At 43.9% G+C, this 72,089-nt stretch overlaps 4 protein-coding genes and 2 pseudogenes across 4 annotated transcripts; all 6 read right to left on the bottom strand.

Annotated features, from left to right (window-relative positions):
* Nucleotides 1-8,780: 8,780 nt before the first annotated feature.
* Nucleotides 8,781-9,800, bottom strand: LOC117019516 (melanoma-associated antigen B4-like). Its single transcript, XM_033101351.1, has one exon. It carries the CDS (start codon nt 9,798-9,800, stop codon nt 8,781-8,783), a length of 1,020 nt encoding a protein of 339 aa, XP_032957242.1.
* Nucleotides 9,801-19,335: 9,535 nt separating this feature from the next.
* On the bottom strand, nt 19,336-20,355 carry LOC117019561 (melanoma-associated antigen B4-like). Its single transcript, XM_033101491.1, has one exon. The coding sequence runs from the start codon at nt 20,353-20,355 to the stop codon at nt 19,336-19,338; it is 1,020 nt and encodes a 339-aa protein (XP_032957382.1).
* A 9,547-nt stretch (nt 20,356-29,902) lies between these two features.
* Nucleotides 29,903-30,922, bottom strand: LOC117019606 (melanoma-associated antigen B4-like). Its single transcript, XM_033101617.1, has one exon. The coding sequence runs from the start codon at nt 30,920-30,922 to the stop codon at nt 29,903-29,905; it is 1,020 nt and encodes a 339-aa protein (XP_032957508.1).
* A 9,272-nt stretch (nt 30,923-40,194) lies between these two features.
* LOC117019670 (melanoma-associated antigen B1-like) lies at nt 40,195-41,229 on the bottom strand. The gene has a single exon (XM_033101749.1). It carries the CDS (start codon nt 41,227-41,229, stop codon nt 40,195-40,197), a length of 1,035 nt encoding a protein of 344 aa, XP_032957640.1.
* A 6,374-nt stretch (nt 41,230-47,603) lies between these two features.
* Nucleotides 47,604-59,687, bottom strand: LOC117019732 (melanoma-associated antigen B18-like; annotated as a pseudogene).
* Nucleotides 59,688-69,226: 9,539 nt separating this feature from the next.
* LOC117030202 (histone RNA hairpin-binding protein-like) lies at nt 69,227-70,059 on the bottom strand (annotated as a pseudogene).
* Between the last annotated feature and the right edge of the window lie 2,030 nt (nt 70,060-72,089).

Here is a 72,089-nt window from a genome sequence, read left to right on the forward strand (position 1 = left end):
GGAACTTTGTTCCATTCTTTTATTTGGGCCATGTTTCTTTGTCTCCCCATTTTGGCTGCCTCTTTGTGTTTGTTTTTATGTAGGGCTGCTATGCCTCCCAGTCTTAGTAAAGTGACCTTATGTAGTAGGTGTCCTGTGGGACCCAGTGGTGTAGACTCCCTCGTCACCAGAGCTCGGTACTCCAGGAGTGTCCTTTGGATGTGTTGTGTGTGTCCTCCTATTATAGTTGAGCATTGGTTGCTGTTTGCACATCAATGGGAGTGATTGACCCTTGGACTTGTTGGTTATGAGGACTGGCCATGACTACAGTGGAAGAGCTGTGGTACAGGGGTTTACCCCACAGAGCAAGATTCACTTTGGCAGGGCTCTGGTGCCTGCCCAGTTTGCCCTTTCGGTGTTGTCCTTGGAGGCAGCTGGATGCTTTGGCTTGGTCCAAAGCTGTCCACCTGGTGTGCCAGCCCCACAGCTTCCTGGGAAGAGCCCTGCAGCTAGCCAAGTTCAGCTGCAGCCTGTACCCTGCCTGGGACAACCTGGTATGAGCCACAAAGTCATCTGCAATGGATGCCACCTGTGCTGGGCTTGAAGGTGTTGCAAGAGACCATTCCGTAAAGCATGGTCAGTTGCTGCTAATGCCAGGCTTAGGGCTACTCAGCCAGAAGTATGGGACATGCCAGATGCTGCTTCTTTGGGTTTTGTGAACCTTTGAGAGGTTTTTGGAAAGTCTGCAGCATGAGCCAAGACAGGCTATTTCTATGGAAAAGCCACTGTAAGTGGCTTGGGTGTACCCAAAAGTTGGGTGGGGAAGGGTCTCAGTAAATCACTATGGCAGGGCACACGAAAGGTGATAGCCAGGTTGATAGAGATTCAGATATGGTGTCTGCTTGCATCTATACACCAGGAAGGGAGAGGGCTCAACAAAGAAACAATAGCTTCCATCAGTTCTTCCCTCCATGAGCTAGCCACTCCTCCAGCCCTCACCCTGAAGTTAGATAATTTAGTTCCTTCCCCTATGTTCATGGTGCCTCTCAAACTGCTGCCCTAGCGCTGGAGCTCAGAGCAGGTGAGTCCATCAGTGAGTAAGTCCATGCATGGGCTCTTTAAGAGGAGTGTCTGGGTATGCATCTGTCCTCTGGGTTACTCAGCCACAATCTCTGCTTGTTTTCACAGCCAGAAGTTATGGGGAGTTCTCTCCCCAGCACTGGAACCCTGGGCTGGGAAGCCTGGTGTGGGGCTGGGATCCCTGCTCCTCTAGGGGGGCCTCCACAGCCATGATATCCCTCCCAGGTTTTAATGGTCACACATGGGTGTGGGAATGGCTGGTTCCATGTATTTGCCCCTCCTACTAGTCTCAAAGTGGTTTCTTAAGTATGTATGTAGTTATAGGGCTTTGGTTCAGCTGACTTCAGGTGATTCTCAATGATGTTTTTTCTGTAGTTTAGTTGTAATTGATGTGATCCTGAGAGGAGGTGGACACAGCATCTACTTACATCTTGACTGCAAGTCTATCAAAAATTTATTTCCCATGCACATAAATCTGATGTGGGTTGGCAGAGGCTCACCGCTATCAGGTGACCCAGGGATTCAGGCTGTTTGCATTATGTGGCTCCACATCTCAGCATGGACTCTCTGTGTTTGTTGCTGAATGGAAGAGGAAGCATGGAGGTGGCATACTGTCTCTCATGTGCCTTAGCCTGGAGGTGACAAACATACTTCTACTATAGTATATCAGTGGTGGAGGTTAGTCACATGACACTTCCTAAGTACAAGTGGACTGGGAATATAGTGCCCTCAGGAGCCAGGGAAGAGAGCAAGACACAATGTGGATGAGCACTTGCAATCTCTCCTATACACTGTTATATAGCAGATGCTCAATAAACTGTTGCAATTTGTTATGACAACAACCCTCTATATTTCTTTGGAGGAGTTTCAGAGAAGGCAAATTTACCTTGAAATTCAACATATTTTTCTAGTGCATACTATGTAACAAGGTGTTTTCAAATACAGGATCACATCTAATTTTCAAAAAGACCCTGTAGGTGGTTCAACATCCGCAAATCAATTAATGTGATACACCACATTAACCAAATGAAAAATAAAAATCACATGATCATATCAATAGATGCAGAAAAAGCATTTGATAAAATCCAACAGCCATTTATGATAAAAACCCTTAAGAAAGTGGGAATAGAGGGATCATATCTCAACATAATAAAGGCCATATATGACAAACCCACAGCTAACATCATACTCAATGGGGAAAAGCTAAAACCATTCCCCCTAAGATCAGGAACAAGGCAAGGTTGCCCACTATCTCCGCTTCTATTCAACATAGTGCTGAAAGTTCTAGCCACAGCAATCAGACAAGAAAAAGAAATAAAAGGCATCCAAATTGGTAAGGAGGAAGTAAAATTATCATTATATGCAGATGATATGATACTATATATAGAGAACCCTAAAGACTCCACCAAGAAGCTATTAGAGCTGATAGATGAATTTAGTAAAGTAGCAGGATACAAAATTAATATTCAGAAATCAGTTGCATTTGCATATACCAATAATAAAACATCAGAAGGAGAAATTAAAAAAACAATCCCATTTACAATTGCTCCAAAGACTATAAAATACCTGGGAATAAATTTAACCAAAGAAGTAAAACATCTGTACTCAGAAAATTATAAGACACTGAAGAAAGGAATGAAAGAAGATATAGATAGATGGAAACACATATCATGTTCATGGATAGGAAGAATTAATATAGTTAAAATGTCCATACTGCCTAAGGCAATATACATATTCAACACAATTCCTATCAAACTACCAACGACGTTTTTCACAGAAATAGAACTTATAATCCTAAAATTTATATGGGACCATAAAAGACCCCGTATAGCCTCAGCAATCTTGAGAAATAAGAACAAAGTGGGAGGTATAACAATACCTGACTTCAAATCATACTATAAGGCTACAGTAATCAAAACAGCATGGTACTGGCATAAAAACAGACACATAGATCAATGGAACAGAATAGAGAGTCCAGAAATAAATCCATGCCTATATGGCCATTTAATCTACGACAATGGAAGCAAGAATGTACGATGGGGTAAAGACAGTCTATTCACTAAATGGTGCTGGGAAACCTGGACAGACACATGCAAAAAAATGAAGCTGGACCACCTCCTTACACCATATACAAAAATAAATTCAAAATGGCTTAAAGACTTAAATGTAAGATCTGAAACCATAAAATACCTAGAAGAAAATATAGGAAGAAACTTCACAGACATTACCCAGAGTAAGATTTTTACTGATATATCCCCTCGCGCGAGGGAAGTAAGAGAAAAAATAAACATGTGGGATTATATCAAACTAACAAGTTTTTTCACAGCAAAGGAAACCATCAATAAAACAAAAAGGGATCCTACTGAATGGGAAAAGATATTTGCCAATGATATATCTGATAAGAGATTAATATCACAAATCTATAAAAAACTCACTCAACTCAACTCCAAGAAAACAAATGACCCAATGAAAAAATGGGCAGAGGACTTGAAGAGACATTTTTCTAAAAAGGACATACAGATGGCAAACAGACATATGAAGAAATGCTCAACCTCACTAACCATCAGAGAAATGCAAATAAAAACCACAATGAGATACCACCTCACCCCAGTCAAAATGGCTATCATCAATAAATCAACAAACAACAAGTGCTGGCGCGGATGTGGAGAAAAGGGAATGCTTGTGCACTGTTGGTGAGATTGCAGATTGGTGCAGCCACTATGGAAAACAGTATGGAGGTATCTCAAAAATCTGAAAATGGAACTACCCTATGATCCAGTAATTCCACTCCTAGGTATCTATCCGGAGAAATCCAAAACTCCAATTCAAAAATCTTTATGCACTCCTATGTTTATTGCAGCACTATACACAATAGCTAAGACATGGAAACAACCAAAATGCCCATCGGTAGATGACTGGATTAAGAAACTGTGGTACATTTATACAATGGAGTATTACGCAGCCATAAAGAAGAAAGAAATCTTACCATTTGCAACAACATGGATGGACCTAGAGAACATTATGTTAAGTGAAATAAGTCAGACAGAGAAAGATAAGTACCATATGATCTCACTTATATGCAGAATCTAAAGAAAAGAATAAGTGAATGAACTAATCAGAAACAGTTTTGGAGACAAAGAGGAAAAACTGAGGGTTGCTAGATGGGCGGGAGGGGTGGGGGGTGGGGGGGAGGGTGAGGGGATTGGAGGGCAGTCGGTGACCACAGGATGGCCACGGGTTTTGAAAATTAATCTGGGGAATGTAATTTAGTGGTTATCAGAGGGTAAGGGGGTTGGGGGGTGGGAAATGAGGGTAAGGGGGATCAAATATATGGTGATGGAAGGAGAACTGACTCTGGGTGGTGAACACACAATGTAATTTATAGATGATGTGATACAGAATTGCACACCTGAAATCTATGTAATTTTACTAACAATTGTCACCCCAATGAATTATATATATATAAAAAAAAAAGGACCCTGTAAATCTCAGCAGGGAGAGTTCACCCTTTGTTACTCAACAGCACTTTTCTGCATTACCATTTGCAATAACCTGTATAATCTCAGTAGGCTGAGAGTTTTCTCCTACTTTTTGGTGCATGGTCAAAAATCATAGCTACCCGCACCTGACTGAACACGTTTGAACACCTGAACAGGTGCCATTAAGCACACTGAAAAAACAGCATTTTCCCTGGGACAGATACACGAATCAGTAAAGGATGGTGAATTAGTTTTTCCTTTTTATTCAAAGCTAGCATGTCTGCCAAAGAACCACTTTCCACCTCTAAGAAGGACTTTAAGATGGGTTTTTAAGAATTCAGCCTAAGTAGATGTTTATTTACACAGTGCTTTCCTGGGGCCTTCCTCATCTCAGGAGGGAGGCTTTCGTTCTCAGCCACTTAGTTAAGCTCCCTGATCAGTGTATGCACTCAGTGGTCAGTCTCAAATAAGACACTCCATTAAAATCCTATTATAGTCATCGGGGGTGTTTCAAAAAAGCCCTCTCCAGACTCAGTGTTATAAACCAAGGCCCTGTAGATTTCATGCCAAATCAGAGTATTCCTACCCACTGATTTACCAGAAAAAAATTTTTTTTTTTAATTTTTAAGTGTGTTTTTCCAGGACCCATCAGCTCCAAGGCAAGTAGTTGTTTCAATCTAGTTGTGGAGGGCGCAGCTCAGAGTGGCCCATGCAGGGATCAAACCAGCAACCTTGTTGTTAAGAGCACCACTCTCTAACCCATTGAGCTAACCAGCCACCCCTGCTAGAAAACTTTAGAAGTTTGGTGGAGGCTGGAGGGGTGTGGGGACAGAGCCAGGAGTGCAGTTTCCAGGCTCTCTGCCTCATGTGGAAAGGTGCTGGCTCAGGTAGTAAATGGCCATCAACTGTGATTGGATGGCCATCACCTGTGGCTAGTTGGCTGTCAGCTGTAACCAGTGAGCCACTGGCCACTAATATAACTGCCGTGGCTACGCTAGCAGAAAATGGGGGCTAGCAAGAATATGGCGGCTGAACTAGCAAGCGCGGAGTGTGGCAGAGTGTGGATTGCGGATTCTGTGGCTCCTGCTTCCTGTGTCTCCAACCCAGCTGCCAGTGAGAATATAGAGGTATGACTCCCCTACCTATGCCTCCATGGGTGTTCCTTTTTGGCCTCACCATGTCCTGTGTTCTTATGTGGGGAGCGGGACCAGAGACCCCGCATGCCACCCCGCGTGACAAGGGGGGATAAGGAAGTGCCTAAACTTCACTGTCTGAAGTGAACAATTATCTGGAAGGGGCTGCTGCTATCAGAAGGGTCCACAGCGAGGGACAGAATCTGCAAGGAGTTGGGGTGCTGTAAGTTGGAGAGGGCAGGGGATATGGGCTGTCTGTTCCATAGGGAGCTGGGTGCAGCCTCCAGAGGCAGATGCAGAGAAGAGCTGGATGGCAGGTCAGGTTCCAGTCTGGACAAGAGGCGCACCAGGGAAGACTCAGGAAGGGCGCTGTAATGCAGGAAATGCTCAGGGAACCCTGGGTAAGAGGTAAGAGGATCCTCGGGAAATGAAGTCCCCAGATGATCCCCAAATTGTGTCCGATTTTCATCAATTTACACCTTTAGGCCTGCTTTTAGTACTTTGGACAAAAAAAACTCCTTCTTTTCATTGCCAGAGAGACATTGTGAAGTAAGAAGAAAAACGAATTAATAGAAACAAGGTCAGCCTCAGGCATGGATGAGTGAGAGAGTGTGGGCTTCAGACTAACTCCAATTAAGAGCCTGTTTCCAACCGGTAACTATCAAGCCATGTGAACTTTGGCACATTATTAAAACCTGAGTGAAGCTCAGGCTCCTCACCTGTAAACTCAGTTTGATAAGCCCTGTCTTGTTGCATTGGTGGAATGTGTGTAGTAAATGTAAAGCACCTGTTGCAGTGCCTGGTATGTATCATGTCCTTGTCTTCTGAGGCCGGGTGGCCACACTTTCAAATTACAGATTTTACCTCCTTTAGACCTGATAGAATGCAGGGAACATCCAAAGGGGACCTGAGCCTGTAGCTATTGCTTGAGCCTCCCAGGAATAACAGCAAGAATTACTTAGGTGTAGCCCTGTCAGTAGTGGGTTGAGTGGTCCCCATGCTGGGTCTCCATTTTGACTCTGCACCATTCCTGGGATTGCTCTTTCTACTGATCGGGGACTATAGCCTTCTGACAAAATCCTCATCTCCCCGGGACCTGAACTGAAAGTCAGTGTTAGCCACGAGCAACCAGGACTGTTCTGAACCTCACAGGGCTGACAACGGGGATGGGACTTCATTGGGTCCTATTTTTCTGGCTGGGTCACTCCGACTATCGCATTCTGGTTTCTCGCGTCCATTTCTATGAGAACCTGATACTCCTTCCTCTATTGACCTGAGAACTCTGCCCTTAGATCAAGGCCTTTACGCCCCTTAAAAGTCTAAAGAATGAGGGAGGGTTTGCTCAGCCATACAGATTTGTCTGGTTCCCGCTGTGTCTGAGAGCGGATGGGACCTGTGTCCCTCAGAACCCCTACATTCTGGGGTGTTGGTCTCCATAGGGCCCTTACGTGGGGCCCTCACCTTGCTTGCTACCTCTTGGAAGAAAGGCTTCCTGGTAAATTCCACATCTCTGCCAAGTCTTGAGCAGTTACTGCTCTGCAAACATTGGGGAGAATGTGTTCCTCTCCAGGAGTAATGTGAGGTGGGGACACTGTAGCACGAGGTTGGGGACGCAGGACAGGTAAGTTCTGTCTGGGAAAAACATACATTGATCTATTTCTTGTCTTTATCAGCCAGATGAAGGTTCTCATGTAATTTCTGTTCTGGCACAGTTACGTTCCACAAATTAGAGATTGTCCCGGATGATTTTCAGAGCCCCTGACCTTTTCCAGGTTATCTAACATTGCAAATGTAGGCGATCATAATGTCACAGAATATTGGCTCATATTGGTTCATACCTCTCAATCATTGTGGCATTCTTACTGTCCTGGCTATGTTTTCAATCCAGTAGTTCGGACACAAGGCCATGCCTTTCACCACTCGATATGTTTTGAGGTAAGGAGAGGAAACCTGAAATGAGAGGCACAGCTTGTGTCTCAGGGTGTGAGGAGAACAACAGTGTGGGCTCACCGTGACTTAGACCAGCCGTCTACTTCCAGCCTTGCCATTTACTAACCCCGTGAATGCTTGCACATTAACAGACTCAAACTCTATGAGATTCAGGCTCTCCACTGTACAGAGAGTCTGATGAACCCTGTCTGGTAGGACTGCTGGAATATGTGTAACGTACGGAGAGCATGGCACTATGCCTGTCTTCTATGGAGACGTTAGGGAATGGCAGTTATTACTGATCATCTTGACCTCACATGTTACCATCCATCCAGCTGGAATTTTTTTTTTTTTTTTTTTTATATCTAAGGGAAGTCGGAAACTATGCAGTGTTTTAGAAAAATGGGAAACCCCTTAAGTGGCCAAAATTCTGTTTATCGATGAAAACTAAGTAATATGTTGTCTGCAACCCCCCTTACGGCCCTTTTGACTTGTGCCTCATGAAGTAGTGTATCTCGCCCTGTTTTCTAATGATAGGTTCTCCTAGAATCTATAATTGCATGGGCACGTGCTGGGTCTTCTTTGACTAAACATCCCCAGTGCAAGCATGAAGACTTCCAAAGCGATGATGTTCGGTTAACGATTGTGTGAAATAAAAGGCACGACCATGGAGAGGTAAATTCACTCTGGTTTATATTGTCAAACTTGCTTGGAACACATAAGCAAATTCAGGAATACATCTTTTAAACTTACATAAAGAATTCTAAATGAGTACGGCAGAACAAGGATTGTCCAACTTTTACTTGATCTATCTCTACATGTCTTTTTATCTTCTTTTCCCACTATCTTGGTGTAGAATTCTTCACATTTCCAAGGATATCCCTATCAAGCAGACATGTTGCCTTGTTTTGGATCACAAAGCGATTTAAGGAATTTCAATGTGTATTTCAAAACACCAAAGTCTTACTCCTAAACCTGACACAGAGCAATGAATGTCGGATCCATGTCATTTATAAACGTACATTTTGAATCTACATGAACTTTTTGTTGAAAAGACCACCACACGAAAATGCAAAATCTAGGTTAGACAACAAGATATTTGTGCATATTAGGAACACTGCTTAACAGGCCTTACAAACCAGACAGTGAAGTATCCACCTCAGACCTCACTCAGGGGAGTTTAGCGGCTGGATGTGGCCCTGGGGACCCCACTGGACTTGGAGGCAGTGCCAGCCATGGTGGCAGCAGTGGCCCGGGCTCTCTGTTCCTCATCTCTCAAAGCCTGTTCATAATGACATGGAAAGTCACTGGGGGTGGTACCATTGATCTTGGACAAAAACTCCAGCACTTTCATCTTGCTGATCTCAGCATGGGCTCTTGAACCCCAGAGGAATTCAAAGGATGGAGGATCACTGTAGGGCACCTGCCGGCACTCCAGGTACTTTTCCTTCACCAAATCTTCGATGAGCTTCCTGGGCTCCCCGAAGATGACGTGCCTCTTTCCGTCATAGATTCCCCACATATTCAGGATTTCCCAGATGTCCTCCTCAGGGGCGCTGTTGTGACGCAGAAAGATCACACCCAGGAGAGGCATCAGAATCCCTCTTGGAGGAAATTGCCAGGCGCTGCTCAGACTCCCTCTGCCGAGATCATCTGTGTTGCAGACCAGGGTATAGGAGTGACTGTTGGGCTTGACTTCCTTCATTTCTAAGCCAAAGATCAGATCCAAGCTCACAGAGGCCTTCCCGAGGATCTCAGGGAATTGCTCCCTGTACCTTTTGTGGATAATCTTCAGCATGTCTGCCTTCCTCACGGGCTCATTCATTTTATACTTATACAGCAGGAACTGCACCAACATACCCGCTTTCCTATCTAGAAGATCTTGGCCAGAGCTCTCAGTGGAAGTAGAGGCCCGGGAGGAATTCTTACTTTTAGTAACACGGCTCCTGCCACGTCCATCAGACCTTTTGCAGGAAACATCTGCAGCAGCACTGGTGGTGGCTGGGACACTCGGAGGCGCCGGGACAGTGCCACCCACAGCGGAGGTGGAGGGCCCATCCCAACAAGCAAGAGAGGAGGATGAAACGGCCTCTTCTTTCACTGCAGGAGCTGCCTGGGCATCCTTAAGACCTTGGGTCTGAGCTCTGTCATGGCGGCGTTTCTCACGAGCACGGAGCTTACTCTTGTGACCACGAGGCATGATGGCTGTGATCCGGGAGGCAGACAGGAGACTGGGCCAGTGGACAGGTGATTTCGTACCTGGTGGATGGGGAATGAGATGATATGAGCACGTGCAACAGGTCAATTTCACCTGGGCTGCAGTGAAGGCAGCCTCTGCAAGTTTCCCTGAGGGCACTGATGGAGAACCCACTAGCACTCTGTTCTCCTGGTCAGTCTGTCCCCTAAGAATGCCATAGAAAAACCATGACGCCCTAAGAGTGAGTCTTCCCCTGCCTCCTACCAGCTCCGCCCTGGGTTTACTCAAAAGTCAGCAGGTGCTGGCAGGGGGATCCCTGTATTCTGCCACGTGGAGTCCTTCTAGTTCACATTCAAAATTATCATGTCAACTGTGGCCAAAGTCTGGGCACCCGCCCCTCTGCTACTCTGACGTTGACACCTCAAAGATCCCTTGGACCCCGGAGAAGGAACTGAAGGTGGGCCTCGATCACCTTCCCGCAGGGGACACTTATTGCTGAGAGCGGAGTGGGGTCCTTTCTGTCTTGAGTTCATTTGGGTCCGCAGCCGTCAGTCAACCTCCTCACACTGGCTCCTTGTAAGGCTTGGCAGCACTCGCCTTTTGCTGACTCAAACCTACACCTTCAGACTCAGGATCCCACCTCCCTTAGTCCTGATAAAACCAGTGAGGGGGATGCTCAACCTGACAGCCCTTCCCCGAGATTTCTTGGGCTGTTATCAAAGGGTGAGGATAGACGCTTTCATGTCCCCTCTTTTCACAGTTGGTTGGCCCCTTGCGTCCTCACTCGAGTTCCTCAATGTGTGTCTTGCTAGAGAATTCCTCATAGGAAGAGGCAACCTCCCTGAGTCAAAGCATGAGAGAGTGAAGTTGACCTTATATGAGCAAACGTGCTCCCCCGGGCGTGGAGCTATTGCAAGCCGGTGGAGTCCCAAGGTAGGTGGTCCCACACAGGATCCCAACTCGAGGTCTAAATTTGATTCATGATGGGTTCTAAGATTTCTGCCTCTGCTGACCTGGGTCCACTCCCCTCTGACCAATACCCTCACCTCCCTGTGACACTTCAGTGAGGACTGAAGGGCACTCCTGTCGGACATGTATCCTTCAGGTCGGCCAGCCCTGACAATAGGGAGAATAGTTTGTGGCCCCACTGATACGGTGTGCGACATCCCCAAAGGCTTCAAGGGTCTGCTCGTGAAACCGGGCACAACGCGAAATTCTGCTGCTGCTGACCTAAGGTTGTCGCCTTTGACCTGGTCTCTCACCTCCCTGCATGCCCTGGGAAAAAATGAGTGCAACTCGTCATGTCAACATGCCTCAGTCTCCCCGGTGTGCAAGCAGAAGTTCGGCTTTACGGCCCCCCCCCCCATGTTCTGGGAGGGCGGGGTCCCCATCCTCACTCAGTGTCACGGCCCTGAATCCTATCAGGGAGTGGGTTCCTTTGGCTTAACTGGACTTACTGCATTAAAGCAAGGCCCTTGCCTCCCTGATACCACCTCCAGAAGAAACGAGGGGCCGCCTCAGCCTGCCAAGTCTTCCCGGGGCTTCCTCTGCTCAGCTGGGGAGCTGTCACGTCTAGCCCTCACCTCCGTAAGTCCCCACCAGAGGAGAAATTAGTAGCTTTTTATGCCTTTAGTGTGCCCGGTAAATCCTAGAGCTGAGCTCAGCGGCGCCGCACTGTGTGGCCCCCTTTCACGTGTAGACGTTTGCTCACAAAACCTCCCGGTCCTCATCTTGACTGCAGTTCAGACTGAAAGTTCTCTCTCTGTAGAAGGGGGGCTACTCCCGAAGAGGAAGCCCTTCTCCCTAACACATTCCAGGCCGACATCTTGGCTGGGGCCTCTGAGCGCCGGACCGCTGCCGAGGGACAGGGGGGCCCTCACTTTCGTATTGCGAGAGATGTGGTTTCTTATGTTCCCACTAGGGCCCTCCTCTGGGTCGTGTTGGGACTGACACGTCCTCCGTGTGTAGAAGGGGGGCTACTCCCGAAGAGGAAGCCCTTCTCCCTAACACATTCCAGGCCGAATACAGGCCGACATCTTGGCTGGGGCCTCTGAGCGCCGGACCGCAGGGGAGGGTTATGGGGCCCACCTTACTAATGGGATTCCTGTGGTCTGTTAAGTTCCCACTCAGGTTCCTCACCGTGACTCCAGAGCAGTCCCGCGAATCCTCCGTCAGGGGAAGCAAGGCCGCGCGCACCCGAAGAAGGCTCTCGGCTCTGGCTGCGGCTCCGCCTCGGGCTCGGGCTCCCGCGGCGCCTCGGGCTCCGAAGCGGAAGTCCAGGCGTCACGTCGGCGTGGATGCCCCGGATGTCTGACGGCTGACAGCCAGGGCTGGGCTCCGTGGGACTCCATTGTTGTGGAGGGGGTCGTCCCTAGTCCTCCTTGCGGGTCCTCATTTTTGTGTCTTCACGGCCTGCGACTCCTCCCTCTGGCGACCTGGGTCCTCCAGGCCCCCAGCAATGGCCTCGGCCCCTGAGTGCAGTGGGCAAGTCAGGGCGCACTGCTCTGCTGTCTGCTCGGTCTCGCAGGCCTGCCAAGAGGGGTGGGACCCTGCGAGCCTCCGTCTTTTGGGGAGACATCCTGTCGTGAGCACCGAGGGCCCTCACCTTGACTCCGGTTAAGGCCGAGACTCCACCCTTTGCACAACTGGGGATCGACCCTGTTAGATAGGGGCCCTCCCTCCCGAGGTCCACACAGGTGGAAGCTCTTCTGGGTGTCCCAGGGTGGAAAACAGTACAGGACTGTATTTCATCCTCCCAGCTTTTGAGGACCAGAATTTTAATCTGTGTGGGTGCGTCCCTCATTCCTCATTCGGGGTCCTCACCTCCACCAGTGTCAGAGACTGGGACCCCTCCCTGTACTGACCTAGGGTCATTCTCCTAGGGAACGAGACCCAAGTCCTTGAGAACCCTGAAGGATAAGTGACGGGGCGCTCAGGCTGAGATCTTCACAAACCAGATCTCCAACTTCTTGGAAGTTTCGTCACTGACTAATATCTTCCGTCCCGGCGGCCCTCCCATCTAAGTCACCATGATCTTTGTTCACTTTACCACCAGTGGAAATCCAGGCCCTGCCTACACTTCTCCAAATTGCACACACCATAAGCCAAATGAGTGCCTTTTTTAATGGAGCCGTCTCTGAGTCCGCAACCCAGGGTATACAGTGCCAGTCCAGTGCATTCTGGGCATCCCACTCCAAGGCAGTATCACCCTTATTGCTCAGAAACTCCCAGGTGATGATGAGCATACAACATCTAGTCCGTGTTCTGTGTTCAGCTGCACTGGGGCAAGAGCACAGGACACCTTCCTTCCCTACCGTAGGTGGAGATTTTCTGTGTTTTACGCACAATCGCAAAGTGAGCCTTCCGGACAATGTTTCATTGCCAGACAATGTTTCATTGCTTTCTGGCTTTCTGAGGCCCTCCGTCTGGGTGGGGTTCTGGCCTCCGCTCACCACTCTCGGAGTGTCATCTAGCCCACCCCCCAAGCTCCCTTAAAATCACCTCCCACTGAAGCATTTGCAGTTTACTCAGACCCCAAACTACCTTGCCTCATGATATTTCCACTTAATTGCTTTCAACTCAAACCTCCTCCCCTCTTCACCCTGCCTTTGTACTTGTTGCTTATGTGGTAGAGAATATCGCAACAATTGTTTCACTTGACAGCAGCTGCTAGAGTCTGAAATTCAATGGGCAGGGCCTATGTACTCCTTTGATGTTTTCACTGTTTTCTGGCTTTCTTTTTGGAGTTTTTTGGTTTCTCTTTGAAACCATCCCCAGTACTAGCATGAATCCTTCTAGAGTGCCTAGTTTAAATGAATGGTTGGGAAATAAACAATCCCCTGAGCGTGAGTTGAAATTCATTAGGATTTCATTTTTCTTAGGTTCCGTTAGTCTGAGCAAATCCAGGTTTTACTAGAAGAAACACTGGAAGGAATTAGGCAAACCAGGAATTGGCCAATTTTTCCTTATATATAGTCTTTCTCTTTTTTGCCTTGGATTAATTAAATATGAAGTGCCTGTTGTATCCTAGGCACTATGCTGAGACTACAACTCCAAATGATACAAAATACCTTCCCCTTTTTGTTAAAAAACAAAAGAAAACACTTTTATTGATGTATGATTGACACACACAAAGCTGCACTTTTAACATATACAACTTGGTTTGTTTGGCCACAAGTATGCACCCTTGGGCCATCAGGACACTCTGTGCCATAAACATATCTCTTTCCTTCAAAAGTTTCTAGTCTCCTATTTATGTATGTATGTATGTATGTATGTATGTATGTATGTATCTATTTATTAATTTCCTCCTTCCTTCATTTATTTATTATTTTGTGGGTGCAAAAACCATAAATATCACTGCAAAAGTTTAAGTATCCAATATCACATTATAGACTATAGGTTCTGTGGTACACAGTACCCTTCTAGGACTTATTCGCCTTATACAACTGAAGCTTTGTATCCTGTGACTGCTACTTCCCCATTACACCTCCTCCCAGCTCCTGGCAACCACCGTTCTATTCTGCTTCTATCAGTTTGACTGTTTTAGATTCGTCATATGAGGGGTATCACATATTTATTTTTCTGTGTGTGGCTTATTTTCACTTACCATAATGTCTTCTAGGTTCCCCTGTGCTGTTGCAAATGGCAAGATTTCCTTCTTTCTGAGGCTGAACAATACTCCATGTATGTAATACCATAAATTCTTTATTTGTTTACCCATCAGTGGACAGTGACTTTGCTTCCGTTTCCTGGCTGTTGTGAATAATGGTGCACCGAACGTGGTAATTGAGGTATCTCTTCAAGATCCTGATTTCTGTTCCTTGGACGGGTATGGAGAAGTGGGATAGGTGAATTGTATACCCGTTCTATTTATTTTTAATTTTTTCAGGAACCTCCATATTGCTTCTCATGGTGGCTGCTGCCTTTATAGTCCCACTAAGGTGATGAGAGTTATCTTTTCCAAATAGTTGCACTTAATCAGATTACTCTCTACTTGGGGAGAGAGCAAGACAGTTAATTCTGTTCTTGTTGTTGTGATAAGAACGCTTAACAAGAGAACCACTCTCCTAACCGATTTCAAGTGCACACTACCGTATTGTTAAATATGGGCTCCGTGTTTTGCATCACATCGTTGGAACTTATTCATCTTGCGTAACTGAAACTACACCAGTTGAAGAGCAACTCCTTGTTCCTCCCTACCCCCAGCCACCACCATTCTACTCTGTTTCTATGTGTCTGACTGTTCTCTATACCTCATATGAGTGGAATCGTGCAGTATTTTTCATTGTGTGACTGGCTTACTCACTTACAGTAATGTCCCCCATGTTCATCCATGTAGTCCCATATGACAGGATCTTTTATTTTTAAGGGTAAAGAATATTCCATCGTCTGTATATATCACCTGTTCTAAAATCCATTTGTGTGTTGATGGATGTGTGAGATTTTTTGTTTTCTACATGATTGGCTATTGTGAATAATGGTGCAATGAACGTAGATGTGTGCAGCTATCTTTTTGAGATAATGATTTCGTATACAGACCAAAGTGGGATTGTTGAATCATGTGGTAGTTCCAGTTTAATAATGTTCGGAGGACTTTCCCAACTGTTTTCCTTGATGGGTGTACCAATTCACTTCCCCTCCAACAGTGTAGAACGTTTCTTTCTCTCAACAACCTCACTAACACTTGTTATGGCTTGTCTTTATGATGGCAGCTATCCTAACAGGTATGAGGTGATATCTGATTGTGGTCTCGATTTCCACATCCTGGATGATTCGTGGTGCCGGTCACGTTTTCATATACCTCTTGTCCATTTGTATGTCATCTTGGGAAAACTGTTCAGAGTATTTGCTCACGTGTTAGTGGAGTGAGTTTTTAAAGGATTAATTGGCTAATGAAATAGATGGGCTCCTTACATAGTTTGATACTAACCCTTTATCAGCTGTATGGTTTGCAGCTCTTTCCTCCCATTGCAGAGATTGCTGTGGCATTTTGTTAATTGTTTCTATTGCTGTACAGAGTTATTCAGTTTATAGTCTTTCTTTTTCTCTTTTGCACTTCCTGTATTGTTTGTGGTGTCATATAAAAAAAACAACAACAAACCATTTCCGGAGCAAAGGTGAACTAGTTGTTCGTCCTGTATTTATTTTCTTAGAATTTTATGGTTTCGGGTTTCATTTTTAAGTGTTTAACCCATGTTTCACTAATTTCTGAGTAGGATGTAAGATAAATCTGCAGTTCTACTCTTTTGCATGTAGATCTTCAATTTTCCCAACGCCACACATTGCATGGTCCGGCTCAGGGACCGAAGTCAAGTCCTAAATTTGACTTCTGGGCAGGCCTAACATCCCTCCCTCCGTTGACATGGGACCGCCGCCCTCAGACCAAAACCCTCACTTCCCTGTTACTCCTCTGTGGGAACAAATGAGTCCCTCTGGCTGACGTCTCTGCCTTTGTCCTACTGGCGCTAGCGGTGGGGCAGATTCTGTGTGGCCACGGATGATATGGGTCGTGTGTCTCCCCACTCTTTACTGTCCTCACTCTGACTCCTGGCACAACCTTTATACTGAGGCCCTCAATTCCCTGTGAAACCCTAGGAGGAGGTGAGGTTTGCCTCATCTGGCCTCAGGCAGCCTCTGGTCTGCCAAGGCTAGCACTAGTGGAAGGAATCTGTGCTGAAACCCACTCTTAGCACGTGGCTGGGCCTTTCAGTATTCTGGATCCTTACCTTGGTTCCTGGCGCAATCTGGAAACCTTTCTTCTGCTCACCTGTGGCTGTCCACTTTGATGATGTTCCTCCCGGCCTTGAGGTGTTGTGGGAGAAACTGAGTATGACTCATCATGTCACCATGACTACGTGACACGGTCTCAGTTGTGACTACAGGGGCGGGGCTGCATGTGGCCCACTTCTTTCTGGCAGGGATCCTCTTATCATTATGTAGTGTCACCACGCTGACTGCTGTTAGGAAGCAGGTAGCCTTCCTCTGCTGAATGGGGTATCACCCATCAGTGCAAGGAGTTTAAGTCCCTGAGACCAGCCCCTTTCAGGAAATGAGGCCGGAAGACTCTGCCTGTGACCTCCCAGGGACATCTCCAGAAGCGGGCATTAGATGGACGTATGTCTTACGGAACAGTTGGTTGCCTCACTCCTCATACAGCATTGTCATCTTGACACGGTCACGCCTGGGCTTCCACTCTCTGCTGAAAAGCCAGCCTGTACACCGAGCATCTCATTCCCTTGAGACACTGCACGCAGAGTCTAAGGGGGAATTGAGCTTGTCAGTGCCTACTTGAGCCTCCCAGGGATAACAGCAGAGGAAGGGTTAGGTGTAGCCCTGTCAAGTGTGGATTGAGTGGTCCCCACGATGGTTCTCCACTCTGACTGTTCAACTTTCCCGCCCGGGACTCCACTCTGCGGATCTGAGGCAATAGCGTTCTGGCGAAATCCTCACCTCCCCGGGACCTGAACTGAAAGTCAGTGTTAGCCACGAGCAACCAGGACTGTTCTGGACCTCACAGGGCTGACAACGGGGATGGGACTTCATTGGGTCCTATTTTTCTGGCTGGGTCACTCCGACTATCGCATTCTGGTTTCTCGCGTCCATTTCTATGAGAACCTGATACTCCTTCCTCTATTGACCTGAGAACTCTGCCCTTAGATCAAGGCCTTTACGCCCCTTAAAAGTCTAAAGAATGAGGGAGGGTTTGCTCAGCCATACAGATTTGTCTGGTTCCCGCTGTGTCTGAGAGCGGATGGGACCTGTGTCCCTCGGAACCCCTACATTCTGGGGTGTTGGTCTCCATAGGGCCCTTACGTGGGGCCCTCACCTTGCTTGCTACCTCTTGGAAGAAAGACTTCCTGGTAAATTCCACATCTCTGCCAAGTCTTGAGCAGTTACTGCTCTGCAAACATTGGGGAGAATGTGTTCCTCTCCAGGAGTAATGTGAGGTGGGGACACTGTAGCACGAGGTTGGGGACGCAGGACAGGTAAGTTCTGTCTGGGAAAAACACACATTGATCTATTTCTTGTCTTTATCAGCCAGATGAAGGTTCTCATGTAATTTCTGTTCTGGCACAGTTACGTTCCACAAATTAGAGATTGTCCCGGATGATTTTCAGAGCCCCTGACCTTTTCCAGGTTATCTAACATTGCAAATGTAGGCGATCATAATGTCACAGAATATTGGCTCATATTGGTTCATACCTCTCAATCATTGTGGCATTCTTACTGTCCTGGCTATGTTTTCAATCCAGTAGTTCGGACACAAGGCCATGCCTTTCACCACTCGATATGTTTTGAGGTAAGGAGAGGAAACCTGAAATGAGAGGCACAGCTTGTGTCTCAGGGTGTGAGGAGAACAACAGTGTGGGCTCACCGTGACTTAGACCAGCCGTCTACTTCCAGCCTTGCCATTTACTAACCCCGTGAATGCTTGCACATTAACAGACTCAAACTCTATGAGATTCAGGCTCTCCACTGTACACCCCGTGAATGCTTGCACATTAACAGACTCAAACTCTATGAGATTCAGGCTCTCCACTGTACAGAGAGTCTGATGAACCCTGTCTGGTAGGACTGCTGGAATATGTGTAACGTACGGAGAGCATGGCACTATGCCTGTCTTCTATGGAGACGTTAGGGAATGGCAGTTATTACTGATCATCTTGACCTCACATGTTACCATCCATCCAGCTGGAATTTTTTTTTTTTTTTTTTTATATCTAAGGGAAGTCGGAAACTATGCAGTGTTTTAGAAAAATGGGAAACCCCTTAAGTGGCCAAAATTCTGTTTATCGATGAAAACTAAGTAATATGTTGTCTGCAACCCCCCTTACGGCCCTTTTGACTTGTGCCTCATGAAGTAGTGTATCTCGCCCTGTTTTCTAATGATAGGTTCTCCTAGAATCTATAATTGCATGGGCACGTGCTGGGTCTTCTTTGACTAAACATCCCCAGTGCAAGCATGAAGACTTCCAAAGCGATGATGTTCGGTTAACGATTGTGTGAAATAAAAGGCACGACCATGGAGAGGTAAATTCACTCTGGTTTATATTGTCAAACTTGCTTGGAACACATAAGCAAATTCAGGAATACATCTTTTAAACTTACATAAAGAATTCTAAATGAGTACGGCAGAACAAGGATTGTCCAACTTTTACTTGATCTATCTCTACATGTCTTTTTATCTTCTTTTCCCACTATCTTGGTGTAGAATTCTTCACATTTCCAAGGATATCCCTATCAAGCAGACATGTTGCCTTGTTTTGGATCACAAAGCGATTTAAGGAATTTCAATGTGTATTTCAAAACACCAAAGTCTTACTCCTAAACCTGACACAGAGCAATGAATGTCGGATCCATGTCATTTATAAACGTACATTTTGAATCTACATGAACTTTTTGTTGAAAAGACCACCACACGAAAATGCAAAATCTAGGTTAGACAACAAGATATTTGTGCATATTAGGAACACTGCTTAACAGGCCTTACAAACCAGACAGTGAAGTATCCACCTCAGACCTCACTCAGGGGAGTTTAGCGGCTGGATGTGGCCCTGGGGACCCCACTGGACTTGGAGGCAGTGCCAGCCATGGTGGCAGCAGTGGCCCGGGCTCTCTGTTCCTCATCTCTCAAAGCCTGTTCATAATGACATGGAAAGTCACTGGGGGTGGTACCATTGATCTTGGACAAAAACTCCAGCACTTTCATCTTGCTGATCTCAGCATGGGCTCTTGAACCCCAGAGGAATTCAAAGGATGGAGGATCACTGTAGGGCACCTGCCGGCACTCCAGGTACTTTTCCTTCACCAAATCTTCGATGAGCTTCCTGGGCTCCCCGAAGATGACGTGCCTCTTTCCGTCATAGATTCCCCACATATTCAGGATTTCCCAGATGTCCTCCTCAGGGGCGCTGTTGTGACGCAGAAAGATCACACCCAGGAGAGGCATCAGAATCCCTCTTGGAGGAAATTGCCAGGCGCTGCTCAGACTCCCTCTGCCGAGATCATCTGTGTTGCAGACCAGGGTATAGGAGTGACTGTTGGGCTTGACTTCCTTCATTTCTAAGCCAAAGATCAGATCCAAGCTCACAGAGGCCTTCCCGAGGATCTCAGGGAATTGCTCCCTGTACCTTTTGTGGATAATCTTCAGCATGTCTGCCTTCCTCACGGGCTCATTCATTTTATACTTATACAGCAGGAACTGCACCAACATACCCGCTTTCCTATCTAGAAGATCTTGGCCAGAGCTCTCAGTGGAAGTAGAGGCCCGGGAGGAATTCTTACTTTTAGTAACACGGCTCCTGCCACGTCCATCAGACCTTTTGCAGGAAACATCTGCAGCAGCACTGGTGGTGGCTGGGACACTCGGAGGCGCCGGGACAGTGCCACCCACAGCGGAGGTGGAGGGCCCATCCCAACAAGCAAGAGAGGAGGATGAAACGGCCTCTTCTTTCACTGCAGGAGCTGCCTGGGCATCCTTAAGACCTTGGGTCTGAGCTCTGTCATGGCGGCGTTTCTCACGAGCACGGAGCTTACTCTTGTGACCACGAGGCATGATGGCTGTGATCCGGGAGGCAGACAGGAGACTGGGCCAGTGGACAGGTGATTTCGTACCTGGTGGATGGGGAATGAGATGATATGAGCACGTGCAACAGGTCAATTTCACCTGGGCTGCAGTGAAGGCAGCCTCTGCAAGTTTCCCTGAGGGCACTGATGGAGAACCCACTAGCACTCTGTTCTCCTGGTCAGTCTGTCCCCTAAGAATGCCATAGAAAAACCATGACGCCCTAAGAGTGAGTCTTCCCCTGCCTCCTACCAGCTCCGCCCTGGGTTTACTCAAAAGTCAGCAGGTGCTGGCAGGGGGATCCCTGTATTCTGCCACGTGGAGTCCTTCTAGTTCACATTCAAAATTATCATGTCAACTGTGGCCAAAGTCTGGGCACCCGCCCCTCTGCTACTCTGACGTTGACACCTCAAAGATCCCTTGGACCCCGGAGAAGGAACTGAAGGTGGGCCTCGATCACCTTCCCGCAGGGGACACTTATTGCTGAGAGCGGAGTGGGGTCCTTTCTGTCTTGAGTTCATTTGGGTCCGCAGCCGTCAGTCAACCTCCTCACACTGGCTCCTTGTAAGGCTTGGCAGCACTCGCCTTTTGCTGACTCAAACCTACACCTTCAGACTCAGGATCCCACCTCCCTTAGTCCTGATAAAACCAGTGAGGGGGATGCTCAACCTGACAGCCCTTCCCCGAGATTTCTTGGGCTGTTATCAAAGGGTGAGGATAGACGCTTTCATGTCCCCTCTTTTCACAGTTGGTTGGCCCCTTGCGTCCTCACTCGAGTTCCTCAATGTGTGTCTTGCTAGAGAATTCCTCATAGGAAGAGGCAACCTCCCTGAGTCAAAGCATGAGAGAGTGAAGTTGACCTTATATGAGCAAACGTGCTCCCCCGGGCGTGGAGCTATTGCAAGCCGGTGGAGTCCCAAGGTAGGTGGTCCCACACAGGATCCCAACTCGAGGTCTAAATTTGATTCATGATGGGTTCTAAGATTTCTGCCTCTGCTGACCTGGGTCCACTCCCCTCTGACCAATACCCTCACCTCCCTGTGACACTTCAGTGAGGACTGAAGGGCACTCCTGTCGGACATGTATCCTTCAGGTCGGCCAGCCCTGACAATAGGGAGAATAGTTTGTGGCCCCACTGATACGGTGTGCGACATCCCCAAAGTCTTCAAGGGTCTGCTCGTGAAACCGGGCACAACGCGAAATTCTGCTGCTGCTGACCTAAGGTTGTCGCCTTTGACCTGGTCTCTCACCTCCATGCATGCCCTGGGAAAAAATGAGTGCAACTCGTCATGTCAACATGCGTCAGTCTCCCCGGTGTGCAAGCAGAAGTTCGGCTTTACGGCCCCCCACCTATGTTCTGGGAGGGCGGGGTCCCCATCCTCACTCAGTGTCACGGCCCTGAATCCTATCAGGGAGTGGGTTCCTTTGGCTTAACTGGACTTACTGCATTAAAGCAAGGCCCTTGCCTCCCTGATACCACCTCCAGAAGAAACGAGGGGCCGCCTCAGCCTGCCAAGTCTTCCCGGGGCTTCCTCTGCTCAGCTGGGGAGCTGTCACGTCTAGCCCTCACCTCCGTAAGTCCCCACCAGAGGAGAAATTAGTAGCTTTTTATGCCTTTAGTGTGCCCGGTAAATCCTAGAGCTGAGCTCAGCGGCGCCGCACTGTGTGGCCCCCTTTCACGTGTAGACGTTTGCTCACAAAACCTCCCGGTCCTCATCTTGACTGCAGTTCAGACTGAAAGTTCTCTCTCTGTAGAAGGGGGGCTACTCCCGAAGAGGAAGCCCTTCTCCCTAACACATTCCAGGCCGACATCTTGGCTGGGGCCTCTGAGCGCCGGACCGCTGCCGAGGGACAGGGGGGCCCTCACTTTCGTATTGCGAGAGATGTGGTTTCTTATGTTCCCACTAGGGCCCTCCTCTGGGTCGTGTTGGGACTGACACGTCCTCCGTGTGTAGAAGGGGGGCTACTCCCGAAGAGGAAGCCCTTCTCCCTAACACATTCCAGGCCGAATACAGGCCGACATCTTGGCTGGGGCCTCTGAGCGCCGGACCGCAGGGGAGGGTTATGGGGCCCACCTTACTAATGGGATTCCTGTGGTCTGTTAAGTTCCCACTCAGGTTCCTCACCGTGACTCCAGAGCAGTCCCGCGAATCCTCCGTCAGGGGAAGCAAGGCCGCGCGCACCCGAAGAAGGCTCTCGGCTCTGGCTGCGGCTCCGCCTCGGGCTCGGGCTCCCGCGGCGCCTCGGGCTCCGAAGCGGAAGTCCAGGCGTCACGTCGGCGTGGATGCCCCGGATGTCTGACGGCTGACAGCCAGGGCTGGGCTCCGTGGGACTCCATTGTTGTGGAGGGGGTCGTCCCTAGTCCTCCTTGCGGGTCCTCATTTTTGTGTCTTCACGGCCTGCGACTCCTCCCTCTGGCGACCTGGGTCCTCCAGGCCCCCAGCAATGGCCTCGGCCCCTGAGTGCAGTGGGCAAGTCAGGGCGCACTGCTCTGCTGTCTGCTCGGTCTCGCAGGCCTGCCAAGAGGGGTGGGACCCTGCGAGCCTCCGTCTTTTGGGGAGACATCCTGTCGTGAGCACCGAGGGCCCTCACCTTGACTCCGGTTAAGGCCGAGACTCCACCCTTTGCACAACTGGGGATCGACCCTGTTAGATAGGGGCCCTCCCTCCCGAGGTCCACACAGGTGGAAGCTCTTCTGGGTGTCCCAGGGTGGAAAACAGTACAGGACTGTATTTCATCCTCCCAGCTTTTGAGGACCAGAATTTTAATCTGTGTGGGTGCGTCCCTCATTCCTCATTCGGGGTCCTCACCTCCACCAGTGTCAGAGACTGGGACCCCTCCCTGTACTGACCTAGGGTCATTCTCCTAGGGAACGAGACCCAAGTCCTTGAGAACCCTGAAGGATAAGTGACGGGGCGCTCAGGCTGAGATCTTCACAAACCAGATCTCCAACTTCTTGGAAGTTTCGTCACTGACTAATATCTTCCGTCCCGGCGGCCCTCCCATCTAAGTCACCATGATCTTTGTTCACTTTACCACCAGTGGAAATCCAGGCCCTGCCTACACTTCTCCAAATTGCACACACCATAAGCCAAATGAGTGCCTTTTTTAATGGAGCCGTCTCTGAGTCCGCAACCCAGGGTATACAGTGCCAGTCCAGTGCATTCTGGGCATCCCACTCCAAGGCAGTATCACCCTTATTGCTCAGAAACTCCCAGGTGATGATGAGCATACAACATCTAGTCCGTGTTCTGTGTTCAGCTGCACTGGGGCAAGAGCACAGGACACCTTCCTTCCCTACCGTAGGTGGAGATTTTCTGTGTTTTACGCACAATCGCAAAGTGAGCCTTCCGGACAATGTTTCATTGCCAGACAATGTTTCATTGCTTTCTGGCTTTCTGAGGCCCTCCGTCTGGGTGGGGTTCTGGCCTCCGCTCACCACTCTCGGAGTGTCATCTAGCCCACCCCCCAAGCTCCCTTAAAATCACCTCCCACTGAAGCATTTGCAGTTTACTCAGACCCCAAACTACCTTGCCTCATGATATTTCCACTTAATTGCTTTCAACTCAAACCTCCTCCCCTCTTCACCCTGCCTTTGTACTTGTTGCTTATGTGGTAGAGAATATCGCAACAATTGTTTCACTTGACAGCAGCTGCTAGAGTCTGAAATTCAATGGGCAGGGCCTATGTACTCCTTTGATGTTTTCACTGTTTTCTGGCTTTCTTTTTGGAGTTTTTTGGTTTCTCTTTGAAACCATCCCCAGTACTAGCATGAATCCTTCTAGAGTGCCTAGTTTAAATTAATGGTTGGGAAATAAACAATCCCCTGAGCGTGAGTTGAAATTCATTAGGATTTCATTTTTCTTAGGTTCCGTTAGTCTGAGCAAATCCAGGTTTTACTAGAAGAAACACTGGAAGGAATTAGGCAAACCAGGAATTGGCCAATTTTTCCTTATATATAGTCTTTCTCTTTTTTGCCTTGGATTAATTAAATATGAAGTGCCTGTTGTATCCTAGGCACTATGCTGAGACTACAACTCCAAATGATACAAAATACCTTCCCCTTTTTGTTAAAAAACAAAAGAAAACACTTTTATTGATGTATGATTGACACACACAAAGCTGCACTTTTAACATATACAACTTGGTGTGTTTGGCCACAAGTATGCACCCTTGGGCCATCAGGACACTCTGTGCCATAAACATATCTCTTTCCTTCAAAAGTTTCTAGTCTCCTATTTATGTATGTATGTATGTATGTATGTATGTATGTATCTATTTATTAATTTCCTCCTTCCTTCATTTATTTATTATTTTGTGGGTGCAAAAACCATAAATATCACTGCAAAAGTTTAAGTATCCAATATCACATTATAGACTATAGGTTCTGTGGTACACAGTACCCTTCTAGGACTTATTCGCCTTATACAACTGAAGCTTTGTATCCTGTGACTGCTACTTCCCCATTACACCTCCTCCCAGCTCCTGGCAACCACCGTTCTATTCTGCTTCTATCAGTTTGACTGTTTTAGATTCGTCATATGAGGGGTATCACATATTTATTTTTCTGTGTGTGGCTTATTTTCACTTACCATAATGTCTTCTAGGTTCCCCTGTGCTGTTGCAAATGGCAAGATTTCCTTCTTTCTGAGGCTGAACAATACTCCATGTATGTAATACCATAAATTCTTTATTTGTTTACCCATCAGTGGACAGTGACTTTGCTTCCGTTTCCTGGCTGTTGTGAATAATGGTGCACCGAACGTGGTAATTGAGGTATCTCTTCAAGATCCTGATTTCTGTTCCTTGGACGGGTATGGAGAAGTGGGATAGGTGAATTGTATACCCGTTCTATTTATTTTTAATTTTTTCAGGAACCTCCATATTGCTTCTCATGGTGGCTGCTGCCTTTATAGTCCCACTAAGGTGATGAGAGTTATCTTTTCCAAATAGTTGCACTTAATCAGATTACTCTCTACTTGGGGAGAGAGCAAGACAGTTAACTCTGTTCTTGTTGTTGTGATAAGAACGCTTAACAAGAGAACCACTCTCCTAACCGATTTCAAGTGCACACTACCGTATTGTTAAATATGGGCTCCGTGTTTTGCATCACATCGTTGGAACTCATTCATCTTGCGTAACTGAAACTACACCAGTTGAAGAGCAACTCCTTGTTCCTCCCTACCCCCAGCCACCACCATTCTACTCTGTTTCTATGTGTCTGACTGTTCTCTATACCTCATATGAGTGGAATCGTGCAGTATTTTTCATTGTGTGACTGGCTTACTCACTTACAGTAATGTCCCCCATGTTCATCCATGTAGTCCCATATGACAGGATCTTTTATTTTTAAGGGTAAAGAATATTCCATCGTCTGTATATATCACCTGTTCTAAAATCCATTTGTGTGTTGATGGATGTGTGAGATTTTTTGTTTTCTACATGATTGGCTATTGTGAATAATGGTGCAATGAACGTAGATGTGTGCAGCTATCTTTTTGAGATAATGATTTCGTATACAGACCAAAGTGGGATTGTTGAATCATGTGGTAGTTCCAGTTTAATAATGTTCGGAGGACTTTCCCAACTGTTTTCCTTGATGGGTGTACCAATTCACTTCCCCTCCAACAGTGTAGAACGTTTCTTTCTCTCAACAACCTCACTAACACTTGTTATGGCTTGTCTTTATGATGGCAGCTATCCTAACAGGTATGAGGTGATATCTGATTGTGGTCTCGATTTCCACATCCTGGATGATTCGTGGTGCCGGTCACGTTTTCATATACCTCTTGTCCATTTGTATGTCATCTTGGGAAAACTGTTCAGAGTATTTGCTCACGTGTTAGTGGAGTGAGTTTTTAAAGGATTAATTGGCTAATGAAATAGATGGGCTCCTTACATAGTTTGATACTAACCCTTTATCAGCTGTATGGTTTGCAGCTCTTTCCTCCCATTGCAGAGATTGCTGTGGCATTTTGTTAATTGTTTCTATTGCTGTACAGAGTTATTCAGTTTATAGTCTTTCTTTTTCTCTTTTGCACTTCCTGTATTGTTTGTGGTGTCATATAAAAAAAACAACAACAAACCATTTCCGGAGCAAAGGTGAACTAGTTGTTCGTCCTGTATTTATTTTCTTAGAATTTTATGGTTTCGGGTTTCATTTTTAAGTGTTTAACCCATGTTTCACTAATTTCTGAGTAGGATGTAAGATAAATCTGCAGTTCTACTCTTTTGCATGTAGATCTTCAATTTTCCCAACGCCACACATTGCATGGTCCGGCTCAGGGACCGAAGTCAAGTCCTAAATTTGACTTCTGGGCAGGCCTAACATCCCTCCCTCCGTTGACATGGGACCGCCGCCCTCAGACCAAAACCCTCACTTCCCTGTTACTCCTCTGTGGGAACAAATGAGTCCCTCTGGCTGACGTCTCTGCCTTTGTCCTACTGGCGCTAGCGGTGGGGCAGATTCTGTGTGGCCACGGATGATATGGGTCGTGTGTCTCCCCACTCTTTACTGTCCTCACTCTGACTCCTGGCACAACCTTTATACTGAGGCCCTCAATTCCCTGTGAAACCCTAGGAGGAGGTGAGGTTTGCCTCATCTGGCCTCAGGCAGCCTCTGGTCTGCCAAGGCTAGCACTAGTGGAAGGAATCTGTGCTGAAACCCACTCTTAGCACGTGGCTGGGCCTTTCAGTGTTCTGGATCCTTACCTTGGTTCCTGGCGCAATCTGGAAACCTTTCTTCTGCTCACCTGTGGCTGTCCACTTTGATGATGTTCCTCCCGGCCTTGAGGTGTTGTGGGAGAAACTGAGTATGACTCATCATGTCACCATGACTACGTGACACGGTCTCAGTTGTGACTACAGGGGCGGGGCTGCATGTGGCCCACTTCTTTCTGGCAGGGATCCTCTTATCATTATGTAGTGTCACCACGCTGACTGCTGTTAGGAAGCAGGTAGCCTTCCTCTGCTGAATGGGGTATCACCCATCAGTGCAAGGAGTTTAAGTCCCTGAGACCAGCCCCTTTCAGGAAATGAGGCCGGAAGACTCTGCCTGTGACCTCCCAGGGACATCTCCAGAAGCGGGCATTAGATGGACGTATGTCTTACGGAACAGTTGGTTGCCTCACTCCTCATACAGCATTGTCATCTTGACACGGTCACGCCTGGGCTTCCACTCTCTGCTGAAAAGCCAGCCTGTACACCGAGCATCTCATTCCCTTGAGACACTGCACGCAGAGTCTAAGGGGGAATTGAGCTTGTCAGTGCCTACTTGAGCCTCCCAGGGATAACAGCAGAGGAAGGGTTAGGTGTAGCCCTGTCAAGTGTGGATTGAGTGGTCCCCACGATGGTTCTCCACTCTGACTGTTCAACTTTCCCGCCCGGGACTCCACTCTGCGGATCTGAGGCAATAGCGTTCTGGCGAAATCCTCACCTCCCCGGGACCTGAACTGAAAGTCAGTGTTAGCCACGAGCAACCAGGACTGTTCTGGACCTCACAGGGCTGACAACGGGGATGGGACTTCATTGGGTCCTATTTTTCTGGCTGGGTCACTCCGACTATCGCATTCTGGTTTCTCGCGTCCATTTCTATGAGAACCTGATACTCCTTCCTCTATTGACCTGAGAACTCTGCCCTTAGATCAAGGCCTTTACGCCCCTTAAAAGTCTAAAGAATGAGGGAGGGTTTGCTCAGCCATACAGATTTGTCTGGTTCCCGCTGTGTCTGAGAGCGGATGGGACCTGTGTCCCTCGGAACCCCTACATTCTGGGGTGTTGGTCTCCATAGGGCCCTTACGTGGGGCCCTCACCTTGCTTGCTACCTCTTGGAAGAAAGACTTCCTGGTAAATTCCACATCTCTGCCAAGTCTTGAGCAGTTACTGCTCTGCAAACATTGGGGAGAATGTGTTCCTCTCCAGGAGTAATGTGAGGTGGGGACACTGTAGCACGAGGTTGGGGACGCAGGACAGGTAAGTTCTGTCTGGGAAAAACACACATTGATCTATTTCTTGTCTTTATCAGCCAGATGAAGGTTCTCATGTAATTTCTGTTCTGGCACAGTTACGTTCCACAAATTAGAGATTGTCCCGGATGATTTTCAGAGCCCCTGACCTTTTCCAGGTTATCTAACATTGCAAATGTAGGCGATCATAATGTCACAGAATATTGGCTCATATTGGTTCATACCTCTCAATCATTGTGGCATTCTTACTGTCCTGGCTATGTTTTCAATCCAGTAGTTCGGACACAAGGCCATGCCTTTCACCACTCGATATGTTTTGAGGTAAGGAGAGGAAACCTGAAATGAGAGGCACAGCTTGTGTCTCAGGGTGTGAGGAGAACAACAGTGTGGGCTCACCGTGACTTAGACCAGCCGTCTACTTCCAGCCTTGCCATTTACTAACCCCGTGAATGCTTGCACATTAACAGACTCAAACTCTATGAGATTCAGGCTCTCCACTGTACAGAGAGTCTGATGAACCCTGTCTGGTAGGACTGCTGGAATATGTGTAACGTACGGAGAGCATGGCACTATGCCTGTCTTCTATGGAGACGTTAGGGAATGGCAGTTATTACTGGAATATGTGTAACGTACGGAGAGCATGGCACTATGCCTGTCTTCTATGGAGACGTTAGGGAATGGCAGTTATTACTGATCATCTTGACCTCACATGTTACCATCCATCCAGCTGGAATTTTTTTTTTTTTTTTTTTTTTTATATCTAAGGGAAGTCGGAAACTATGCAGTGTTTTAGAAAAATGGGAAACCCCTTAAGTGGCCAAAATTCTGTTTATCGATGAAAACTAAGTAATATGTTGTCTGCAACCCCCCTTACGGCCCTTTTGACTTGTGCCTCATGAAGTAGTGTATCTCGCCCTGTTTTCTAATGATAGGTTCTCCTAGAATCTATAATTGCATGGGCACGTGCTGGGTCTTCTTTGACTAAACATCCCCAGTGCAAGCATGAAGACTTCCAAAGCGATGATGTTCGGTTAACGATTGTGTGAAATAAAAGGCACGACCATGGAGAGGTAAATTCACTCTGGTTTATATTGTCAAACTTGCTTGGAACACATAAGCAAATTCAGGAATACATCTTTTAAACTTACATAAAGAATTCTAAATGAGTACGGCAGAACAAGGATTGTCCAACTTTTACTTGATCTATCTCTACATGTCTTTTTATCTTCTTTTCCCACTATCTTGGTGTAGAATTCTTCACATTTCCAAGGATATCCCTATCAAGCAGACATGTTGCCTTGTTTTGGATCACAAAGCGATTTAAGGAATTTCAATGTGTATTTCAAAACACCAAAGTCTTACTCCTAAACCTGACACAGAGCAATGAATGTCGGATCCATGTCATTTATAAACGTACATTTTGAATCTACATGAACTTTTTGTTGAAAAGACCACCACACGAAAATGCAAAACTAGATTAGACAACAAGATATTTGTGCATATTAGGAACACTGCTTAACAGGCCTTTCAAACCAGACAGTGAAGTATCCACCTCAGACCTCACTCAGGGGAGTTTAGCGGCTGGATGTGGCCCTGGGGACCCCACTGGACTTGGAGGCAGTGCCAGCCATGGTGGCAGCAGTGGCCCGGGCTCTCTGTTCCTCATCTCTCAAAGCCTGTTCATAATGGCATGGAAAGTCACTGGGGGCGGTACCATTGATATTGCACAAGAACTCCAGGACTTGCATCTTGGTGGTCTCAGTTTGGGCTCTTGGACGCCACAGGTATTCACAGGGTGGAAGATCAGTGTTGGGTACCTCCCGGTACCCCAGGTACTTTTCCTTCACCAAATCTTCGATGAGCTTCCTGGGCTCCCCGAAGATGACGTGCCTCTTTCCGTCATAGATTCCCCACATATTCAGGATTTCCCAGATGTCCTCCTCAGGGGCGCTGTTGTGACGCAGAAAGATCACACCCAGGAGAGGCATCAGAATCCCTCTTGGAGGAAATTGCCAGGCGCTGCTCTGACTCCCATCATTGGTGTCATCTTGCTTGCGGACAAGGGTATAGGATTGACTGTTGGGCTTGACTTCCATTAATTCTAGGCCAAAGACCACAATCATGTGCTCAGAGGCTTTCTGGAGGATCTCAGGGAATTGTTGCCTGTAACTTTTGTGGACAATCTTCAGCATATCTGCCTTTTTAATGGGCTCATTCATTTTATATTTAAACAGCAGAAACTGCACCAACATATTCACCTTCGTCGTTAGAAGATCTTGGACAGAGCTCTCAGTGGAAGTTGAGGCCTGGGAGGAATTTTTACTTTTCTTAACATGGCACATGGCAAAAGCATCAGAACGTTTGCAGGAAACACCTGCAGCGGCACTGGTGGTGGCTGGGACACTTGGAGGGGCCGGGACAGTGCCAGCCACAGCGGAGGTGGAGGGACCATCCTCACAAGCAGGAGAGGAGGGTGAACTGGTTTCTTCTTCCTCTGCTTCAGCTGCCTGAGAACCGTGAAGACCTTGGGTCTGAGCTCTGTTATGGCGGCGTTTCTCACGAGCACGGAGCTTACTCTTCAGACCACGAGGCATGATGAATGTGGTCCGGGAGGCAGACAGGAGAGTAGGCCAGTGGACAGGTGATTTCGTACCTGGTGGATGGGGAATGAGATGATATGAGCACGTGCAACAGGTCAATTTCACCTGGGCTGCAGTGAAGGCAGCCTCTGCAAGTTTCCCTGAGGGCTCTGATGGAGAACCCACTAGGACTCTGTTCTCCTGGTCAGTCTGTCCCCTAAGAATGCCATAGAAAAACCATGACGCCCTAAGAGTGAGTCTTCCCCTGCCTCCTACCAGCTCCGCCCTGGGTTTACTCAAAAGTCAGCAGGTGCTGGCAGGGGGATCCCTGTGTTCTGCCACATGGAGTCCTTCTAGTTCACATTCAAAATTATCATGTCAACTGTGGCCAAAGTCTGGGCACCCGCCCCTCTGCTACTCTGACGTTGACACCTCAAAGATCCCTTGGACCCCGGAGAAGGAACTGAAGGTGGGCCTCGATCACCTTCCCGCAGGGGACACTTATTGTGAGAGCGGAGTGGGGTCCTTTCTGTCTTGAGTTCATTTGGGTCCGCAGCCGTCAGTCAACCTCCTCACACTGGCTCCTTGTAAGGCTTGGCAGCACTCGCCTTTTGCTGACTCAAACCTACACCTTCAGACTCAGGATCCCACCTCCCTTAGTGCTGATAAAACCAGTGAGGGGGATGCTCAACCTGACAGCCCTTCCCCGAGATTTCTTGGGCTGTTATCAAAGGGTGAGGATAGACGCTTTCATGTCCCCTCTTTTCACAGTTGGTTGGCTCCTTGCGTCCTCACTCGAGTTCCTCAATGTGTGTCTTGCTAGAGAATTCCTCATAGGAAGAGGCAACCTCCCTGAGTCAAAGCATGAGAGAGTGAAGTTGACCTTATATGAGCAAACGTGCTCCCCCGGGCGTGGAGCTATTGCAAGCCGGTGGAGTCCCAAGGTAGGTGGTCCCACACAGGATCCCAACTCGAGGTCTAAATTTGATTCATGATGGGTTCTAAGATTTCTGCCTCTGCTGACCTGGGTCCACTCCCCTCTGACCAATACCCTCACCTCCCTGTGACACTTCAGTGAGGACTGAAGGGCACTCCTGTCGGACATGTATCCTTCAGGTCGGCCAGCCCTGACAATAGGGAGAATAGTTTGTGGCCCCACTGATACGGTGTGCGACATCCCCAAAGTCTTCAAGGGTCTGCTCGTGAAACCGGGCACAACGCGAAATTCTGCTGCTGCTGACCTAAGGTTGTCGCCTTTGACCTGGTCTCTCACCTCCCTGCATGCCCTGGGAAAAAATGAGTGCAACTCGTCATGTCAACATGCCTCAGTCTCCCCGGTGTGCAAGCAGAAGTTCGGCTTTACGGCCCCCCCCCCATGTTCTGGGAGGGCGGGGTCCCCATCCTCACTCAGTGTCACGGCCCTGAATCCTATCAGGGAGTGGGTTCCTTTGGCTTAACTGGACTTACTGCATTAAAGCAAGGCCCTTGCCTCCCTGATACCACCTCCAGAAGAAACGAGGGGCCGCCTCAGCCTGCCAAGTCTTCCCGGGGCTTCCTCTGCTCAGCTGGGGAGCTGTCACGTCTAGCCCTCACCTCCGTAAGTCCCCACCAGAGGAGAAATTAGTAGCTTTTTATGCCTTTAGTGTGCCCGGTAAATCCTAGAGCTGAGCTCAGCGGCGCCGCACTGTGTGGCCCCCTTTCACGTGTAGACGTTTGCTCACAAAACCTCCCGGTCCTCATCTTGACTGCAGTTCAGACTGAAAGTTCTCTCTCTGTAGAAGGGGGGCTACTCCCGAAGAGGAAGCCCTTCTCCCTAACACATTCCAGGCCGACATCTTGGCTGGGGCCTCTGAGCGCCGGACCGCTGCCGAGGGACAGGGGGGCCCTCACTTTCGTATTGCGAGAGATGTGGTTTCTTATGTTCCCACTAGGGCCCTCCTCTGGGTCGTGTTGGGACTGACACGTCCTCCGTGTGTAGAAGGGGGGCTACTCCCGAAGAGGAAGCCCTTCTCCCTAACACATTCCAGGCCGAATACAGGCCGACATCTTGGCTGGGGCCTCTGAGCGCCGGACCGCAGGGGAGGGTTATGGGGCCCACCTTACTAATGGGATTCCTGTGGTCTGTTAAGTTCCCACTCAGGTTCCTCACCGTGACTCCAGAGCAGTCCCGCGAATCCTCCGTCAGGGGAAGCAAGGCCGCGCGCACCCGAAGAAGGCTCTCGGCTCTGGCTGCGGCTCCGCCTCGGGCTCGGGCTCCCGCGGCGCCTCGGGCTCCGAAGCGGAAGTCCAGGAGTCACGTCGGCGTGGATGCCCCGGATGTCTGACGGCTGACAGCCAGGGCGGGGCTCCATATTCTTCAATTGTGAAGAATATGTGACAGGGTGTTCAGGCTGACAACTGTGCCTGGCATGATGCTCACTCCAGTCCCCATGTAAGTCGCTCTTCATCATGGCCTGCGTTTCTTGTTTAAAACCCTTCTTGGAAAGGCTACTTCTGCAAACTCTCCACTTCTTCCCTATTGCAGTGTGGTCAGTTAATTGTTCCCTGTTTCAGCATTGATGTGAGATAGGGACACTCTAACAATAGGCAGAGATTTCAGGATGAATTTGCTGTCAGTGAAAAAAGAAAAAATACGTTGATCTATTTCTTCTTGCGCCCCCCACCCCCTAGACTTAGCTTCTTTGTACACCTCGTTGAATAGGTTTAACTTTCTATCTGAAAGGTGCTGTTCGGAATGATTTTCTGAGCCCCAGAACTTTTGAGGTTTGCTGACTTTAGATATGTACATGATCACATTATCACCAATTACTGTCTCTCTTCTTTATTCCAATGTCTCAATTGTTTTGATACGGTTATTACTCTGGTTATGTATTTCATTGGAGTGTTTGGGTTACAGAATCCTTTTTATTACCTGATACACATTTTGGAGAAGTGAGAGGAAAGGTGAATTAAGGAACACAGAGTTGTCTTTAGGCTGGGAACAGAGGACAAGTGTAAGCTTCAGACAAATTCGTGCCAGGGGTCTGGTTCCAACCCTGTCACTTAACAGCCATGTGAAATTAGGCACATTACCAAACTCTGTGAACCTTAGTCTTTCCATCTGTGGCATGGGTTTCATAAGCTGTATCTTGGGGACTGGGGTACAAGTATCGTGCATACAAAAAGCCTGTCGAGACTTTAAAGTATGTTGGTCCTACGGTACTATGATTAACTTGTCCCCTGGAGTTTCCATGCACTACTCTGAGATTTAATTTTTAATCCAGGTGATGCGAGAGAATATCAATGCTCTAAGAAAAAGAAAACCCTATCAGGCAAAATGCTGCTTAGCAAGGAGAATTAAGTACTATGTCTCCCATTAGCGTATGTTCTTCAGTGTCGGTGTGAGGTAGAATTCTTCAGTGGATGGAATAGAAAGCTCCTAAAATATGTTTTGAGGATCAAAGACTTACCTCCTTCTCAGCTGACCTTCTTCCTGAGCCACTTCCAATTAAAAAATGGGCAGAAAACGTGAACAGAAACTTCTCTCAAGAAGACATACAAACGGTCAACAGATATATGAAAAAATGCTCTATGTGTCTGTTTGTATGCCATTATAGCACTGTTTTGATTAATATAGCTTTGTAATGTAGTTGAGGGTCAGTAAGTGTTATACCTATATCTTTGTTCCTGTCTCTCAAAATTACTTTGGCTATTAAAGGCGTTGTGTGGTTTCATATGAATTTTACATTTTTTTCTATTTCTGTGAAAAATTCCATTGAAATTATTATAGGGATTGCATTGAACGTGTAGACTGCTTTTGGTAGTATGGATGTTTTAACAATATTAATTCCTTTAGTCCATGAATATGTGATGTCTTTTCATTTGTGTAGTCTTTAATTTCTCCCATCAGTGTCTTATTGTTTTCGGTGTATAGGTATTTCACCTCCTTAGCTATATTTATTCCTAAGTATATTATTCTATTTTGACACTATTTTCTATTCTTAATTTTTTGAGGAACCTCCACACTATTTTGACACTATTTTCAATGGAAATGTTTTCTTACTTTCTTTTTCAATAAGTTGGTTGAATAGCATGTAAAAACACAACTGATTTTTGCATGTTTATTTTGTATCCTGCAACTCTACTGAATAAATTTATTTTTTCTAACCGATTTTGGGACACATGAAACATACACCCAACTCTCTGTCGCCCCACACCTGGAGGAGTCACCGTCTCTCTTGGTGCTGAGCTGGGCAGATGCCTGTAAAGTCAAGTTGCTCTTCTACCCCTTTCAGCTGATCTTGGTTTCATGCTCGCTAGTGGTATTGCCACTTCTTGATTAGATTATTGATCTCTCATGAAAGTATTTTGTTACTAATATCATTGTTAAATCTGTGTTTCTATGGGAAAACCGGGTTAGGAATTCCTTGTCTACCATCTTGCTGATGATGCCACTCAGTCAAGACCTTTGAAAACTTTTTGATCCCAACAATTTTACTGCAGGTTCATTTACATTTGCAAGAAATTCCCTACCTACATGACATGTTATCTTGCTGTGGACCATGGAAAGAGAGGCAAGGATTTTCAATTTGTTGTACAAAATCCCAAAACTTTCATAGTTATACTGAAAAACAGCTATAAACGTGTGATACAAAACAAAAGCAGATAAATTTCCCAGTTCCTCAAGGAGAGCAAGAACAAAAAAAGAACATACAAGGTGTTCCCTCCAGCTCCACCCTGGTGCCCAACTAGTTAATATGTTGGGCTGTCCTTTCAAACATAACTGAAGACTCTCTCTGAGACCTCACTGGATGTGGGAGGTGCTGCCAGACTTGGCCTTGGCACATGGCTTGGCCATGGCAGTAGTTTCAGGGCTGGCTGCAACTATAGCTCTGGTTCTGTCTTTCTCATCTATCAAAGTCTCTTTATACTTCATCCTGCAATGGAATTCAGGATCTGCAAGGGCTGACAGCAGGGACTGGACTTTATAGGACCCCAGTGTACTGGTGGGTGCTTCCTTCATTCTTTTAAGGGATGTCACATTCGTATCTGACACCTCCCTCTGCTGACCTGAGATTGCCCTCCTTAGACCAAAACTCTCACATCTCTGACAACTATGAAGAAAAAGTGAGGAGGTGCACAGCCTGACAGCTCTGCCTGGAGCCTTGCAGGTCTCAGAACATGCAGGGGTTGGACTCCTCATAACACCCAGTAATCTGGGATGTTGCTTTCCCCAGTCCTAATTCATGGGTGTCCTCGTATAGGTTCTCGTCATTTCAATTAAAAGCATCTTGGGAACTGACACATCTCTGAAAACTGAGCACTACCCCTACTCCTACCATTGCAGAGAATGTGTCCCTGTCTGGGGAGTGATGTGATATGGGAAATGCATAGTACAAACCAGGGGACCCAGGCTGTAAGAGAAATTAAACATGGTAATCTAGTCCTTTTCTTCTCCAGCCAGACGTAAAGGTCTTATGTAACTGGAATCTTCTGTTCTAGTAGATTTACTTTTTATAAAGAAGAGGAGGCTGAGTTGGTCAATTTTTTTTTAAGTCTCTGATCTTTAAGGTTATCTGATATCACATACGTACGTGATCGTGTTGTCAGCAAATGTTATCTCTTTTCCCCCTTTATTCATAGCTCATGTTTATTTTGGTATTATTGTTGCTCTGGCTATGTATTCAAATCCAGCGGTTTGGCCACAGAGTTCTACTTCTTATTGCTTGGAATATATTTTGCAGTAATGAGAAAAAAGTGAATTGAAGAACACAAGGTCGGCCTCAGGCTTGGAGGAGTGGGAGAGTGTGGGCTTCAGACTAACTTCAATCAAGGGCCTGTTTCCACTCTGTCACTATCCAGCCATGTGAACTTTGGCACATTATTAAAACCTGAGTGAAGCTCAGGCTCCTCATCTGTGAACTCAGTTTGATAAGCCCTGTCTTGTTGCATTGGTGGAATGTGTGTAGTAAATATAAAGCACCTGTTGCAGTGCCTGGTATGTATCATGTCCTTGTCTTCTGAGGCTGGGTGGCCACACTTTCAAATGAAAGATTTTACCTTCTTTCGACCTGATATAAAGACGTGAAGCGGTAGGCATCGTCTGATAGCCCTGGCCTGAGCCTTCTACAGCTGATATAAAGGGTGGGACATGACTCTCATGTCTCCTTTATTCAGACTTGTGTGGACCCCTCAATCTTCTCTCAGCCTCCTAGATTTGACTCCTGGCAGGGCCTGTAGCTCAGTTCCTCCTATACTTGACACTAATCCCTCATAGTAAGGTTCACACCTCCCTGTAATCCAGCAGGAGGGGGTAAGAGTGGCCTTATCTGATCGTACCTGCCTATGGTTTCATGACATTGAAATCTGTGCCAGGGAGGTTCAGGCCGTATGAGAGATAGTCCCACTCAGGGACCCAACTCAAGTCCTAAATTTGACTTCTGGGCAGGCCTAACATCCCTCCCTCCGTTGACATGGGACCGCCGCCCTCAGACCAAAACCCTCACTTCCCTGTTACTCCTCTGTGGGAACAAATGAGTCCCTCTGGCTGACGTCTCTGCCTTTGTCCTACTGGCGCTAGCGGTGGGGCAGATTCTGTGTGGCCACGGATGATATGGGTCGTGTGTCTCCCCACTCTTTACTGTCCTCACTCTGACTCCTGGCACCTTTATACTGAGGCCCTCAATTCCCTGTGAAACCCTAGGAGGAGGTGAGGTTTGCCTCATCTGGCCTCAGGCAGCCTCTGGTCTGCCAAGGCTAGCACTAGTGGAAGGAATCTGTGCTGAAACCCACTCTTAGCACGTGGCTGGGCCTTTCAGTATTCTGGATCCTTACCTTGGTTCCTGGCGCAATCTGGAAACCTTTCTTCTGCTCACCTGTGGCTGACCACTTTGATGATGTTCCTCCCGGCCTTGAGGTGTTGTGGGAGAAACTGAGTATGACTCATCATGTCACCATGACTACGTGACACGGTCTCAGTTGTGACTACAGGGGCGGGGCTGCATGTGGCCCACTTCTTTCTGGGAGGGATCCTCTTATCATTATGTAGTGTCACCACGCTGACTGCTGTTAGGAAGCAGGTAGCCTTCCTCTGCTGAATGGGGTATCACCCATCAGTGCAAGGAGTTTAAGTCCCTGAGACCAGCCCCTTTCAGGAAATGAGGCCGGAAGACTCTGCCTGTGACCTCCCAGGGACATCTGCAGAAGCGGGCATTAGATGGACGTATGTCTTACGGAACAGTTGGTTGCCTCACTCCTCATACAGCATTGTCATCTTGACACGGTCACGCCTGGGCTTCCACTCTCTGCTGAAAAGCCAGCCTGTACACCGAGCATCTCATTCCCTTGAGACACTGCACGCAGAGTCTAAGGGGGAATTGAGTTTGTCAGTGCCTACTTGAGCCTCCCAGGGATAACAGCAGAGGAGGGGCTAGGTGTAGCCCTGTCAAGTGGGGGTTGAGTGGTCCCCATGCTGGTTCTCCACTCTGAGTATTCAACTTTCCCGCCTGGGACTCCACTCTCTGCGGATCTGAGGCAATAGCGTTCTGGCGAAATCCTCACCTCCCCGGGACCTGAACTGAAAGTCCGTGTTAGCCACGAGCAACCAGGACTGTTCTGAACCTCACAGGGCTGACAACGGGGATGGGACTTCATTGGGTCCTATTGTTCTGGCTGGGTCACTCCGTCTATCCCATTCCGGTTTCTCATGTCCTTTTCTATGAGAACCTGATACTCCTTCCTCTATTGACCTGAGAAATCTGCCCTTAGATCAAGGCTTTTATGCTCTTTAGAAGTCTGAAGAATGAGGGAGGGTTTGCTCAGCCATACAGATTCGTCTGGTTCCTGCTGTGTCTGAGAGCAGATGGGACTTGTGTCCCTCAGAACCCCTGTATTCTGGGGTGTTGGTCTCCACTGTCCCCTTACGTGGGGCCCTCATCTTGCTTGCTATCTCTTCGATGAAAAGCTTCCTGTTACATAACCTGTAAAGGTTACCTAACATTGCAAATATACATGATCATAAAGTCACAGAATGTTGTCTCTTTCATTTATTTTTTTCATACCTCTCAATTATTTTGGCATTCTTACTGTCCTGGCTATGTTTTCAATCCAGTAGTTCAGACACAAGGCCATGCCTTTCACCACTCGGTATGTTTTGAGGTAAGGAGAGGAAACGTGAAATAAGAGGCACAGGTTGTGTCTAGGGTGTGAGGAGAAGAACAGTGTGGGCTCACCGTGACTTAGACCAGCCGTCTACTTCCAGCCTTGCCATTTACTAACCCCGTGAATGCTTGCACATTACCAGACTCAAACTCTATGAGATTCAGGCTCTCCACTGTACAGAGAGTCTGATAAACCCTGTCTGGTAGGACTGCTGGAATATGTGTAATGTACGGAAAGCATGGCTCTATGCCTGTCTTCTATGGAGACGTTAGGGAATGGCAGTTATTACTGATTATCTTGACCTCACATGTTACCATCCATCCAGCTAGAATTATTTTTTAAAATCTAAGAGAGATGTCAGAAAATATGCAGTGTTCTTGAAAACAGCAAACCCCTTAAGTGTCCAAAATTCTGCTTATCAATGAAAACTAAGTAATATGCTGTCAGCACCCCTCTTTTACTGCCCCTTGACTTGTTCCTCATGAAGCAGTGTATCTCATCATCTTTTGTTATGATAACTTCTCCTGGAATCCATAATTGTGTAGGCATGTGCTGGGTCTTTGACTAACATCCCCAGTGCTAGCATGAAGACTTCCAAAGCGATGATACTCAATTAGCGATTGTGTGAAATAAAACCCAAGAACAGTGAGCTAGATTGTGATTTATATTCTCGAACATTTTTGAAAATCATAAGCAATTTCAGGTACATATCTTTATAAAGTTACAAAAAGAAAGACTAAGTGGAGTAAGGCAAACCAAGAATTGACCAACTTTTACTTGATCTATCTTTATATATATCTTCTAATGTTCTGATCCTGGCTATTTTAGTGTAGAGTTCTTTATTTCCCAGGATATTCCTCTCCTAAGGCCATGTTATCTTGTTTTGGATCACAAAGTGATTTAAGGATTTTCAATGTGTATTTCAAAAAAACCAAAATCTTACTCCTAAATCTGACACACAGCAATGAATGTGTGACCCATGTCATTCATAAACTTACATTATGAATCTAAATGAACTTTCTTTTGAAAACAAAGCACCTGAAAATGCAAAACAACAAAAAAAGATAAGAAAAGAATATATTTGTGCATATTAGGAACACTGCTTAACTGGTCTTTCGAAGCAGATAGTGAAGTATCCACCTCACATCTCACTCAGGGTGAGAGCTGCGGCTGGGTGTGGACTTGGAATGCGCACTAGCCTTGGAAGTTTTGCTAGCCTTGGTTGGAGAAACAGCCCGGGCTCTTTCTTCTTCGTCTCTGAAAGCCTCTTCATAGTGGGATGGGAAGTCACTGGGGGCGGTACCATTGATCTTGGAAAAAAACTCCAGCACTCTCATCTTAGTGGTCTCAGCATAGGCTCTTGAACCCCAGAGGAATTCAAAGGATGGAGGATCACTGTTGGGCACCTGCCGGCACTCCAGGTACTTTTCCTTCACCAAATCTTCTATGAGCTTCCTGGGCTCCCCAAAGATGAAGTGCCTCTTTCCGTCATAGATGCCCAAAAAATTCAGGAATTCCCACACTTCCTCCTTAGAGGCACGGTTGCCATTCAAGAAGATCACCCCTAGGAGAGGCATCAGAATTCCTTTTGTAGGAAATCGCCAGGCACTGCTCAGACTCCCTCCACCGTTATCATCTGTGTTGCAGACCAGGGTATAGGACTGACTGTTGGGCTTGACTTCCTTCACTTCTAAGCCAAAGACCAGATCCAATTTCTCAGAGGCTTTCCCCAGGATCTCAGGGAATTCCTTCCTGTACCTTTTGTGGATAACCTTCAGCATGTCTGCCTTTTTCATGAGCTCATTCATTTTATATTTATTCAGCAGGAACTGAACCAATATACTTGCTTTCTTATCTAGAAGATCTTGGCCAGAGCTCTCAGAGGAAGTAGAGGCCTGGGAGGAATTCTTACTTTTCTTAACGTGGTTCCTGGCACGTCCATCAGACCTTTTGCAGGAAAGACCTGCAGCAGCACTGGTGGTGGCTGGGACACTCGGAGGCGCCGGGACAGTGCCATCCACAGCGGAGGTGGAGGGCCCATCCCCACAAGCAGGAGAGGAGGATGAAGCGGCCTCTTCTTTCACTGCAGGAGCTGCCTGGGTATCCTTAAGACCTTGGGTCTGAGCTCTGTTATGGCGGCGTTTCTCACGAGCACGGAGCTTACTATTTTGACCACGAGGCATGATGGCTGTGGTCTGGGAGGTAGACAGGAGAGTGGGCCAATGGACAGGTGATTTCGTACCTGGTGGATGGGGAATGAGATGATATGAGCACATGCAGCAGGTCAATTTCACCTGGGCTGCAGTGAAGGCAGCCTCTGCAAGTTTCTCTGAGGGCACTGATGGAGAACCCACTAGGACTCTGTTCTCCTGGTCAGTCTGTCCCCTAAGAATGCCATAGAAAAACCATGACGCCCTAAGAGTGAGTCTTCCCCTGCCTCCTACCAGCTCCGCCCTGGGTTTACTCAAAAGTCAGCCGGTGCTGGCAGGGGGTCCTCTGCCATGTGGGTCCTCCTAATTCACATTTATTATTATCATGTCAACGGTGGCCAGAGTCTGGGCACCTGCCCTTCTGCTGCTCTGACATTGACACCTCAAAATACCCAGGAGAAGGAACTGAATGTGGGCCTCAATGAACTTTCTGCAGGGGACACTTAGTGCTGAGAGCTGAGTGGGGTCTTTTCTGTCTTGAGTTCATTTGGGTCCGCAGCCGTCAGTCAACTTCCTCACACTGGCTCCTCGTAAGGCTTGGCAGCACTCGCCTTTTGTTTACTGGGTCTACACCTTCAGACTAAGGATCTCACGTCCCTTATAAAACAAGTCCTCATAAAACAAGTGTGGGGATAGTAACCTGACAGTTCTTCCCTGGCATTTCTCACGCTGATACCATTGGGTTAGAATGGATAATTTCATGTCCTTTCATTCAGGGTTGGTTGGTCCCTTGAGTTTCCACAGAGTTACCTCAATTTGGCTCCTAGTAGAGAATTTCTCATAATAAGAGACAACCTCCATGAGTCCAAGTAGGAGAAAATGAATTTGACCTTATGTGACCAAACGTGCTCCCCCGGGGCGTGGAGCTATTGCAAGCCGGTGGAGTCCCAAGGTAGGTAGTCCCACACAGGATCCCAACTCGAGGTCTAAATTTGATTCATGATGGGTTCTAAGATTTCTGCCTCTGCTGACCTGGGTCCACTCCCCTCTGACCAATACCCTCACCTCCCTGTGACACTTCAGTGAGGACTGAAGGGCACTCCTGTCGGACATGTATCCTTTAGGTCGGCCAGCCCTGACAATAGGGAGAATAGTTTGTGGCCCCACTGATACAGTGTGCGACATCCCCAAAGTCTTCAAGGGTCTGCTCGTGAAAACGGGCACAACGCGAAATTCTGCTGCTGCTGACCTAAGGTTGTCGCCTTTGACCTGGTCTCTCACCTCCCTGCATGCCCTGGGAAAAAATGAGTGCAACTTGTCATGTCAACATGCCTCAGTCTCCCCGGTGTGCAAGCAGAAGTTCGGCTTTACGGCCCCCCCCCTATGTTCTGGGAGGGCGGGGTCCCCATCCTCACTCAGTGTCACGGCCCTGAATCCTATCAGGGAGTGGGTTCCTTTGGCTTAACTGGACTTACTGCATTAAAGCAAGGCCCTTGCCTCCCTGATACCACCTCCAGAAGAAACGAGGGGCCGCCTCAGCCCGCCAAGTCTTCCCGGGGCTTCCTCTGCTCAGCTGGGGAGCTGTCACGTCTAGCCCTCACCTCCGTAAGTCCCCACCAGAGGAGAAATTAGTAGCTTTTTATGCCTTTAGTGTGCCCGGTAAATCCTAGAGCTGAGCTCAGCGGAGCCGCACTGTGTGGCCCCCTTTCAGGTGTAGACGTTTGCTCACAAAACCTCCCGGTCCTCATCTTGACTGCAGTTCAGACTGAAAGTTCTCTCTCTGTAGAAGGGGGGCTACTCCCGAAGAGGAAGCCCTTCTCCCTAACACATTCCAGGCCAATTAGAGTCTGATATCTTGCCTTGGCCCGAAGTTTAGTGAAGGGAGGTTTGGGGGGGCGAGCAACCTATTATGGTAGGGGTGTGGTTTCTTACGTTCCCACTCAGGTTCCTCACCTTGACTCCAGATCAGTCCTGCGAATCCATTCTCAGCTGAACAAACGCTGTATCTCCGTTCTGTTTGCGACGTTCTAGGCTTATAAGCGGAAGTCAGTGAGCCACTTCCGGCCACTGGTGCTGAGGTCTGTGTGGGCATTCCGTAGGGCCGTGGCTCCGTCACACCCCATTGTTTAGTAGTCAGTGATCTCTAGCTCCTCACTGAGAGTCCTTGCCTGGTATTTATTACAGCCTCGGACTGCTCCTTCTGGTGACAGGAGTCAGCCAGCCTCGAAACTATGTCTTACCTTCTTGAGTCCCTAGAGGGTATATCTGGTTATGCAACACATTGCCACTCCTTCTTGGGCCTCATAAGGTTGACAGCAGTGAGATGTGTCTGTGAGGCCCCTATTTTAGTGAGAGGTTTTGTCTTTAGCAGTCAGAGTCCTCATCTTAACTCCATTAAGGCCAAGACTCCTCTTTCTGCAGAACTCGGTCTGTCTCCTTCCTACTAAGGACCTTCCCACTCTGAGACCACACAGGTGTGATCAGTCATAGCTCTCCTCCATCTTTCCAGGGCTGAGAATAGGATTTGACTCCCTTGGCTGGTGGGGGACCATCATTAACACTTGGGGTCTTTACCATGATACTTGTTGAGGCCTAGGTTTTCTCTCTGCATATCTGGGACTGTCCCCATTAGTCCAAGATCCTCACCTCCACGAGACACTCCAGGGAATATAAAGGGGTTCCACCACCTCACAAGTCTCTCCTGAACATCCCAATGCCAACAGCATAAGGGGAATTTGTAGGGCTACTCTGTTATGGGGTGGGTGCTTCCTTCATTCTTAATTCCTTCATTCCTTCATTCTGGTCACCTTGACCCCTGACCAGTCTTGGGAGTGTGCTCTCTGTGAGCCTGAGGCTGCTTCCATCAAATCAAGGTACTCACCTTCTGGGGACCACCAAATTGGAAGTCAGGATGTGCCACATCCTGTCAGGACTGTTCCAGACCTCCAAGGGTTGATAGCCTGAGTCAGACTTTATGGAACTGCACTGTTTTTTCTGGATCCTTCCATAACTCCTCATTCAGAATCCTCACCTTCATATCTGTCACAGACTGGGACTCTTCCTTCTACTTACCTGACTGATGTTGTCCTTCTTAGGCCAGGGCTCTTAAGTCCTTGAAAGTCCTGAAGAATAAGTGAGGGCATGCTCAGCATGACAGCTCTGTCTGGAGTCTTCTGAGTCTGAGAGCAGGTGGAAGCCTGGCTGAGTGTGACACCCTATATTCTGGGGTGTTGTTCTCTCCAGCCCTCTAACATTGGGGCCCTCCTCTTGGCTCCTGTATCTTGGATTAAATGCTTCCTGGGAAATGCTACATCCCTGCAAACCCCCGAACAGTTTTCTATATGCAAACCGTGGTCCCTGTTCTAGGAGTGGTGTATGATGTGGAAACTGAAGCACAAGGCAGGAATCCCTGCACAGGTGAAGGACTGATGGGGGAAAAATAGGCTGATATTTTCCTTCTCTTCATCAGGTAGACTTAGATTCTCAAGTAACGTCTGTTCTGATAGATTTATATACTGCAGGGAAGAGGATGTCTGGGATGATTTTGTGAGACCCTGATCTTTTGAGGTTATTTGACATTGCATGTGTAGATGTAATGATGAGCGGGGGAAAAGAAAGAGGAGCAAATGCTAGAGAGGGGCTAATTAATTTATTCAGCAATATCTAATCAACTTATTTAGCAATATACAATAGCAAAAGACAAAGGCAATTAAAAGAATATGCAGTGACAGAGGTAAAGGCAATTAAGACTAAACTATATACATTGATAACAATGTCATATCAAAGGAGTGTACATACACATAAGTTTAAGAGATCCCAACATATGTTTACTATTGAACAAAAGTCACTTGGCTAAATATACAAATAACCTCAATAAGGAGTATTCAAATGCAGTAATAAACTCTATAAGATATTATCTAATAACAGTACTGTGTTTCCCCGAAAAAAAGACCTATCCCAAAAATAAGCCCCAGTTAAGATCGTCAGCCAGACAGACACATTTAGTACATTATGACGATGTTCCAGAAGAAGATGACATAACTGTATTTGAATAAATGTAGACTGTTGTACCTGAAAAAATAAGACGTCCCTTGAAAATAAACCCTAATGCATCTTTTGGAGCAAAAATTAATATAAGACCCCGTCTTATTTTCAGGGAAACATCGTATATGCCAAAAGCTCACCAAACTGTGGGGAAACAACATTGGAGAGGTCAGAAAACTGATCAGATCTCACTAGGTCCACAGCTGGAGATTAGGGTGTCCCCTGATGTTGCAAGCTGTGAACAAACTGTAGGGAACAACGCTGGAGAGGTCGTGAACCAGCCAGACCTCATCAGGTCCGCGGCAGGAAGCTAGGGTATCTCCTGATGCTGCAAGTGGCATGCTGTATATAAGTTCTTAAAATGTTAACAAATTCCCAAGAATGCTGCTGCTGTTGTCGTTGTTGTTGCTGTTGTTGTAAGTTCCAAGTTCTAAATTTTAAATCACTAATCACCAAAGAACAAAAGCATCCTGTATTGCCAATTGAGGTCTGTTTTATATATCTCTGTAAATGTATCTTACAACCATGCTTCATGTTCCTGCCTCCCCCTCAGGGAATGGCCAGTTCCGGGAGGGTTCAGCAGTTACTGTGATAAAAATATTGCTTATCTGGCTGAAGGGCCATTTTATTTGGATAAACAATACTTACTGTTCTCACCTGGGACCATCAGCCCAAGGCCTTCCAAAGCCTGGCAACATGTCTGTCACGTCATTTTGATATTACTTAGTTATTTCTTCACTTCATCTGATGATGCGGGTGAAACAGACAGAAAGCAACATCATCCCACATCTCTCCTGCTGGTGATGAGATGAGGGAGAATTTTTTTTTTTTTAAGATTTCATTGGGGAAGGGGAACAGGACTTTATTGGGGAACTGTGTGTATTTCCAGGACATTTTTTAAATTGGGGAACAGTAGTGTGTTTTTCCCAGGACTCATCAGCTCCATCCAAGTCAAGTTGTTGTCCTTTCAATCTTAGTTGTGGAGGGTGCAGCTCAGCTCCAGGTCCAGTCACCATTGTTAGTTGCAGGGGTACAGCTCACCATCTCTTTCGGGAGTTGAACCGGCAACCTTGTGGTTGAGAGCCCGTGCTCCAACCAACTGAGCCACCTAGGAGCTCAGCGGCAGCTCACTGACTTCATTCTAGTTATGGAGGGCGCAGCCTGCTGGCCCATGTGGGAATTGAACCAGCAGCCCTGTTGCCCAGAGCTTGCAGTTCTAACCAACTGAGCCACCTGTCCTCCCCGAGAATGTTTTTAACCCTAAGCTAACCATCACCTCACATTCAGTCTCTCATGTGAGGGAACAAAAAACTAACAGACAAAAGCTAACCATCTCCTCACATGCAGTTTCTCATGTGAGGGAACAAAAAGTAAACTGAAAGCTAACCATCACCTCACATGCAGTCTCTCATGTGAGGGAACAAAACAAAAGAAAAAAAACCTAACATCAGCCAATGAAAGTGAATTTTCTTAACATCTTCCCTACAGTCGATAATCATACTGTCACCATGTATTAGCTTTCTTTTTTTTATTATTGCCTCTCATTTAATTTGGTATTCGTATTACTCTGGGAATGTAGTCCAACCCAGTAGTATGATCATAGATTCTTTTTATTGCCTGAGATACATTTTTAAGAAGAAAGAGGAAAATTGAATTACTAAGAAGCACAAGGTAGGCCTTGGGCTAGGATAATTGGAGCAGTGTCAGCTCTAGACTAATCCAGACCAGCAGTCTAGTTTCAACCCTGCCCCTTAACAGCCATGTGAATTTAGGCACATTACTAAACTTAGTGAGCATCAGGCTCTGCACTTGTGAAGTGGGTTCGATTAGCTCTGTCTTGTAGGGCTTGTGGAATGTGGTTCTTGAATAAGCCAAGCAAATCCAGGTATATATCTTTGAATTTTACAAAAATAAGGACTAAATGTATAAGGCGAACCAAGAATTGACCACCTCTTACCTTTTTGTTTTTTCTCTTTTGCATGATCCCAACTATTTTAATGCAGAGTTCTTTTACATGTCTAAGAAAATATCTATTCCAATGCTATGTTACCTTGTGTGGATCACAGAAAAAATAATTTAATGATTTTTAACTTGCTTTACTAAATACCAAAACTCTTCTTAAAATTGGTAAACAGAAATAAATGTGGGACCCATGTCGTTCAAAAACTTTGATTCTGAAGCTAAATACATCCTCCATTTAAGTGAATATTTGATAAATACCAAATCAATCAATCAACCTACAAGTTGCCCATATACAGCAGGAACACAGAAGTGACATACTCTCCCTACCCTTTATTTCTACCGTGACCCTCTGCTGCTCAGAACATTGACTATCAACTTGCAACACAAGTGAGGAATCTGCATTAGGCCTCACTAGGGGGTGGGAGGAACTGTTGGACATGATCCTCACTGGACTTGGAGGTAGTGCCAGCCATGGTGGCAGCAGTGACCCTCATTCTCTGTTCCTCATCTCTCAAAGCCTCTTCATAATGACATGGAAAGTCACTGGGGGTGGTACCATTGATCTTGGACAAAAACTCCAGCACTTTCATGTTGGTGGTCTTAGTATGGGCTCTTGGACCCCAGAGGAATTCACAGTGTGGAGGATCACTGCTGGGCACCTGCCAGTACTCCTGGTATTTTAACTGCACCAAATTGCTGATAATGACCTTCATGGGATCCACAAGAATGAAGTGCCTCTTCCCATAATTTACATTCATTATATTCTGCTCTTCCCAGACTATCTCCTCAGTGATGCAGTTGCCCTTTGTGAATATTGGGCCCTGGACAGTCATCAAGGGACTGGTCTTGTGCATGCCCTTTTCATAACTCAGCCTCTCATCTTATGTGAGATCCAGTTTTTTGACAAGGGCACAGGAATAGTCCTTCCCGTCAACTCCAAGACCAGCTCCATGTGCTCAGAGGTTCTCCTGAGCATTTCAGGAAGTGTTCCTTATCCTTTTTAATGACATTCTTTGCCATGTCTGACTTTGTGATGTACTCTTTCACTTGATAACTGAGCACAGAGAAGTTCACCAACAAAGCCTCTTTCTAGTCCAGAGGCTATCTGGCAAAGCTGCAGGGTTCTGGAGCTTTCTGTTTTTGTAACCACTGGAATCCTCATCCAAAATGCTTGATGATGCGACTGTGGACACTCCTGGCTTTGAGTCTCCCTGTGGACCTGCAAGTGTTGCTCAAGTGTGCAACACTAGTGCTTCTAATACTGAGGTGTGATGAGTCTTGGTGGTATCAGCAGGCAGGAGTGTGAGTAGGAGGCATGGTGATAGGGCACCAAAGGCTAAAGAAGAGAAGGAGGATGTGAGTGGCCTCTCCTGGTAAACTCAACTTTGTTGGCTCCGATGAAAGCCAACTCCACCGGACTTTTCCTAAGGGCAGTGCTGTAGGTCCTCACAGGTCTCCTGTCCTGCTTATCCCAGAAGTACTTGAAAGAAGAACTGAGAAGGTATTTCTCAGTACAGCCAGCCATCCCAGTTGGAGACTTCCCAGAGCTCACAGTAGGGCAGACAGAACTGGGCTTTGGGGTTCTCTGTTTAAGGTGGGTGGTCCCCTCAGTTCTCACTCAGGGTCCTTACCATAAATCCTGGCAGTTCATAAGACACTCACTTTGCTGACTTGATGCCATCTCCCTTTAGACCAAGGCCTTCACCTCTCTGTGATTTCTATGAGGAAGTGAGGGGACATCTTATATGGCTACCTGTGTGACAGAAGGAACTTGACTCTGGGGGCCACCCTCTCTTCTGGGGTGGGTGGTCTCCACACTCCTCATTCTGATTCTTCACTTTAACTCCTGTCAGAGAATGGAATTTTTTTCTCTGTTGAAATGGTATCATCCCCTTCAGACTAAGGACCTTACCTCTTTTAGTCACCTGAGGAGAAAATATGACAGGACAAAAAATACAGGATATATATATATATATATATATATATATATATATATACACACATACATACAGGATGCCTGGCAAACGTATCTGAGAGGAAAGTAAGAGGCCTAAGGTTGAAATTCTGCCTGATTTCCAGGTCTCCCAGATGGGGTGGAGCAAGACTCTGAGGTCCCTGTCTTCTAGAGTTATACTATTCTTAATGGGGGGTACTCAGAGAAATCATGGTACTTAGAGAAAAGCAAGTTTTATTTTGCTTGCTTTTCTCTAAGTACCATGATATATATATATATATATATATATATATATATATATATATATATATATATATATATATATATATATATATATCGAGAGAGAGAGAGAGAGAGAGAGAGAGGAATTTTTGCGTGTGGATTTTTTACATTATTGTTATATTTATGGTGGAACAAAAATAATTTAAATTCAACAATAAAATAAATACAACCAAAAACTATTCTAAAACTGTTGTGCAGCTTTGGTTATAGACAAAACCTGTGCTCAACCTACTTTTTAAAAAAAATTTTAAAATTTATTTTTCAATGATTGTTGATGGGGTAATAGACATATTGGAGAGAAGCAAGTTTGAGGACCTGAAAGGGTTCTATTGGGGAGTGACAACATTGAGGAGTGGAACAGCAGACTACACCTGCATATCTTACCGAGACATTTTGTTACAGGGAATTGAATATACTGCCTAATCAGTGCTGGAATGCTGTTTACATCAGCATTTCCAAAAATAGGGCCTATGAGATAATATTAGGTGCTACTGAAAAATTTAAATTATTTTAGAGTAAGGTGGCTTTAACAAAGTCAAATAGGTTTTAGTTTCCAGTTTTGTTTTCACTTCAAGATTCCCAGAGCTTTACTATGCCAATAGGTACTGAGAAACTCTAAAAGGGATAATATAATGAGTTTTTTTTAAAACATTTTGACCACGGAAAGCATGCCCTCCTGTCATTTTCACATTGAATCTCAGCTTATGTTTTTCTGAATGTTTTTGATGAAAGTATGGTGGCCCTTAGAAGGGACAAGAATACAGGCCAGGGACATTTTCAAAAACAAAATGTTGTCTTTAGTGCCTATAGATAATATCTAAAGTGCAAGGATATCTCTTTAAGAAGTGACATGAAATATCGGTTCTTCAGGCACTTTTCCATAATTTCAGTTTAGAGTGAACAGAACTCAACCACATCCAAAACTTGCTTGAGATGCCTGATCATTGACAGACACAGTACAAGAGTCATGCTAAGTATAAGATCACCCTAAACGTCCCAAAGAACGATACTGTCTTAGGGCTACTGAAAGGAAAGTAGATGCATATTTTCTCAGCCCCCAAACCTCCAAAGGGGAAAAACAGGCTAGAGTCAGCAAGCCATAGGGACCTAATTAGAAAAGTGTGAGTGCAGGGATGGTGCTCAGCCTCAGTGGCGAATGAGGATGTTTGGAAACTACAGGGGAGAAATTCCGTCTTATGAACTGCCCTTCCATAGTGGAAGTGAAGAGGGAATGTGGTAATGTGGAAGCTACACAGTACTTGCGGTTCCTCCAAGTGGTACAAGATACTGCAGTTTTTAAAGGACCTAATCTAGGCTCCTTTGGATGTTGGGACTGAAGTCATTGATATTCTTTCTGTTATTCTTATCATACGTTAAGAGACTGGAGCAAGCCATGTTCCTGCTGAGGACACACATAGTAGACCTAACTGGGAAAGACAAAGGCCGGGAATGGAGACGAGGACTCAGAACCCAGAGATGTCTGTAGAAGTCCAGAGAGGTACAGCTGAAAATACACACCCATTTGCCTCTTTACAGTTCAAATAAAATTTTAAACGAAAGCAATTTCCTAGGCAAAGCTAAAACACAAATCCAGCCTTTATCTTGTGATTTAGATTTAAAGGTATACAAGAAATCGGAAGTGTGTTGATTTGATGAAGTTACTTTCCCAAATGCTATATTTCAAAGCATTTTCAAATAAAAGAGAAATGAGATGGTAGCTCGAGACAGCTGACATTAATAAAAAAATCATGTAGGGCCGGCCCAGTGGCTCAGGCGGTTGAAGCTCTGTGCTCTTAACTCAGAAGGCTGCCAGTTCTATTCCCACATGGGCCAGTGGGCTCTCAACCACAAGATTGCTGGTGCAACTTCTCAAGTCCCGCTAGGGATGGTGGGCCTCGCCCCCTGCAACTAAGATTGAACACAGCACCTTAAGCTGAGCTGCCTCCTGGATGGCTCAGTTGGTTGGAGTGAGGGCTTTCAACCACAAGGTTGCCAGTTTGATTCCTCGACTCCCGCAAGGGATGGTGGGCTACGCCCCCTGCAACTAGCAACGGCAACTGGACCTGGAGCGGAGCTGTGCCCTCCACAACTAAGACTGAAAGGACAACAACTTGACTTGGAAAAAAGTCCTGGAAGTACACGCTGTTCCCCAATAAAAGTCCTGTTCCCCTTCTCCAATAAAATCTTTAAAGATAAAAATCATATAAGTAATATATTTAGAGTTATATTTATTGCTTCTCCTGGGTAATATTAGTATTTATCAGTGTCTTCATCTCCCAATGGAACAAAACTCATGAATGTTAATAATATATTGTTTTAGTCATGTGCTAGCTAATTAATAAAGGTATTAAATATAATCATTTCTGAAACCTGTGACTGACACATATTTTAGTAATGCCTCTTCAATGGGATTGTAGTGTTTTAATATTTCCTTCTATGATAATTGGATATGTATATGATTTAAAAATATCAATCATATTAATATTATTAATATATTTAATAATATATTAATTATATATTATTAATATGTAATATTAATAATATAAATATAAATTTATAGACATATAAATATTATTAATATTTATAAATATAAAATATTTATAAAATATTTAAAAACATTCAGAAATATTTATAAAATATAAACATATAAATATTATTAATATTAATCATATTAAATCATATATTAAATCATCATATATGATTTAAAAATGTTATACAATTATTCATCAAGGAATTGGAACAGGGCTTTGTGACTTTACTAAAAATTTGTTCAGTTGAAAACACATCTTTAGAGTAGCCATTGATATTGAGAGACAACTTCAAGTTTTATAATGCTGTGCTACCACATACCATTCTTTCATTGTACAGCAAGAAAACCACAGCAAAATAAAAACGTCTCGGTCAATGTTGAAGTAGATAATCATCATTTCAAAGTGCCAGTTTTGTTTTAGAGAATCATTATGTTTCTTCTAACTGATTGTTCCATTTCATTATAAAAGCTTATACAAAAATATTAATGTTTAAAATGATCATTGTAGAGAGGTAGGAAAATAGAAAAATCACAAAGAACATCAACAATAACTATAAATCTCTGCTACTCAGAAACATCTGCTGTTATCAAACTATTTTTTTATTTGTCATTAGGCAATTTTGGAAGACTGAAAAGGTAATCTCAGCTTGCATACACAAACCACCTAGTGAACAATGGCAGAATTCTACCACCTGGTTTGTTCTTTTCAGTTTGCAGATGGGTGAAGAAACTCAGCCCCAAGAAAAGAATGCTGCTTTTTAAATTATTCCTCCCTACTTTTCTTTATCCAACGACTATATACTGCTTTGATTACTACAGGTCCTTGCTTAAGCTGTTGACAATAATTTTTCTTTTAAAAAAGAACCCTAGGGAGAAAATCACTTCAAAATTGCATAGGATGTTCAGAGAGCAAGAATAAAAGGAAACAAAAATCCATCATCAGGATTTGAACTTCAGGCTTTGTCAGTGATTGACAGAGAACACCTAATGTAGAATGTAATTTTTCTCCAGACTTGAACATCTATTAAATACACAATGACCAACTGGCCTACATTTGTTAGATATTTATTTAATGAGCTGGATTTGGTATAACATTTGTGACTGAAAGCTACAGGTCTAGATCAAGTGTTTGTGATCTAGAGAGATGGGGTTTTAATTTTTGGATAATATCAAATGTGTATCCAAGTCCAAATTGATAGAACTAAGATGTCCCTGGCTTTCAGTTCGTGAGTGAAGATGAAGACATAGGTAAGCTGTTGGACAACAAAATAGAGACCACACTAAAAGTGAGGAAAACAATCTTTCTTTAATGACAAAAAACACCAAGTATTTTAAATCCAGAACAATATCAAACAATCAACAAAAAGTACAAGAGATATTACAATATAAATTAATAAATAGGTGTTATTGAAATTAAAGGATGTATTTGTTAAATTCAGAGTCCATTTGCATGTCTGGAGTATATAGTCATATGGCAGAGAGTTCCACAAATGTATGGCAGAAAGGAATTTGTGTGTGTTGGAGGGTGTGGGATGGGAAATAGGAACATTGGAAATGAGCAAAATGACAGGGCACTGGGGAAATGGTAGGTTGTTTCCAGTCTCTCAGCATTAGCTGAGGGGAAGCAATGGACAGCAGGACTTGTGAGTTCTTAAAAAAAAAAAAAAAAAAAAAGAAGTTGGTTCCATTCTCCCATGGTAATCAAAATCACTTGGGGAGTTTATGGAGAATACTGATTTTCAGGCCCACTGCCACCCCTGAATCAAAAGGGTATTGTAATCTAGATTTTAAAAGAGAAGTCTCAAGTGATTCTAAGACGCCAAATTTGGAGCCACACTGTTACCACACTAATGTCTTGTTAGTGTTCCATTAAGAAGTGTTAAACTATTGGAAATTAAGGTTTTCCCAGAAGATAAAAAAGTGTTTTCCAATTAAGCTCAGACATACTAATTGGAAGTTCATAGACATTCTGGAACTTCTATGAAAATTTTTGGTGATCATTTTCAACTGCTGAGTTTTCCTTCAGTAAAGAACATTTTTTTAAGCTAGCTATGGACATTTATTAAAATGTAGGCCTCAAACTGTCCAACTTGTGTCAGGATGACTAAAATAAAAATGGCTCAAAATGTTACTTGAAACCTTGCTAAGGCACTATTAATATTTAGAAATTTTTGGTAGGTAAAAACAGGTTTTAGGTCACATATAATATTCTTTTTTCATTCCTTTTTAAGATTTCTCCATATATTTATTGACCTCTTTTCACTTTTACACTTATACTTTTCTTCACAGCTTTATATTTACAGTTAAAAGTGGTGTCTACAGGGTATGTGTCTAGGTTACATTTCAGTTGTTACTTAATTGTTCAATACCCCCTATTTTCCTTCAAACGAATTTCCAAGAGGAGGAGCAAAGATTTTACTTCTTTATTATCCAGAATATTCAAAGTTAGTATTTGAAATATAGTAGCATCTCAATAATCGCTTACTAAATGGATTTTTTCAATTGAGAAAACGATATATATCTGCAGTGTTCAATAGTCATGAGCCACATGTGGCAATTTAAATTTAAATGAGTCAAAATTAAATAAAAAATAAAATTCAGTTTTTTAGCAGCACTACCCACATTTCAAGTGTTTAGTCGTATGTGGCTCCCATATTGGACAGCACAGATATAGAACATTTCTATCAATATAGAAAATTCTATTGGACAGTGCTGACCTATACAAAGCCTTTCTTCTTCCCTTATTCAGATTATATTTTTCTCTTTGTGTGAGTTTTGGTAGATTGGGTCTTCCAAAGAATTGGCTCATTTCATCTAAGTTATCAAATTTATGAGCATAGCGTTCTTCAGAATATTATTTTATTATCCTTTTAATGTCCATGAGACCAGTGTGATCGTCCCGCTTTCATTTCTGGTATTAGTACTTTTTATTTTCTCATCTTTCTTTTTTTTTTCTTGGTTAGCCTGACTAGATGTTTTGATCTTTTCAAAGTACCAGCTTTTGTTTTTATTGATTTTTCTCTATTTTTGTTTTCAATTTTAATAATTTCTGCTCTGATTTTTATTATCTCTTTTATTCTGCTTACTTTGGATTTATTTAATTTGCTCTTCTTTTTCTACTTTCCGAAGGCGGAAGCTTACATTATTGATTTTAGATCATTTTTCATTCCTAGTATATGCATTCAATGTTATAAAATTTCCTCTAAGCACTGGTTGTGCTGCATCGCACTAATTTTGATAGGTTTTATTTGCATTTCCATTTAGTTAAAATATTTTAAAATTTCTCTTGAGAGTTATTCTTTGATCTATGTGTTATTTAGAATTGTACTATTTAATCTCCAAATATATTGGGATTTCCCAGCTATCTTTCTATTATTGATTTCTATTTTAATTCCACTGTACTCTGAGACCATCTTTTTTATGATGTCTATTCTTTTAAATTTGTTAAGGTATATATTATGCCCCAGAATGTGGTCTATTTGGCGAATGTTCTGTGAGCTTGAGAAGAATGTGTATTCTACTGTTGTCGGATCAAATGAATTAGATCCAATTGATCGATGGTGCTTTTCAGTTCAACTGTGCTCTTACCGATTTTCTGCCTGCTGGATATGTCAATTACTCATAGAAGGCTGTTGAAGTCTCCAATTATAATAGTGGATTTATTTATTTTTCCTTGCATTCTATTAGTTTTTGCCTCATGTATTTTGATGCTCTGTTGTTAGATATAATACACATTAAGGAATGTTATGTTTTATTGGAAAAATCAACCCTTTTGTCATGATGAAATGCACCTCTTTATCAACAATAATGTTTCTTGCTATGAAGGCTGCTTTGCCAAAAATTAATATAGCTTTCCAGCTTTCTTTTCATAAGTGTTTGCCTGTTATATCTTTCTCCATCTCTTTACATTAAATCCATCTGTCTTTATATTTAGAGTGGGTTTCTTGTAGACAACATCTAGTTTGGTCTTTTTTTTATTTCCTCTCACAGTCTCTCTTTCAATTAGTGTTTTTTGTTTGTTTGTTTGTTTTTTGGTATTCCACTCTTTTTCTGTCTTCTCTAGTTTTATTTGAGCATTTTATATGATTTCATTTTCTCTCCTGTCTTAGCATGACAATTATAGTTTTAGAAAATGTATGAGTTGCCGTAGGGTTTGCAATATACATTTATAATGAATCCACATCCACTGTCAAATAATACTATACTTCTTTATAAGTAGTACATGTACCTTATAGCAGAGTATTCCAAATTTCTCCTTCCATCCCTTATTACATGGCTATCATTCATTTTACTTGTACATAAGCTACAATCACTGAACTCATTGTTGCTATTATTATTTTGGACAAATTATTATCTATTAGATCAATTAAGAATAACAAGTATAAAAGACTTTATTTTACTTTAATTTATTCCTTCTTTGACACTCTTTCATTCTTTATGTAAATCTAAGTTTCTGACCTGTATCATTTCCTTCCCTCTGAAGAACTTTTAACATTCATTCAGGTCAACTGGTGACAAATTTCCTCAATTTTTGTTTGTCTGGGAAAGTCTTTATTTCTCCTTCAAATTTGCAGGACTTTTGCTATATATTGAACTCTAGATTAGTGATTTGTTCTTTCAGTATTTTAAATATTTCACTCCACTCTCTTCTTTTTTTTTATTAAAGTTTATTGGGGTGACAATGGTTAGTAAATTTACATAGGTTTCAAGTGTACAATTCTGTAATACATCATCTATATATTACATTATGTGTTCACCACCCAGAGTCAGTTCTCCTTCCATCACCATATATTTGATCCCTTTTACCCTCATCTACCACCCCTCCCCACTTACCCTCTGGTAACCACTAAACTATTGTCTGTGTCTATGAGTTTTTGTTCCACTCTCTTCTTGCTTGCATAGTTTCTGAAAAGAAGTCTGATTTAATTCTTATCCGTATCCCTATGTAGGTATGGCAATTTTTCTCTGATTTCTTCTAAGGTTTTCTCTTGGTCTTTGGTTTTCTGCAGTTTGAATATGATATGCCTAGATGTTAGGCTTTTTAGTATTTATCTAGCTTATTGTGCTCTGAGCTTCCTGGACCTGTGGTTTGGTGTCTGCTTTTATTTTCGGAAAATTCTCAGCTATTAAAATTAAAACTTCAAATATTTCTTCTGTTCTTTTCTCTCTTTCCTTCTGGTGTTGATATTATAGGTATGTTTCACCTTTTGTAATTGTCTCACAGTTCATGGATATTCTGTTTAATCTTTTTCATTCTTTTTGTTCTCTTTGTATTTCAGTTTTGTAAGTTTCTATTGATATAGCTTCACACTCACTGATTCTTTTCTTGGCTGTGTATTGTCAACGAATGAATCCATTAAAGACATTCTTCATTTCTGTTAGAGTGTTTTTTATTTCTAGCATTTTGTTTTGATTCTTTCTTACAGTTTCCATCTCTTTGCTTACATTACCTATCTTTTCTTGCATGTTGTCCACGTTTCCCCATTAGATCCCTTAGCATATTAATAGTAGTTATTTAAAATTCTTAGTGTGTTAATCCCAAAATTTCTGCCATATCTGAGTGAGGTTCTGATACTTGCTTTGTCCATTCAGACTGTGCTTTTTGTGTTTTAGTATGCCTTGCAATTTTTTTGTTGAAAGCCAAACATCATGTATGGGGTAGTTAAGCCTTTAGTGTGAAGTTTATCTGGCTAAGAGTTAGGCTATGTTTACATTTGTTGTAATTGTGGTGTCAGAGGCTAAAATTTCCTCTAGTGTCCTTGTTTTTTCTCCCCTACTGTCTGGGGTTTCCTAGTAACTCCTATTTAGGGTCAGAGGCATCCAGTTCTTTTAAATGTAATTCCTCGTTATTATACATGCACCCTACTGATGTGGTGGTGAGGTTGATTGTGGGTGAGATTCTATAGTTCTATGATTATTTCCCAGTTTTAGTGAGCCTGAGTTGGGTATTTCCTTTCCACCATATGCAAGGCTAGGGAGGGCTGGGTTGGGCATGTCTCTTCCCCCAGGCTGGTTCAGCTTTGGTAAAACTCCAGTTGATTAAGCTCTAATAAAATAGTTTCCCTTGAGGGCAGGCCTTCTTAAGAACAGAAAACTCTGGGGGTATTTCAAAAGTGTTACTTTTAATAAATAGCTATATAATTTTAATATATTGTTTTATATATACTCTAAGATGCTACAATCTTTAGAAATTTAATCACTACAAAATAAAATCATTTCCTGACTTGAAAAAAAAAAGTGTTACTTTTCCCCTCCCTCTCCCTAAAGAATGAGGGGATTTTTCTCTGAACTTTATAGTGAGAATCTGGTAAGGCTCCTAAAGGTAAAACTCAGGAAAGGGGTGAGGAGCTAAGAATGGGCCACCTCGGAGTTTTTAACTATCTAGTTAGTCTACATTGAGCCTCTAGCAATTCGTCAATTGCAATGTAAAGCTTTTCTACCATTCTGGCTTCGGCTGTGGGCTTCTGCTTCTAGAAAGCTGTGATTCTTTGTATCTCCCTGTCTCTCCAGTTTTGGGGGCATGAGTTTGCCCTACTACCTCAATTTTCTGATGAATCTAAGAAGAATTGTTGATTTTTAATTCGAGAACAGCTTTTTTCTTGTGGTGAGGACAGAATGAGTACTTCCAAGCTCTTCACATGTCATACCTGAAACTGGAAGTCAGAACTATTTGTTAAAGAGCAGACTCTCTATTCTAACGTAAGTAAGTTTCAGATGCAACTTTTCTTTCTACATGGCCTTAATTTGCCAATAATATTCCTACTACCGCGTTTCCCCAAAAATAAGACCTAGAAGGACAATCAGCCCTAATGCGTCCTTTGGAGCAAAAATTAATATACGACCCTGTCTGTGGGGACAGAGTCCCAGAGAGCAGTTTCTGGGCTCTCGGCCTCACGTGGAAAGGTGCTGGCTCGGTTATTAGATGGCCATCAGCTGTAATCAGATGGACATCTACTGTGGCTGGGTGGCCATCAGCTGTTACCGGTTAGCCATTAGCCACTGATATAACTGCCTTGGCTATGCAGGGGGTTGGTTGGTTGTTTGGTTGGCAGAGAAGCAGATGGCAGATGGCAGGTCATGTAGATCCTACTTCCTGTGTCTCGCCCAGCCACCAGCGAGACAGGTGCAGGAAGACCCCTCGTTGGTGTACTGGCCGATGTTTGCTTTTGTGTCTCGACCAGCTGCCAGCGAGAATATAGTGGTATGAACTCCCTATCCGTGGCTCCGTTGGTGTTCCTTTTCAGCCTCACCATATCCTGCGTTCTTGTGTGGGGCACGGGAGCTGAGACCTTGCATGACACATGATGCTGAAAGCAGGGTACAGCACCAGCTAGAATCCCCAAAGAGGTAATGGAGCAGTTTATATGTATGAAAGCTCAGTTTCGGGAAGCCCGTGAGGAGTGGCATCGGGAACAGGAGGCGTGATCTGCTTGGGAGAAATGTGACCCCTTGGTGAATTGGTGGGCCTCTTGAGCCTCCAGATGGCACGCCATCCTGCTGGCTGTGGGCAGGCATCACCTTCCTTTTGGTGGTCTGCTGCCGTGGGCTCCTAGAGATGTGGACATCTGACACCGAGGCCTCCACCCACTCAGACACCTGGCGCGGCAAGCGGGATTCCAGCCAGGTAGGAATGATGACTGACTGTGGGTGGGAGGACATGTGGCCCCCATACAGTGTGTAGTGCCCAGTGTCCACTGTTCTCGGGAGCTGGACCCCCATGTAGGGGTGGGAGGACGTGGATGGTTTACTGACCAGCATAGGCTGGAGAAAGCGAAGGTCATTGCGCCTGTGTGGGCTGGGAAGTGTTTGCTGAGGCAGACCAGGTGTGGGACTTGTGGTCCCAGGAGGAAACGCTTGTTGAGTCCTTGGTGGAGGTTGCGAGTGAGGTCAAGGTCGTCCCTCACCCCCAGGTTGGGGAGGACTTGGAGTCCTCGCCCTGCAGAGAGGGCACACGGGCACACATTGTGGGGCCAATGCACAGCCCTGGTGAATGACTGTGGACTATGGGGAATTGTCTTCCATCCCTGATTTGATGGACCGCTTGACTGTTTGCTTAGGAACATACCACCATGTAGTGGAACTGGCAGATGTTTGCTTCCTGTGTCTCGCCTGGCTGCCAGCAAGACTGGTGCAGGAAGACCCCTTGTTGGGGTGCTGGCGGATGTTTGCTTTTTGTATCTGGACCGGCTGCCAGTGAGGATATGTAAGCACCTTGGCTGTGAGCCACTGTTGTTCCAGCACAGTGCCCTGAGAACCCTGGCTGTGCCCAGGAAGTCTGGCTGTGCCCAGAAAGTAGGTAGACATTGAGGGACACCCCCGGGACATTACTTGAATTGGACTGAAACTTTTTCTCGTGACCTGGGTTCCTGACACAGGGACCCTTGTGGAAGACGCTTATTGTGTAGATTATGAGGCAAGACTCTGTAGGGGTGGAGTGTGGGGACAGAGTCCCAGATAGCAGTTTATGTGCTCTCGGCCTCACGTGGAAAGGAGCTGGCTCGGATATTAGATGGCCGTCAGCTGTAATCAGATGGCCATCTGCTGTGGCTGGGTGGCCATCAGCTGTTACCAGTTAGTCGTTAGCCACTAATATAAGTGCTGTGGCTATGCAGGGGATTGGTTGGTTGGTTGGCAGAGAAGCAGACGGCTGATTGCAGATCATGTGGATCCTACTTCCTGTGTCTCGCCGGGCTGCCAGCAAGACTGTGGTGCAGGAAGACCCCTCGTTGGTGTACTGGCCGATGTTTGCTTTTGTGTCTCGACCAGTTGCCATCAAGAATATAGTGGCATGACCCCTATCCATAGCTCCGTTGGTGTTCCTTTTCAGCCTCACCATATCCTGCGGTCTTGTGTAGGAAGTGGGAGCTGAGACCCTGCATGACATGGTCTTGTGTTAGATAAGACCTGGTCTTATATTATAGTAAAATTAATATATTAATTTTTGCTCCAAAAGATGCATTAGAGCTGATTTTCCGGCTAGGTCTTATTTTCGGGGAAACAGGGTATTTGGATTCTCAAATGTACTGCTGATTAACTTTAGGCTTCCTACTGTTGAGTTCTAGATTGCTAGTTTGTGGTATATCTCAGCTTTTAATAAATATATTTTGAGTTTCATGCCATGTTGAGATATTTTGAATGCATCCTCTTCCACCCCACCCAAGAATTGGCAGCATCAGCTATCTCTGAAATTAGGGACTAAGGGTGGAGGCTCTGAGTTTCCAATAAGCTTTTTAGGTCCTTTGGTCTTAATCATGACCAAACAACCAAAATTTAATGAAGGCCTGAAAGTTATTGTTTCCCTTTGATATTGCAATGCCCTGACCTAGGCATGGGATGGAAAATCATTTTCTAGCCTGATTTTCCCTATCCTATTGTGTCTCTAAACAGCTTGGCCACATGATAGGAAGTACTTGCTATGGACTGAATTGCATCCCCTTAAAATTCATACATTGAAGCCCTAACCCTCATGTGACTGTGTTGGAGATAATGCCTTTAAGGCGCTGATTAAAGTCAAGTGAGGTTATAAATGTGGAGTTCTGATCTGATAGAACTAGTGTCATTGAAAAAAGAGGAAGAAACACCACAGATCTCTCTCTGTGCCATGTGAGGACTCGGTGAGAAGGCGGCCATCTGCAAGTCAGGAAGAGAACTCTCACCAGAAACTGAACCCTGCCAGAACCCTGCTTGGACTTTCCAGCCTTTAAAACTATGAGAAAATAAATTTCTGATTAACCCACCTGGTCTACGGTATTTTGTTATGGCAGCTTGAGAAGACTAGACAGTTCTTTGTTGACTAATGTAACTGGATTTATTGAGAAGTTTTAGCTTGGTGGAATCGAAAGATAAAATGGCTGCAGTGTTTCCAATTATTGTGTTGTCTCAGGCCTGTTGGATCTCTCTTTCCAGTACAACAATGTGATCTTATGAAGATCCAATAGCTGTGTGGCCATTTTGGTTATTAAAATTTAGTTCAAATCAAAGCATTAATTTCAAAGTTGTTTTAAATCTCATCTTCTTTCCTTATCCTCAGGTCAAGCTTGAGTGGCAGTCCTGACGATTTGGTTTGAGCTGGGAGGTGTGGGCATGGTCTGTCTCTTAGATACCTCTTTCCTCTCTCTCTTTAAAACTTACCACTTCTGTGGCTATTCCTGCTTCTCTGACTAATGTTGAAAAACTGAAGATGCCCTCTTTGTGGCAGTGCCCAAATACTTACCTGTTCATTGGCTACACTTGTACATTGGACACACATAAGTTCTTTATGAATCTCCACGTAACCTCTCTATTATGCTGTTCCCCGACAGGAGAGGCACCCATGGAACAGAACATCCTATAGCCTCTTATGGCTGAGGTGCCTCACCTGGTAGCAAGCCTCCTTGACTAGGCTATTAGCAAAATTTCTGTAGCCAGGTAATCTTGGCAATGACCACGGGAAACTCACACATTTTCCCTCATGCCAATAGGAGGGAATTCAGACTGCTCTACTGCCTCCCTCTCTCTCCAGTCATCCATGTGTGTTTAATCCTATTCTTCCCACACACAGGTGAAATCCTAAATGGTATTTAAGATCTTGATTTATGTCAAAATGGATCTTTAGGAATAAAGAAGACTTCATTAAACAAGGACCAACTAATGGCCTTGTGAACTCATTTTTGTAAATATTATCTTATTCTCTAATTTTTAAACTGTTATTCAACTTTCGTAGGATGAACCTTTTACTTCATTCATTCAACAAATACTTACTGAGCACCCAAGGTGCGCAAGACACATACATAAAAATATCCAGAATTGTCCCTGTCCTCAGGGTATCTAAAGAGAGCTAAAATAGGTACATAAATATTTTAATATCAGGGTAAAAGATGATGCATGAAATAAGAGTGTTATGAGAATTCAAAGAGGAAATACCTCTATTTTCACTTACCCAGGGAAGACTTCATAGAGAACAGGACATTTGAGCTAGGTAGGATTAGCATAGTCAGAGAAAGAAAGGATATTTTAGATTATGAAACAAAAATATATAAACAAAAGCATAGAAATGAAGAAAAAGACTAGAAATTGTTGGGGGAAAGATATACATTTTAGAGTAATCCCATATTTATTTTTTTCTAATTGACCAACTATTCACTATACATGTCTAGCCACCATGAGAAATACAAAGAATTATAATAGTACATAATCGCACCCTACAAGGAGCTTAAATTTTATCTTTTCCTTTCCCTGATTTGTTTTGTTTTTACCCAGACAGCAAAATAATGGACACCAATGAGCCTAATTTGATTATATTTTATTTTATTATACAACCCCTTCCACTGTTACTGTTCTCCCCACTCTTGTCATTAAGAAAATGTAAGAATAACTTCTGACATAATATTAACCTGAGTTGTTACTACTAGAAGGGACCTTTCGAAAAGTTTCATTCTGTCTTTTATCACTGAGAGCCGAAAATGACTTTTTGAATTCCTAATTGGAACATTCTTCCTCTGTGATTTCCATCAATTTGCAGTGACTAGTTTTATTCAGTATACATGTACGCCTTACACAGGTTTTTTCAGAATGAACTGCCAACCAAACTGCTATTCCCATTTCAAAAATGAAAATAAACGAGGTCTAAGAAACTAGGCAAAATGAAGCCCCATTTATGACGTGGATTTTAATTTTAGCAAGATCTCTAACATCAGCTGTCAGTTTAATTGGTTAAACCTTTTCTGTTGGTTACTGTGGACAAGTACATTTAAAGGAACAAACATAAGGCAGAGAGAGGCTTATTAGAACAGTCCATTCCTCAGCAGAGGGTAACCATGTCCTATTTAACATGCTACCTGTAGATGTCACTATACCCTTAGAATTCTTCTCAGTGACCTTCTCCGCCACCGCCCCCCCCCCATCAGAGTTACAGGAATGAATATTTGAAAGGATGTTGAATTTCTGTTTTCTAACCAGAGAATTGAAAGGCAACAGTTCCTAAAATATAAAACATAAAATTGCAAATCAGGCAATAACACACACACACATACCCCAGAAGGAATGCTATCAGAGCTAGATAATTTGTCTCCTTCGTTTAATTACTCAATTCGATAACCTTTCAGATTAGAAACAAGATCCAACTAAGAAACTAAGAATGTGGCTATTGCCTCTCTTTTCTTCGTTATTTATAAATGATCTGTAAAACATTAGCCTAAAAATAAACGAAATATGTTTTAACAATTATTTTCTTATAAGGGCTTAGAGGAGTTGAATAAAATGGATTTTGTGTTTTAAAAAAATGTGAAAACGATGCTTTTGTGGAGAAATTCATATAATTATAAACATAAATATGTTTTAAGGATAGGTTTTCGCTTTGGCAACATTTTGCCTGAGAATTGAAAATTGACAAAAGCTCAAAATCTAGGCATGAGTAATTTATCTTCTCTTCACTCAATTATGTGACATAGCGTTAACACACAGGATGGAATGTTGTATAAAACATTCGTGATAGCAGTATAGGAATATCAGGGGAGCCGAGAGCTCAATTACAATACCTGAAGTAGAATATGAATGTTGAAAGAGCAGGAAATCAACAGGCATGGATGCTAAGGTTTTGGCAGTTTTCCTTCTTGCACTGGGCTACCAAACACTGGGCCCAGTTTTTGGTTTATTGGGCAGTCATTCCCCTTTTCATTAATTTGGGCCTAGGAATTACTTTATCACAGCTTGCAGTATACCAATGTTTTCCAGGTGAGAACAGAAGTATACTCAGAAATGACCTAGGTGTATTATAAAGCCTAAAAGTTCATCCTTAGCCTAACTGCAAAAGACAGACCTCCCCCAATAAGAGAAACAGAGCCAGAGCTGAAGCAGTATATAATGTCAACTTTTCAAAGACAAAGAATTAGAGAAAGGGAGCTCCAGTTAATTAAAATCAGCTTTTCAGGTAAGAAAGCGTATGTCGCGGTTTTCCTCTGATTGATGCTGAGTGCCAAAGGGCTGGGCTCAAAAAAGCCAAAACCAAAATCAAACAAACAAACAACTCCACTTATCAACAGGAGGATTATGAAGTTATATCCTTCTGTACATAGGACTTCAAATAAGTCGCATAGTTGAAAGGACCATGCGTGGAAAAGTAAGAAATAAATATAAAAATAAAGTAAGCTACATAGAAAAAAAATCACAGATGAATGTTTTAATGAATGATAATAATAATAATAACAATAATAATAATAATAATAATAACAGTAATGAAAATAGGAAAGTCTGAAGTAAATCCTATAGATGGGTAAGAATTTGGGCAAAAGTTAATAACATCAAGGCATAATTGAGGCATAACAAGCCAGGGATAGCCACTGCCAGTGCCACTAAGGACTTGCATTGTAGGTATTTGAGAATATGCTTCATACTCGTTGTTAGCCAGTAATTAGAGGGCCAAACTCTTTGTTAGCCAGTAATTAGAGGGCCAAAACACAATCTCATGCATCTTGGTTCCCCCTCTAGCACCTAATAATCATCTGGCACCTTGTGGATTCTCAAAATTTTTTTTATTTATTAAGTAAATGAATGAGAGCGGAAGATATACAGTGGGAAAACAAATAGAATGTGAATAGTTCTCGGATTCTTTCAACAAAAAAGAATAAGATGTCAAAAAGTAGTTTTAATATCTTAATTTGGAGATTGTTAAAAAGTTGGTGCTACTGTCAGACACTTGGAGTGTAGAAGGGAGATTTAATTTGTAACGAGATTCATTTCCTTTGAGGATATGTGAAAATGGTCCATATTTGATGGTGGAATATATAATAAGCTAGGCTTAAATATAAGTGATTGGAAATAGGAAAGAAGCTGGAGAGGCAGATTTGAGATTCCTTGGTAGAGAGAACACATTTAAATCTTCACAATGGATGAAACCCCTGAGGGGGTATGTATAACATATTACAACTATAAAGAAGGTTAAGAACTAAAGATTTGGGGGTGTCTGGAGTCAACAGTTGGGAGAAGAAAAGAGGAATCAAGCCAACTGAAGAGAGAATAGTGTTATATTAGCTGAGAAAAGAAAATTATGAAAAAGGCAACCATGCTACAAGAATGAACAACATATAATAAAGGAATTTAGAAGGATAAATAAAAAATAGCAAACAACAAACCCCTTTACTAATGTTTTCCCAAGAGGTCTTTAGTTGCCTAAGAGAGCTGCGTTACTATGATATAGTACACTTATAAATTAGATTTTTTGACAGTTCCCCCAGGAAGGAGTTGGGGAGTGGTAAGTGGAATAAATGGTGATAAGATGGAAACTACATATATAGTCAGAATATGTAGAACGAAGATCTGTTTAACAGATTGATTATGTATGGTCAAGGTATGTGGAATCTTTTTGTTTGTTTGTTTGTTTTCACTCCACGGTTCTTTGCCTTCTCTATGGATGACTGGACTAGAACTGAAGCTAGATTAACTTCATTTGTGGATAGCTCAGGGAAGTAAGGGAGATATAGCATTAAAACATTTATCCATGATTTTTATATTAAGATAAAACAAACATTTATTTAGCTTAAAAGTTTTTATACCTTGTTTTCTTTCAGACAGACAGAGTATGGTCTATTCTGTCTTTTGAAAGCTATGCTCCCCGCCCCTCAGGGGAAAATACACATTCACACTGAAATTTACCTGAAATTATAGAAGAACTACACATCCCTTCCAAAGATCCCAGTGTAAGAACCCCTAAATTAACAAACAACCTGCAAATTCATTGACTTGACTCTTCAAATGAGAAGACCGTGATAGGAATCGAGAGTCCTGAGTCCTTGCTCCATTTTTCCCAGTCCAGCTGTGTTATGAAAAGATACTATGATCTTTTTTAGAGGACAATTTCCTTCTTTACAAAATGAGGTTATGAGTCTGAATTATCTCTTAGTCCCCTTTTAATAAAACATATTACATTCTACGTTTCTACTTCAAAAGCCAATAAGGCATATTGTCACCAAATTAATTCTTCTCTATTTGTATGGTTATATTTCATTTCACAAAAAGCACCCGACCATTTTACAGATTATGAGATAGACATTTCAATTTATGCTTACCAGATATTTAGAAGGCAGGTGCTAATTGCATTTTAAACCTGCACATGAACACCTACTGCTCCCAAATAACTCTTAGTCTCAGTACAAGTTTTGGATCTTTCCTTATTTTCCCACTACATTTGAACCCTCTTTTATAGGAGATACCCTAAGAGCTTGGTATAACCTCACAGCAGGTCACTTTCACCAGGGCCATGATCAAATTTAACTTCTTAGGAAAGTTAGACCATTGCTTCCTTTAAGCATTTTGAAGTTCTTCTGCAAAACAAGAATTGAAAGAAGTCAAAATGGCCTTCTTTACAGAAAGCAAGAGCTTAGTAACAGGAAGAGTGGCAGGGTCAAATGACAGTGCTCAAGATTACAGAGAAAGAAAGGGATGAAAGCTCAGAAGTGAAAGGAGAATGAAGAGAGGACAAGATAGCTGAATTTCTGCTTCATTTGATATTGTACCACGAGTATATCAAGAGTGGCTTCTTAAGAATGAATACAAGGCAGGTTTGTCTCCACTTGAGGTTATTGAACCTCCAGACTTTTGGGATTCACTTTCTGGTTATTTTGGAGGAAAAGGAAAGAAGTCTTATCTGGTTGTTCTTGACCTAAATTTCCACTTTAGAGTCATTAAGCAAAAATTTCAGGAAGGCATCTGTCTTCCAAACTTACGCTTTTCCAGAACCTTGTAAAGAGGCATTTGGGGCAAATACAGCTTATGGAACTTAGCAGGACAGGATGATTATCTGTATAGCTAATTTCTATGATGGGAGTACTTACGTCATTAGACTTAATTCTAACATGCAGCCAGAATTTTTAGACTGTATTTTAAAAAAGGGGAAAATATTCAAATCCCTGACAGTCAACAGCAGAATAATTTTCTTCCTAAATACTCTTTAGAAAGCCCATGAAGAGCCACATAGCAATGGATTCAAAAATACTAAGGCATGAGGTCAAACTTTATTAGAGAACCAGGAGAACTGCACCCCTGCACTGTCACTTGATTTTAAAACTCACCGTAATTGCTTGCAAAAGGCTGAGTCAGCCAGCAGTCATCAATGGCACTGCAGGGACAGCAATTAATAACCTACATTATTTTTTAAAACCAAACATTGCCAGAATTGGATCCAACAAAGTGTTCAAAAGCCCATGTTCTTTTTTTAAGGTTCTTTATGTTTTACTTTTGCAATGTCATTCCATACAAAAGCAATAGAAATATAACAGTCTTTTTTTTTAAATTCAAGTTTATTGGGGTGACAATTGTTAGTAAAGTTACATAGATTTCAGGTGTACAATTCTGTATTACATCATCTATATATCACATTGTGTGTCCACCACCCAGAGTCAGTTCTCCTTCCATCACCATATATTTGGTCCCCTTTACCCTCATCTACCACCCCCTTCCCCCCCTCACCCTCTGGTAACCACTAAACTATTGTCTGTGTCTATGAGTTTTTGAAAACATAACAGTCTTAACAAGAAGTTTGCGATTGAATATTTGAACAAAATCTGCATACATTGTCATTTACAGCAATTTTACATGATAAATTAACTGCGTATAAAAATGTTCTTTCTAAATCCCTCTGCTGCCTTAACTCTTGGAGTATTCTTGGTAGATGGCCTACCTAGCACTGTTTCTAAGTACCTTAACACCATATAATTAATATAAAATCTATCAATTTAATAGCTTAGTTTAATATCTTTGACTATTCACTGTTCTGTATGAGGGAAAAAGCCACCTCGACGTATTGACAAAAGGCTAAAACTTAAGTTTCCATAAAGATGTTAAAGGTATCCGATTCTGAGAATATTTAGTCAGATATCAGGAAAGAAAGGTGATACTAGAAATTGGTCCCGTGAACATACATTTGAACCCAAACCAGCCATCTGACCACTGGCAATTTAATGTCTAAAATACTTGTGGGAAACCAGTGAAAGTATACTTATCACGGTAACTTGGAGGATGGTAGGGATTAAACAATTAAATTTGTTGCAAGATTGCTTCAAGTTCAATTTTCATTAGATTTATTTCCATTTATGATTTAAAACATGCAAAATATACTCACTATACATAAAATTGTTTCTCAAGAAAATAAGGCAAAAATAACAATTCACCATGAGATAAACTATTAACAGAAACCACCCAGTTGTAAATGCAGAGGCATGCTTGGCTGGCCCTCCACCTAGCCAGATAGAGGCAACTTGCTCTCAGTGGCCTCCACATGGCATCAGTTAGCTCAGGGCTGAGAAGTCTTTCAAGGGTTCGGTTACACAGGTTTCCAAGTCAAACTCATCCTCCACTTGGCAGTCCACGTGTCTAACTTTAGTGGATGTGCCAGACTACATATTGAAACTATGTTGAGAAGCTTGTCTAGGACTTGGAGCTGCTTTCTGTGGATTTGGTCTCCATTTCCCCGAGGTCTATGGGATGTATCTCTTGAAAAATCACATCCTTCTTCAGCTGGAGGATGCCAGAAATGCAGAGCCAGAGTTTGATCTGCTGGTCCCACCATCGTCGACTATACTTCTTCAATTTGTTGGGGGTCTTGGGATGAATGCCAGGTTGTCAAAAGTGTCTTGGGACTTCTTTAATATAGCGATCATAGGCGATGCTGTTCTTTCCATAGTTGATCTGCTTCTGTCTTCTCATCAGTACACTTTTATCTTGTCTCTAAGTCAGCGGGCATCGCAGACATAGAGTCCTTCGAATCAGAACATCCCATTGATGATTTTCTCACTCTTCCGAAGTTATTTATGAAGAGTTTTCTTTTATATCTCACAATTTCTTTGTTAACTCTGATTCTCATTTCATCTTCTTCAACTGCATTTGCCCAGTCTGTATGTCTAGAACTGGGCTTTGGGCCTTCTGGAGTGGTAAAGCTGTCAGGTCTGCAGTCGCCTGTGGCCTTCGCTGGGCCCTCCCGTGCTTGGCAGTCCTGCACCTGCCGTTGGCTCTGACCTTGCACCCCAGGCTCCACCTCGTGGGGGTGGGGGTGGTGGTGGTGGGCTGGCATCCAGGTCATAGAGGCCCCGGTACCTGGAGGGCTTGTTGGACGGCAGGCCATGTCCAGTGCGGCAGCACCCCCAGCATCCTCTCCTGCAGCACTGACAGACCCTAAAAGCCCATGTTCTTGACATAGGAAATAATTAGTTCTTTCCAGTACGTCTTACATATTGCTCTGGAAGATGCAGCTACTTTCTTTCCCTAAGGAGCTTAAGCATGGTGGATGCTGACAAGTATGTCAAATTTGTGATATCTGGAGCTTAGGACAAGAAAACAAAATTCTGGTCAGCTTGTGACATTAGGTGATACTCTCAATCTCACTTTGAGTGTCAGAATTTTAGCTGGACAATATTTGATCCTTAGTTTTATATATAGAGAGAGTGATATAGTGCCAAAAAAATGTATACAAGTGGACACTTTGGTCAACGTTGCTCAAGCAGTAGTTTGCCGTAATCAGAAGTATCTGGACACTGATGGTAACCACTTTGAGCACCTCTGGTAATTGCAAAAGTCAAACGTGATTTGTATTCATCTTTTGTTATTAGTATATATTGAGTATTACAATTTTAATACAGTTTTTATTTCTTAATATGTGTATACATTTTTTGGCATCATATATATACATATATGTATATATATACACATATTTGTGTTTCTTAAAAAGTATATATATACATATATATGTATACACATATACATATATACATATATATGTGTGTATATATATACTTTTAAAGAAAGCATATATATACTTATATATGTATACGCATATACATATATACATATATATGTGTATATATATACTTTTAAAGAAAGTATATATATACATATATACACATATATGTGTATACACACACACACACACACACACACATATATATATATATATATATACTTTTTAAGAAACACAAATACACCACAGCTTTTAAGAGTATTTGCCTCACTGTGGTCAGTTGTTTAGGTGCCTGCCTCTTCCTAGAATGTGTGGTCCTTGAGACAGGGACCACATTTTACTTACTTATAGTATATACTTAGTGCTTCATATAAAACCTGACACATACTAGGGACTCACAGATTTTTGTTGAATGATGAATAAACAAACAAATGAACAAATATATGAATAGGAAAAGATGATTAACAGCATCAGACAATACATTGTAAGTTCTAACTATTTGGTCAGATAACAAGGTAATAAGCAGGAAGAATCTCTGGGTATTTCCAAAAGCAAATACTTAACATACCTTGTGTAGCCTAATCCCTTTAGGATGAGGTTAATATATTTAAGCCTATCAAAATTTTGTCATGTATGTAGAACTTTCAAATTTACAAATTGTGTTTATAGATGTTATTTTATTTGATGACTTATTTAGTTAAATATAACTGAGTCACCATTTTTCTGGACATACATGACAACAAAAATATTCTTTAAAATTACCTTCAATTAAGTCATAAAATTAAAAATAAATGTGGACTTACTGGTTAAATACCAATTTTTATTCAGTTTATTTTCATTTATATACATCATATTTCAGAATCCACTGGCACAGATGTAACTGAAGAAAAACATTGCCAACCTATCTCCGTCTGCATTTCTATTTATCATGACCTCTTTTATCATTAATTCAATCCCAGGTCCTCTTTTTCAGCTATGTTTTGGCCTGTTTTAAGCTCCAAAGCATCACTAGCATGATCATTCCATAATTTTCAGTCTCCAGAGTCATTGTCATCTATAGCCTATACCCACCTGTAATCACATCATTAATAGCCTATAGCAGGACAGAACCCCAACTCTATGTAGAACTACATCCTTCATAGAGAGGCTTTAAGAATACGCATCCTTGTTCTGATCCTTATGGCATCTTGCCTTGATATTAATGGCAAGATGCACATCATGTCCCATTAGTAGTCCCCAGGATATAAGTAACCTTTCGCTTTTGCTATATGCTATTGACTTCTTATAAAATAATAAAAATTAACAGCAAAACACTTGATCCTTAACTTTTGTTAATATCTTAAACTATGTGAAAACTTTGACAGATTTGACACTCATATGAGAAAAATGTTATTTTACTATGAACAGACCAACTGTAG

Source organism: Rhinolophus ferrumequinum, chromosome X (assembly GCF_004115265.2).
Source record: "Rhinolophus ferrumequinum isolate MPI-CBG mRhiFer1 chromosome X, mRhiFer1_v1.p, whole genome shotgun sequence".
Classification (NCBI taxonomy): Eukaryota; Metazoa; Chordata; class Mammalia; order Chiroptera; family Rhinolophidae; genus Rhinolophus; species Rhinolophus ferrumequinum.

Coding starts and splice junctions, on each gene's coding strand:
- LOC117019606 (XM_033101617.1), bottom strand. CDS start 30,922: ATGCCTCGTGGTCTGAAGAGTAAGCTCCGTGCTCGTGAGAAACGCCGC.
- LOC117019670 (XM_033101749.1), bottom strand. CDS start 41,229: ATGCCTCGTGGTCAAAATAGTAAGCTCCGTGCTCGTGAGAAACGCCGC.
- LOC117019561 (XM_033101491.1), bottom strand. CDS start 20,355: ATGCCTCGTGGTCACAAGAGTAAGCTCCGTGCTCGTGAGAAACGCCGC.
- LOC117019516 (XM_033101351.1), bottom strand. CDS start 9,800: ATGCCTCGTGGTCACAAGAGTAAGCTCCGTGCTCGTGAGAAACGCCGC.